Source organism: Perna viridis, chromosome 8, assembly GCF_037379345.1.
Source record: "Perna viridis isolate PV_CMFRI_1.1 ecotype Kerala chromosome 8, ASM3737934v1, whole genome shotgun sequence".
NCBI classification, from domain to species: Eukaryota; Metazoa; Mollusca; class Bivalvia; order Mytilida; family Mytilidae; genus Perna; species Perna viridis.
Genome location: NC_142452.1, coordinates 31528347 through 31600435, shown reverse-complemented (window position 1 = coordinate 31600435; position 72089 = coordinate 31528347). Strand labels below are relative to the sequence as shown.

Below are 72089 nucleotides of genomic sequence, written 5' to 3'. Positions count from 1 at the left end.
ACTAAATAAGGCTTTGATAAAGGACAAGTCTTAATTTTGACTCTAATCATTATTAACCAAATTATAAGGATTGCATTTAATGTCTGATCAGGTAATGGGAAATAACCAACTTTGGGGCAATTTACACATTATGAACCACAAAGTGTTTTTTGAACAAGTGTAAAATGTCCCAAAGTTGGTTATTTTGCATAACCTGGTCAATAATTAAAAACAATCCTTAAATAAACTTTTTGTCTTCTATTTAGGAGCTAGTTAAAAAATGCATGTGCCACTAATTACATTTCAAAAGCAGAGTTTAACAATATCTTTGGATCATTGTTAGGGGGTCACATGTCAACAAATAACATGTATCAAAACAAAAACCAAAAAAATGATCTATACAATTAAATCAACATGGCTTAAAAAAATGGCAACATCAAACAACTAATTAAAATCAGTTTGAGTGCATGAATGCATGCCTGGCCATTTTTATTCATTTTCTTCTTGACCCAATGAATAAACCTTAGAATCATGATCTCAGGCAGATTTAATTCAATGACCCAAAACATGAAGGATGTGAATACGAACTATTGGACTGATTTTCATTTAAATTCAAGTAAATATGATTCATAAAATCACTTAATACATACTATTTTCACAATGATTGCCACTAAAATTTGCAGCACAGACACAATTAGCTGCTAGCTCATTTAAGCATGTCCCTGGATAACATCTGGTACTGTCATTCCTCCAAGAACATGCCTCTGAAAAGGTCAATTTATGAGGTCAAATGGGGGAAAAACACTAGCAGATATCTGCATGTAAATTTGAATGGAATAAAAATAAATACAAATAGAAGCATGAAGTTGCCGGCATTGTCATGCTAGGCATTCCACCACTCAAACAAGGAGTTGATAATTCAGACATCTCCCAGTCAATTCATTGGGAACTGAGGTTTTGGTGATGAAAATTCTCTCTTTATATCATTACATAATAGTGAAAAACGACTAAGCAAAGGCTGATATCAAACTGCATCCAAACTTCCTGAAAACATATCCCCCTTTTATATTATGCTACACACCAAATTTACAAGGGAGCCAAGATAACTGCAACCAAATTTCAAAAGACAGACTGAATCAAAGAAAGACAACCTGATTCAAATATACCATCCACTTGCTGAGTGGGGGTATAAATATACTCATACTGAGCATCATGTGCTGAGCATATACAACATGTAGTACCTCTGTCAATTAAGGTCGAATATTTAGATCAACAGGAAAGTTGATCTAATGATTACAGATATATTACTGAACATTACAAATTTGAATTTATAGCATATTGCATTATCTTCATTCATGTTCCTCACACTTTTTGTTTAGTCTTCAGTAATTTTTTTTTTCAAGAGAGAGCAAAGCATCTTTAAAATTTGTTGAGCATGTACTGGATTGGGATAAAACTAGAGTTGAAAATAGAAAAAAATTAGAGGGTCACTTTAAACAAATTTACTTCAGTGCTTTGAGTTTCAGGACATTAATCAATTTTTGCTTCTGTTTTTTGACTGACATTTCTAATGTATTACAGTGAAACTGGTCTAAACTAATCACTGACTAATCTGAAAACCTGTGTAAGAAAAAAAAAACACTTGTAAAATCCTCAAGTCTATTTCATTTTACTTGAATTTCAAACCCTGGCTAACTGAATACCTGTCTATAATGAAATAATTTAAATATCCATAAGGAGTTCAGTTAAGGCAGGTTTCTCTGTTCTATTCCATTATAAGTTAGATACAATTTTGTGGCAGTTTCTTTCAAAATTTTTTATCATTTGTGAAAAATAGTGAAAATAAATTTGTCACTAATAAGTTTGATTATAGTTGTCTCATCAAACACTATTTTGTATTTCAAACGAACTTTTTGCAATAGACTTTGAAGAAGCAGTCTTTATAAAAATCAGACAGGTCAGGCAGGTACCAAGGAGGATTGGCATACCAAGCGTACGCCTCCCCCCAATCGGTAAAAACAAATTTTCTCATCACAAGTATGACCCCATAATATTTTTTGCCTTGCTTTGCATGGCATTTAATTCAAATAACGCTCCCCCACCCTTAACTCGAATCCTGGATCTGCCCCTGGAGGTGATTGTCAAAAATCCATCAAATTCAGTTAAACATGTTAAAGATTACATAACCAGTCTTACTTTTTATATTTAGGGGTTGCGTTTTGAGATAAAATTCATATAGTTTGTACATGAGGATGGTACTTAACAGGAGTTATCGTTAAAGTTAAAGTGTAGTTTTCTCAAAAGTACAGATCGAAATACAGAAAACACTATAGTAACATTAAAATATAGCATATGTAGACCAAAATAGCATTATCTGATCAATGGGTTTTTCTACACCACGATTCACATTATCATAGGTAATGTCTGAATTTTATGTAGACTTATACATGTACTTAAAAATTAAGTTTTTAAGGACAACAAGCATTCTGAGAGTATTGCATAGCAAAACATAGTCCCCTACCAACATAAGAATTTGTTGATGAGAACTGAATACAACATCAGAAATAATTTATTAAAAATTCTATCTAAAGAATATTTGTGAAAATATTTTCAGGCACCCGTATGTAAGGAAAACTTAAAAATGTTAAAAACTCAGAAGTCAGTTATAATGAAGTTGCTGTATATCAAAGCTCTAGAGAACATAATTCCCTACCCTAAATTGTCACACCACATTATGAATTTTACAGAGCTCTTCAATCCAAAGAAAAAGATCATTTTCATTTTCTCTATCGAAGTTACTCGAAATACAAATGTAGACCTGAGAGTAAGTGGTGTTACCCCTATTTTCTAAGGATAGACATGTCTGCCATGTTTTATAACTGATCAAAATCCCAATGTGATGTTTGTGCATGATATTCTATGGAACATTCATGCCAATTTGCATTGAAACTGGTCAAATAGTTTCAGAAAAGATGTTTGAAGTAAAGTTTAAGCGATGAGAAAGACAACAAAATTGAAATTTTTATCTGTAACTTGTGGTGGTTACGTTATGTATATCATATCAAATGTATATCTCCAAACGTAAAGGAAAAAAAGGTTGAGGTATTGCACAAATTTTCTAAGGGCCATAACTCAGTAAAAACTATTCAATCTTGATCTGTAATTTTTCATTGTTAAGCACTGTACCAAAATCAAACGTATATCTGCAAGCATGACGAAAAATGTGCAGAAAATTTAGTTATTTCATGAAATTTCTAAAGTCCAAGGGCCATAACAAAAATCAACAGATTGGAATTGATATGTAACTTTTCATGATTAAGCAATGTACCAATATCTCATGCATGATGAACAAAAAGTACAGAAAACTTATTTGCCTGATTGACAGACAGATGGACAGAATGCAAACCTAGACCCCCCTCAACAAAAGTCACCAGTAGCAGACTAAAAATAACATTGTTTCCAGGGCTGCCAACTCTACTTGGAAATAAGTTGAATTGTATCTAAATAATGTACTTACAACATGCTGGCCTTAATTCTGGCTGAAGTTGGAAAAGCTATATGAACTGCTTTCAGAGGAAATTTGCATGTGACTCTAATTTTGGCTATATATTCACAAGATTCAGGGAATCACATAATAAAAACTTGCCAAATAGAAGGCTAGATATTTCACAGTTTCATGTATCTCAAATATATCCTACGTGTATACGTATCTATAAAAAAATAAAGATTGCAAACATTAAATACCTCTACTCATGGAGCAAATAACAAAATGTTGCAATCACAAAAAAAATACCTGCTATACAGGTAATACTTGTACATTTTCATAAAATTATTAACAACTTACTTTGACATTTTGTACTATCTAAATGCCTTGTATAAGCTTTAAAATATTTATGGTAGGATATCTCTCCTTCACAATACATACAGATCTGGTCAGTACTGGTGGTACATCGTCTGTGGTAGCAATGATCAATTCTTGAACATACTAAAATTATGTAAATTCAGTAAAATATTTATATACAAATTTGTAAACAATACACCTACAAAATAAAAAGAAAACTGTCAACAGGAAGTTGTTGAGGGACAACGATAGTCATGTGAATTTTAGGTGTAAATAAAGATCAGCAGCACCAAGTACAGCATGAAACTACAACATAATATTCTAATTGAAGATTTAGGCAGGATCTTTGATGATGACTGTAACAAAAAAAATCCAAATCAGACCAAAACTAATCTTAAAATTGTTAAGAGCCTGAATTGCTTGCCTGGAGTATTTGAACCCATGTGGTTCCTTTACTTGAGTCATTTATGCCACCTATCAAGTGTGTGGAAGAAAATTCTCCAAAAACTACAATGTACATACAATGTATCTCATATCCCATATATTAGCAACAATGTGTTAAAAAAAAACAATGATAAGTTACACTCAAGTAAGCAAATAAATGAAAGTTAATAGACTGACAACAACTGAGCAACAAGTACATGTATATACCATAATACAATTGTATGAATACATTTGTATATGATACAGTCAATCATTCAGTCAGCAGGCTGATTTCATTTGTCCAAAATATTTAGTTAAATGTAGCTTATAGGAAAAGTAATATCTATCTCAATAAAAGAAAATGAATATATTAAAATGCTTGCTTAAATTGTGTGCATGCAAGTTACATAAACACTTATAATTTTAAATACCATTAGTAAATGACGGCGACCAGGTTCACTTCTCCCTAACTAGAGTACAATGTATCTCTGAAAGAGAAGTCACTTCTCCCTGTTTTTCTGAAGTACATTTGTAGCTTGAGCCCTGAATGTATCATACAGTTATTTATTCATCATTAAATAATTACCTTTCCTGTTCAACGTGTCATAGTTTTGCTTCCCTCTTTCGTCTACCCCGGACTTGACTTTTCTTGAGCATTTCGATGGGTGTTTCTAGAAAAGCTGAGGATGCTTACCCTACCGGCGCACCTGGTCCATGCTCCCAATTTTTAGTGGAGTCCGAGATCAGCCAATTAAATTTCATCTTTAATGATTTTGAAAGCATTATTTAAAGGGAAAACACCTAGATTTCCAATGGGTCATCTGAACCAAAAGTACAATGGGGTGTTGTTTGATTCTAAGTATATGAGTGACTGGATGGAAAAATTGGTTAGTCTTATTCAAATTAGATTGGTTCCACATTATTTTACTTACTTCTACAATATGGTCCATCTGAGTAGAACCCATCATTACAATTAGAGCAAGTATCTGGGGAAGAACAGGATCCTCCACTGCTCCTGGAAATTCCCTTCCCGTGAATATTTTGGAAATCATTGGAGTAATATAGATTACATGCACCACTTAAATTTGTTTTACCATCACACATTGCTGAAAAAATAATTGAGAAAAGCCCATGGATAGTAAACAATTGAAAGATAAAATGGAAAAAAAAATAAATCAAAAGGAATAACTTCAAATCACATGGAATGTTTTACTGTGAAAGTACTTTAATTTGTGGATACCAATTTTCAAAGATCTCAAGTTCATGGACTCTTGAGTTTGCATTTTTAAGGTTTTCGGTTCACACATCTATGGAAATCTTGTTGGGAACCAAGCTTAGGGGTTTGGCCTACCCACGAAAATTGGTACTTAACAATCAATAGTACATTTTTTGTACTTTCACAGCATAGTTGGCACTATTGATATTTCTGTACGGACTGTATTCATGTCAAAAACACCTAAGGCACTGACTGCTAACCTACATATCTTGTGTACAAGTTGTAATTTTATACATACACTGTATGTGAAAAACTACTGTCTGACCCTTGTTCTATTTATAGTAACGACAGCCATGTTTTTCAACGGATCAAAAATCAAAAATTAGGATACCCAAAAGAACATTAAATACCAAGTTTTGTTTCAATTGATCGAGTAGTGTCAGAGGAAAAGATTTTTGAAAGAAATAATATTAAAAGTAGCAAAAAGTCCTTGAAAAAGGGCAATAATTCCAACATGGCTTAACAAATTAAAACCAATATTAGACCACTGACAGATCTTATCATGCTGAACAGTTTTACCCGAGTCAGAATTTAGCTTCATATAACAGTTTTGGAGATATATATGTACAAGTGAAAAACTACTGTCTGACCTCTATGTTCTATTTTAAGTAACGGTGGCCATGTTTTTTGACAGATCAAAAATCCCCACAAAGTTCTATGCAGGATACCCCAAGAAACATTAAATACCAACTTTGGAGTTTGGTTTCAATTGGTCAAGTAGATTCAAATGAAAAGTTTTGTGTATATTTTAATTGCTAATGACGACAACGGACGCCAAGTGATGGCAATAATTCACATACACTGTTAGCTGTGAAACGTAGCTCTAACTATTTTTTTTTTTTTTTTTTCAAAAAAAAGATAAAGAGCTACGATTTCGCAGCTAATACACTGAGTCACTGCATAAGAAAACCATAGACTGCAGTCTGCACTCCTCCCCTTTGGCCAATAAGGTCACCCTACTATTCTTCAAATCCTGTAACCGCCAGTTAACAGCTTGAGTGTGGTACAGAATGAAGTGTCAAAACGAATTCATTTTGTTATAACCAATAATAATAATTTTAGCTATAAGGTTACAGACCACCAATTCAACCAATCAGCATTTGGAACGTACGCAAAAATAGTCCTACGCAGAAATTACCCCTGTTCCTCATAGTGCTGTGAAAAAAGTTCTCATCTTATTTAAAAAATTTAAACAGTTTCTGAAAGGAAAAACATTTCTGTACATTTTATAGGTGCATTTTGTTTCTTGTGATGTGAAGCCTAATCTCCATAATGATTTTTAAATATACCCCTATCTTGTGAAAACACTTGGATTTCCCATGCTATTTTTAGGTTACAGACCACCAATTCAACCAATCAGCATTTGGAACGTACGCAAAAATAGTCCTACGCAGAAATTACCCCTGTTCCTCATAGTGCTGTGAAAAAAGTTCTCATCTTATTTAAAAAATTTAAACAGTTTCTGAAAGGAAAAACATTTCTGTACATTTTATAGGTGATTTTGCTTCTTGTGATGTGAAGCCTAATCTCCATAATGATTTTTAAATATACCCCTATCTTGTGAAAACACTGGGATTTCCCATGCTATTTATAGACCCTTCACTTCCGGTGACCAGTACTGCACTGCAAGTCTGCTAACCCCACATGCCATTCTGAGGATTGTGAGCTGACATATGTAGAATCATGCTGATATATAGTCCTCTGCAGGTTAAAGTTAAGGTAAAGTCCAGAGAAGCCATTGAATATTGTGAAATTAGCATAGAAGCCTATGGAAAGTGGAATTAGTGGTTTTCAGCCTTAAGTTGAAGCCATGGCAAAATGAAAAGTTTCTTGAAATAGCTTTAAACTACTTGAAGATCTTGTTAACTTTGCCATGAGAGGAATACACTACAAAAATCCTTCAAAATATGCATTTTTTTAAGTTATAGGTCCAAATTATGGAAAATTGGTCTTTTTGGCTGATTTTTATGTCCTATCTTGTAAAAAGTGTAGAAAATTTAGTAAAAATATCACATATTAAACTTTGAGGGCTATATTTACCTAAATATGGTGGTAATAAGCACTTGAAATCAAGTTTTGTGTAGATTTGAGCAAAAATTAGGTTAGAAATGAGGAAAAACTCACTTTCATTACTGCGGTTAAGGCCATATCAGCATTCCCCTATGGCAACATGGAAAATCCATTATTGAGTACTTTTTTTGCTTTAGGTGCCCTTTACTGGTCATGTTTTAATGTGAAAACACTGTATTTACAAATTTAAAGCCAAATATATCACCTTTTGTGAAAATTTAAAGATTTAGGATTTTTGACATGTGATCAAGAAAAAGGGGAAGGCATGTCAGAAATAAATTTTTAAAAATAGACCAATTTCTCAGAAAATGATTACTTTTAAAACTATTTCTTCATTAATATTGTTAAAAAACAAGTTGTGATTGATATTTTTTATTTGAAAAGTCAGAAAGAGTTCTTTGCAAATATTTAATGCATTTAAGTATGGTAGAATATTGTCACTTTTTTGCTCGCACAACTTGGTTACCCTATATTTAAAAATCAAATATTTAAAAAAGTGCTTGTCACATTTCACTGAAACTTTGCAAATGCATTCAGTATGTGTGTAGGAAGATACCTGTATAGTTACTTATTTTTTCTAAGACAAAAAGTGACTCTTTAGGTTACAGACCACCAATTCAACCAATCAGCATTTGGAACGTACGCAAAAATAGTCCTACGCAGAAATTACCCCTGTTCCTCATAGTGCTGTGAAAAAAGTTCTCATCTTATTTAAAAAATTTAAACAGTTTCTGAAAGGAAAAACATTTCTGTACATTTTATAGGTGCATTTGGCTTCTTGTGATGTGAAGCCTAATCTCCATAATGATTTTTAAATATACCCCTATCTTGTGAAAACACTGGGATTTCCCATGCTATTTATAGACCCTTCACTTCCGGTGACCAGTACTGCACTGCAAGTCTGCTAACCCCACATGCCATTCTGAGGATTGTGAGCTGACATATGTAGAATCATGCTGATATATAGTCCTCTGCAGGTTAAAGTTAAGGTAAAGTCCAGAGAAGCCATTGAATATTGTGAAATTAGCATAGAAGCCTATGGGAAGTGGAATTAGTGGTTTTTAGCCTATAATTTAAACTAATAAGTATAAACATGTATACGGTGCGCCATGCTCAAAGCTTAGCACAAAAAAATTCAAACCATAAGAAATCCACCACCCTCTTGAATAACCTTGAAGATTCCTTAACCCCTACATTACAGTTCATTTCTTCAAGAGTTCCAACTTAATGCTTCTATCTACTTCTTGGACATGGCTGGATATCTGCTGTTCTATAACCTTCATTGGTCATGCGCAACTGTGTGGCCTTAATCGTTAATGACGTCATAGATGGATGATTGCTTTCAATTGGTCAAAATATTCCAAAGGAATCATTTGTAACTCGCGAAAGAATATTTTTAATAATATATATATTCAACTCGCTTTATTCAATTTCCACATATAACAAACTTGCCTTGACAATTTAATTTGTTATGCCGAAATTAACTTGATATGATATGTGATATCCAAGAGCTAGGGTATCACCTCCCCCTTTTTGGCCAATTGGATTTTGGTCATTTTAAGGGTGTACTTTAGACTTACGCACACAAGACCATGGACAACAAAACAGCCGTACTGTGTACTTCAAATTTCATGGAATTTGGACTTTACCAAAAAGTAAAATTGTACTTGGGACTTCACCCAAAACATGGGGTGTACTTTGGACTTGAAGCGGGAGTGGTGATACTCCCATTCAACTCTCACTCATTATGAACATAGACTCTTGGGGTCGGAACTTTTTTTTTATTTTGTAAAAAGAACAAAAATGCAAAATCATGTGTCACTGTTATTACAGCAAAGTACCTATGCCCCAAATACATGTACATGTACCTGTTGTTGTGAAGCTATACTTAGCTATATTATGTACAAGTATTACCAAGTTCACAGCCAATTGACATCCATGTTTCTTTAGTCCAACCTGTTTTACAACTTAATGAATATTCTTCTACGGTTCTGAAAATAAATCAGGTTTATTGCTTTTAGATATATGATTATAGAAACATTCATCAGACTACTAAGTCACTTGTAATAGGACTATTGTATCATTGCAACTACAAAGAATTGTCGATATGTATAATTCATTCTGTATCAGCAAAAATATAGAATAGCGTCAGCAGTGGAATAATTCAAATATGTCAAATTCCCAAAACATGGCCTGAACGTGAAAACAGGAAATGGAGACAATACACATACACAATAGAGCGAACCAAATAAAATATATAACTTATAAAAACTGAAGATAGAAAGAAAATGACATGACACAAAAAACTCAAGTTCTAACAGTATAAACCACCTACCCCCCCCCCCCCCAAAAAAAAAAAAAAAATAATAATAATAATAATAATAATAATAATAATAAAAATAAAAAAAAACTGGAGTGACAATAGAGTTAGCATTTCCTGCTCCGTACTAAATGCATCACAACATAATTAGCTTGAGAATGAACTAAAATCAGACAGTGACACCAATGAAAAGCAAAAATGTGGCACATGAAATAACCATACATGTAACATCAGTTACATCAGATAACATAAATCTGGTACCAAGTAGAGTGTTTACCATTTTCCCCAACAATAATTTAAATGGGACAGTTTTTTGACAGCGCTGCTCAAGGCAACTTATCGCACCGATTTTGGCATAGGGCCCAAAAACATACAAGACCTTCAACAAGAAATAAAACAACGCTCACAATAATTGCCAATGTGGCTATATCTTATAGTGCTATGACAAAAAAAAATGTGTCTTGTTTCCAGATTGCAACCAGAACTGCATGGAGCATTGGCTTTTTTTCCATTCTTACGAAAATAGTACTCTACACTCATTTTCAAACATTACATGATATAAAATAAAACTGTAATCATAAATTAGCATTTCCGATATAATTCAGAACTGTTTTTTTTTTTTCATTCCTGTTAACTGTTGAAGCTGTTCATGTAGGTGATTTTCTCCACTGAGACATTCTCGTGCGGAAGATTTTTACGTATTACTAAAAGGTAATTTTGTTTGGTGTAAAAAAAAAAAATGATTATTTCGTATTTCTCACATAAGTTTAGTAATTTCACTAAAATTCTACCACAAATCTTTCGTTTTGATGTGGGAGATTCTAAACTTTTCCATGATTTTGAGGGAGTCTTTAATTTCCCTAGGGTGGGAGGGTTAACAAGTATGGATATAATCTGTAGATCAACAATTTACCAGGCAGGTACCCAACTCAACTATAGATCGTACATGAAATTAACGCTTTGCAAGAGTTATTGTTCTTTATTTGGTTGATTTTAGTGGGAAGTTAAAGTGTAGTTTTCTCAAAAGTACAGACCCGAGTACAGAAAGGACTATATTATCATAAAAATATAGACGTTACGCACGATATTGACGCTCATTCGGTAACATCAGAATTCCACGTTTTTTCGACACTTTTCGTTTCTTGATTGCTTGTTTATTTATTGAAACACGTGTACAGTAAAGCAAAATACACAATATTTTTTTTATTGGTAGCAATTAAAATATCTTGAAGATTTCTTTAAAAAATCGAAAAGATTATTTAATTTGATTATCAGTATTACCGGTAAATTAAATTTGCAAATGCGTGGAATGCAACCGCCACATATATGCACAATCTGTCTGTCTAGATAGAGAACATGACAACTTTCTCCAGCGATAAGGTAAAATGTGCATTTTGATATACATGTATGATTTCATGTTACGTGTACCAATAGCAGAATTTGGACCTTTCACAACTTAGTATTTCGATTGAAAAAGTTTTCTATCCATCAGAAAATCGGGCATCAACATCCATTAGATAGCCGCTCATTTATTATTTTTGTTTTTTGTCATTTGCTTATTTGCGTTTTCCAAAATAAATAAAATGTTTATGACTCCCTTTTCTGCATTCGTTTTATCTATTAGCATCTGCTTTTTTATACATTTTTAAAGTTCAGTCAATACTATTTTGCGTTTCAGTCATTCTACTCCGATCGAATTCCTATAAACTATAAGAATTAATACTTTTTTTTTGTTTTGTTTTGTTTTGTTTTGTTTTTTTGTTTTTTGTTTTTTTGTTTTTTTTTTTTGGGGGGAGTGTTTATTCTTCCGTTTTGTTAATGACACAAAATACAGATACTCTTAGTCTTTTTATAGCCCTTTCGATTTTTTTTTTATGTCTCTTTCAGTTGCATATGGTCTATACTTGTAATTGCAGAGACGAATATAAGTGTCTAGTTCTTGTAATCTAAAGCGGAAATTATTTCCGTTTCATTTTCTCATTTCCCGATCGACGAAATACGTTTCAAACGTACAGAAGGTGCAAGTTCCACAAATCGCTAGACATTTGTTTTGTTCGAAATTTATCCGTTTTGAACGGTTTAAACCAGAAAAAATGAAATATGTGTATTCCTAAGTGTATGTACATATACAAAGTATTATCATTTCATAGAAGAAATTGCCAATTGATTGTAGAGTTGCGTTGGAGCATGACATTTTCTTAACGAACCCGGAAAATATTGACATCTGACATTTTGTTAGACATTTTCAAAAAGACGTAACTTTTTTATTTGAACTGAAAATTTTATAAAATGTTGATGTAGAATTGCTAATAGTATGTACATTTTTAGAATATATCAATCGGAAGAGAATATTGTGTAAATAAGTTCTTACATTAATAACAGAATTTGATTACTGAACACTTTTAGAAATTTACCAAGACTTTCATTTTTGCATAGAATATTTTTTTGCCTAAAATTAACGCAATTTCGATAATTTTTCAAAAGGAACATATATTATTCTTCCATGCAAAAGTTGGCGAATTTCGTACCCTCTGCAATAGTGCAATTCACTATTTTAGCTTTTTTGAACCTACACTGTGTTACACCTGACATACGGAATTTGAGTTTTTACGGGTTTTTGAAAGAGTAATCAAGGGAACCAAGGTTATAGCGGTAATCAAAAGAATGCAATCCAGGGACAAAGACCAGACATGGAAAACAGAGACACACAACAAAGAATACAAAGCAACTAAAATCATACTTACAAAGCAACAAAAGTAAATGAGCAACTCGGACTCCACTAAAAACTGGGAGCATGGACCAGGTGCACCGGTAGAGTAAGCGTCCTCTGCTTTTCTAGAAACACCCGCAGAGTTGCTCATAAAAAGTCAAGTCAGGGGTAGACAAACGAGGAAAAGAAAACTATGAGCCGTAGAATAAATCAGTTTTCATGGTGCAGATGGATACACCATAACGATCCACGAGTTCATGATGACGACCATAAAACTTCTGTAGTGATGACTTCAATTTTGTAGCAAAATAACCCTGTTCCAGAAGCCTTTTTGTTAGAGTTCTAGCGCGATACAAAAAGTCTGTGTAATTTTGGCAAGCTCTGACATAACGTATGAGTTGTGATATGAACACTCCATACGCAGGTGCTGAAGGGATGTTGCCACAGATGAAAGGAAAGTTGACAGTTCTGAATTAAAAGTCATCACGTGTGTCGTAAAGTTTGGTCAATAGTTTTCTTTACCATCGATTTCTAAGTGTAGATCAAGATTTGAGGCAGACTTTACAGTGTCTTTAGTATCCTTTATCTCTAGTTCTTTGGGGTAGATGCGATGTTTCAAATCCCCGAAATTAGAATTGTTTAAAGATAATATGTCATCTATATAGCGGAAACTGAGATTAAAGGATCTAGCCAAACGATATTGTTTCTTTCTGATCAAATCAGCTATAAAGTCAGCTTCATAAGAGTGAAGGAATAGGTCAGCAAGAAAAGGAGCACAATTTGTTCACATTGGCATGCCGACCGTATGTTGAAAAACACGTCCACCCCACTGGACAAATATGTTGTCGATTAAAAATTTCAGTATTTTGTAAACATCTTTCTCTGTATATTTGGAAGATGATTTGGAATTATTTCTTACAAAGTATGAAGAATCTCTACCAAGAAATATATAACTAGGTGTACCATCTTTTTTGGAAAAACAACGATGTATAATGTTTTTAAGTCGGGATTTGAACTGAGTATGGGGAATAGAAGTATACAGTGTTGAAAAATCATAAGTTTTAATGCTATTATATTCAGACAATAGTCTTGAACTGATTGTCTCCAAAAGATCTTTCGAATTTTTCAGGATCCACATTGAATTGATACCACTACAGGAGTAACAAGTGTTGTGGTACGACTGCAGACCCTCTTTGGCAGTAGTGAGTATAAAAGTTAAAAGTTTTGAAAGAGATTTGGTGGTACATTTTGCAGATCCAGCTATGAAACGCTGTTTGTATGGATACTTGTGGAGTTTAGGAATCCAGTACATAGACGGTAAATCACAATCATCGTCCTTGACAGACAGACCAAAAGAGGATAGCACAGATTTGTGGCTTTCCACAATCTCTTCTTTGGAGATTGTGGTAGCAGTATAGGTCTTATCACAACTATTATTTTCTACGTCTATCTCTGATAATAAACATTTGATGTAAAACGTTTTCCAGACAAAAACAATGTTGTTTTGGGCTCTGTCTGCTATTACGACAACATACTTGTCATGCATAGTAGACAATGTTTTTGCTACATCGGGGTCTTTGAAAACTGATGTAGCTTTGGCACTCATTGACCTACTTAAAACTTTCATTCGTTTCAAAATTAAAGATCTCACGGCCTTTAACCACTCTGAAAGAGAATCAATGTCTTCTTGTTCTCGTTTTATCCATTTTCATGCATAGTCCTCGACGGCATCCATAAGAACTTTAAAGTTATAATTCCAATTTACGGAGCGTGGTTCATGGTACTTGGGACCTTTAGAAAGGATATTACGCAGAAATTCGTTTTCGATTATGGTTAAATCTCCCGTAACGACGTGACCAGAAGGACCATATTTGAATGGAGAGTTTTTGCAAGAACAGTCAAGTGGTTTAGCCTTGAAATCCTCAATCTCGAGGTTCTGCAATAGCCTTTTATAAATGAAAGTTTTGGATGCAATGGGTGAAGAGTTTGAAAAGTTCAATGGATAATAAAGATATTAGAAGTTCCATTTGTGACAAATATTCAGAACTTATTACTTGTCCTGATTCCAACAGTATACAGCTTTCACGTAATCACAGTTTTGATTGTTTACAATAGTCATTTGTAGTTTACATAGGTGTGTTGTTTTTCCAATACAGCCGCAGTAGCGTGCGCAACGTCATAGCATACATGTATGTAGACAAAAAAAAAGCATCGTCCCATCCAGCGGTTTTTCTACACCATGATTCATTTAACCCTGGGCAGTGTCCGAATTTTATATTGACTAGTAATTAACTATTAAGTGTGTTAAATAGAAAATGCTTAGTTTTGCTTCTTGATACATTTTGCAAAAGTTAATTCCCATAACGCAAATATATTGCTAAACATCTTTCAAAGCCAAAAAGAAGTCTCTCAGAACTTTATTTGAGAGCAATGATATATATATATATATATATATATATATATATATATATATATATATATATATATGCTGAATAATTGCCTGAAACATATTTATTGATTTTGAAAAAGATAAAAGGACTTATATATGGATTATATTTTGTGTATTGTTCAGAAATAGTAGGATCGAGTTCTTGGGTAAGATATTTTGATCCTAATCGGCTTCGAAGGATCAAAAACCCAAAAAGGGTATGTAGGTAGGAAAATATTTTTTCAAGAACATTTTGCATTGAGTTAATGGAAGAACAATTACATGTAAAACTTTAACAGAAAAATGGCCATAACATGTTTAGGGTAGTTAGGGTTGCACATTAAACAGACATTATGTTTTTTTGTCTTACCTATATCTTGTACAGCGGCCCCAGCTCCAGAAATTGCAATTCACAGAATAGTTTTCTTCCACATACCAAATGTCTTTATGTACATTCGCACTGCAATTGAAAAAGGAATGAGTTGCATCTACATTAAGCAAAGCATAACAAAGAAAAAATGTTTCAAAGTTTCTTCAATTAGAACATTGAACTGCTCATAAAATGATTCAAGGAGGTTAGAAAGAGGACTTTCACATACATGTTAACTTCCGAAAAGTCTAAAGCGGAATATCTCCTTCTCAAAATGTTTTTCAAGGCATGATATTTGGTGAGTTTTTTTTCCAACAGATTGTTCTGACAAAAATTGAAGTAATGAATTGTTGTGATTTCGAGCTGAACATTCAAATAAGATGGGAGAAATTTCCCCGAATGCAACTAAACCTCCCGTTTAGACACAATGGTATTAATAAGCAACTGAATAACTGCCATAAGAGGGAGATATAACATCTATGACATTTTATTTTTACGCTCGCATAAATATTGCATCAAATTCAGTTGAGTGGTTTTGTAAGATTTACGCTAACAGGATTCTAACATACATTTTTGTGTATAACCCTTAAGTTGAGTTACTTCCCCGGGGGGGATATTAATATATGTGTATATTAATGTAAATAATATAGGTTTTGTAACATTATTTTTGTTATATATATGTACATTGTAATTTATACTCATTGAAATATTGAGATTTCCTTTTAAAGCATTTATGCAGTGTTTGTCTTGTGAATGCTGAGCGTTTTGCGTGCATGCATTTACAGATTATTTTTGTGTTTGTTTAAACCGCAATAGAAGCATTCTATATGTACTATAGCACAGGTACTTGGGGTCGGGATTTTTTTCTTGTTTGTATAAAAAGAAAAACAATTTCGAAATCATTTGTTACAACAGTAAGTATAAGTGCAATATTTGCTGTTATAACACATGATTTCGTAATTATTTTCTTTTTATACCAAAAAAAAAAATCCCCACCCTAAGTACTAAGCATCAGGTATCTTGCAGTGCAAATTTATTTAGATGTATATGTATATTTAACTTATGGCCGGGCATGTAATGGATATTGACAAAAACGACTTTGTTGTACAACAAATTAAATAAAACAGCCTGACAAAACAATAAACATTACCGTCTGAGAAAGACAATGAAGGACTAAGGAAGAGATTTACATTTTTCATCTTAGAACAAAGAATAAGTAATTATAATGTCAGAAAAAATGGTGGTTTTCCTCATACATTTGTATGATATACTGACATAGTTCTATCTACGAGGGTCAATAAACAAACCAGGGTTTTATCAAATTATTTATAAAATAAAAGGGATGGGGTTTCTGATGCAGGAGGCAGGTTAATGATGGTGTCTTTAGACTATTGGGGAGGGTTGTAGATTTAAAAAAAATCCAGATTTAATGCAAAAAAAAACTCCCCATTTAAAGAGACGTATAAACTGAACGACTTTAATTCCTAGGATCCGCCTCTGACTTGAATTGCATGATTTTGAATAAGGCGACAAAAAGCAGCTTCCTTGTGACTGCATGATTTTCATGTCGATCTACTTTAAAATCCTAGGTGTATAAACTTATTTTCGCTTTCAATTCTTTACACAATCGGAGTACGTTGAACAACTACACTATAGATCCTTTCTTAAAAACGCTTTCAATTAACCCTTGTTGTATCATCGTCCAAATAAAATTTAATATATTCTCTATTCGTACTACTGCATCCATACTTTGAACTATAGTTTAGTGTATTAATTATGTACATACATTAATCATTTGAAATAAAACAGAACTTACCCCCATTCTACCAATCCATTACACAAATGTATAAATCCAAATAAAATTCCAAAGAAGTGCAATAATTTCCCCATCTTGTCATCCAAAAGTAACGGATTTTTGTCTAGAATAAAACGAGAGAGGTACTGGTATCAAAGAGTGAAAATTCTGCAAATCAATAGTTGTTTCCAATATGTATCAAAATGAAATGAGATAGGCACTTAAATGAGTGAAAATTCTGTAAATCACTAATCGATTCCAATATGTTCATTGTGCTCAATTAAACACCTTTCAGTTCAAAGAGTTTCTTGTTCAAAAATAAGATTTGCATGTAAATGTTTTAACTACACCTTTAATTAATCAGTAAGCAAATAACGATACGCAATGAGCCGAAATTGTCAGCTCCACAAAGTCCTTTTATAATACCGTATTTCATGATAAGAACTGAAAGATAACAAAACAGAATTATTCTTATTTGTTTTCGGCACGAGGTTTTCTAAACTCCACCTGAACTGGCATGAAACTAATGGTACATAGCAATCTCAAGTTAGTCTGTACGACGTGTCAACACACAGAAAATTAGTCGTGTTTCTTAGTTATCTTTCAAATATGTTTTCACCAGTTCCTACTCAGGTTCACGGTATTTCTCATCTCTAAAAAAACATATTGAATTCTACACCAGGTACTATATTGGCTATGGGGTACGATCGCCCATTTAAAATACAATAATATTGTTTTTGCATTTCATAACAATTTAAAGAAACAGTAAGACCGCTCCATTAATTTCCTTTTGTTTATGTAAATTTAGTGGCATGTTCCTAGTTTGCCTATGCTGTGAATTACAGGTTAAAAGTTAGAAAAAGTATTTAGGCGAAATGAGAATTTTATGCGTTTCTATTGTAAAAACAAAACCCGCAAACTAATGAGATGTTGTTATAACATTAAAGGCAGCACAATGGGCCAACCAATTGTTTTATACCTTTTAAACCACACATCTAAAATATTTGAATGCATTCCTTATTTTTCTTTTATGTTGATAAAATTCATTGGCATGATTAACAAAATTCTAATGAAATATATATGTTATGAAAAAAAAACCCTTTTTTTCTCATCTTAGTACGCATTAAAATCAGGGACTAAAAAGGACTCCAAAGAGCCTGAATCGCCCACCTTGTTCAATGTTTACTATTTCAAGGACAATAACTATAACAAGGAGTTGTCCGACAATTTTGACTAAAAACAAGACTTAGGTAGAACTTATCAGAATAATCATTTTATCAATTGAAAGTTTCTTTCTATCTATTATAATTTTCAAGATATTGGTTGAAAGCTGCTAAATAATAAATAATAATAAATAAATTTTCACCTTTCAAGGGCAATAATTTAACAAGGAGTTTTAGCGTAGCGAATCAATTGTGAAATACATAAACGACATATGTAGGAGATGAAGGTATATTACTGCTCAGGTAAGAAAAAAATATAATTTTAAAACTAAAGTCGCCTCTTTTATCATAAATCTTCGTACTGAGATGACAATTTTGTCTAATTCGAGACGTAGCTGTAAAAAAGATACGTAACTTTCTCCTTTACATCGAGCTCTGGTGGATACATTGAAGTTAAATATTTACCAAAAGAAAGGTTGTTAATGAACGATTATAATTACATCATAAATAAATTAAAGTTGTGTATGAAATTAAAGGATTTATGATCTTTTTTATTTAGATTCTTTACGAAATACCGAAGAAATTCAGATTCGTGCGAATACCAAAAAAAAAAATTAAAACAAAACAGCCAGGAGTGCCAATTGAAATGCCAACTTGTAGTCCCCCCGAATGTAACAAATAAGTTATCAATAAGGAAATCAAACATGATACAAACCTGCTCGTCTGTAACTTAAATCAACATTTTTTGAATCAGCAAAAGTTTTACGAATAAACCATTTAAAACGAGATTTCAATTTATCATGGGGCCACGTAGTGTAAAGTGTTCCGAAATCAAAAGTTTGAAGAGAATTAATTAACTTATTTCCGACAAACTGCGGGAGTTAGTTTTCAAGTACATTCTTGTCAATCTTGTAAAAAACGTAACCTTGTAAACTTTTAAGTTTACTTACTGCACCTGTGGTCATGTCTATCTTTTTTTGCTATTTTGTCTAAAATATAGTCTATAACGAAATGAAATAATATTTTCTATGGCATTGATGTACCTATTACGTATTGTTGTATGGCTCAAATACTGAACGAAATGTGGAAATTATTTTCTTAGAGTTCAGAAGTTCAAATTATTATTAAAAGTAAAATGTTTATTAATGCCTGCCTTTCAGGTACTGCATCTCTTCATCAACTTTGTAATCAAATTATTCTATTCGTGTTTGTTTTTCTTTGATCGTATCAGATCATTTATACAGTTAAACTTGTCTAAATCGAACCATTTTTGGACTGTACAATTTAATCGGTTTAAACAGGTGTTTGACAAATACACTTTTAAAAAACGCTTCGAATTTATCTATTTTACACAATTTAGGTATCAAAATGATATCAGTGCAACTGTCATTGAAAGAAAGTAACCGTCAAACTCGGCGATAAACTAAATTACATGATTTTACAAAAACAGGAAAAATTATTGGAAATTCGAAAACTAAATTTGATGACTTAATTTTGACTTAAAGAGTGCCCAATATGCATTTGAAGTTCCTGACATACCGTTTTGATGTAAAAAAAAATTTTAAAAAAATGAGACAAAATTCGCTTTGTTCACAGATATTTGCTTTCCACGAATGAGAAATTCCGTGCAGGTCCGGGTGTTAAAAGAATAGGCCTGCAGCAGCGCTAAGCTTGTCGTAAAAGGCGACTAAATAGTGCTCAGAACCCTAGCCGGGGGCTAGGGCGCTCTGCCCACAGAGCAACTGGGATGTGTGCCCCAGGTGGTGGAATGGGGTACCCCTGGCGTGTTGCATGCTGGGGTTGTCAGGCTATAATACAGAAAACCTGACCGCAAACCATAGTGGTGCATCGTGTTGGGAAAGATGCCACGTTCCTCTCACGTTAAAGAAAACCTACTGTGGTATTCTCCCGGAGTAGGAACCATAGGGCTCCGCTACAGGAGGCTAAATTGCCCGACCCTACCCACCTCTCCCTATTTCCAGTGGCAATCTAAATTTGTCGACCCCATTGCCCTTGTGTCCCATCCTTTTTTCATTTTATCACCATTTCATGTTCATTTTATCATCAATTTCATGTTTATCGTCTGAATATAGCTGAAATATTGCTGCGCGGACGTTAAACCCCAACAAACAAACAAACGAATGAGAAAACTGTAAACTCTGTAGACTAGCAACCTGCTTAAAGGTTGATCATTTTAGCACCGAATGTTCACTGTGAATCTGGCCTTGAAACTCCAAAACATACGTCAGGGGTTAAACACGATAAATATCAGTATTCATGTTGAAAAAATCAAAAAGTTTGGTGGTAATTCTGACCATTAGTGCATGTGAAACATTTAAACAAATGCCATAAAGAAAAAAATCAAAACATAAAAACATGGTTTAAAATTGCTTTCAATAGGATTGTTGTAACGATTATTACATGGAGTATTGTTTACACTTTGTACTGATTACCTTCAAGAATGCTCAATAGCTTAGATTAGATCATGTCGTTGTGTTCTATGTTATTTATTGTTTCATATTTAAATACAGTAAGTTAAAACATGTGACTTAGTCCTAACTTTTAGACATTGCACTTACTGTTGCACTAAGTACCAGTATTTAAAAGTTTTAATGTAACTACGGAGGCCATTGAAAAAAAACTGTTTCCGACATTTTTGAGTTCAAAATCAATTTTCTAGACTGATGCCGAAACAATGCAACATTTTATACAATAGCACTACGAATCAATTTGTCGCCACAACTGAATTGATTTCAAGCATTTGTGTATTTTTGTTTGCCCTTTTTATACCTCGTTCAGGCAAAAATCCATTTTTTTATTTTTTTAAAAATTTTTCTGACATGCAACTTTTTACTTACTTCCTACAAAATGATGTAAATTAACATAAATATATAAAGATATCACTAGGCAAGCCAGATGAATCTGGTTTACAATGGTACCAGGGAAGTTGTATCTTCTTATAGTTATATGTTCATCTACTCCTTCGAAAAAAAAATCTCTGAAATTGACATTATTCGATGTCAAAGCCCCTAAATTGACTGTCCATTTAGAAGCCAGGTAGTTCCTTAGACATGGATGACCACGGAAATTTTTATTCCAGTGTAATGTTTACATCATTTATTTGTTTGTATATCCAATAGTACAAAGAAGTTTTAAATTGACAATGGATGGCTCAGTGATTTTACAGTTCCCGAAGAAAGCAACCAAATCTTGTACAAAAATAAAGAGTTATCTCCCCTTTCCAAAGAATTCCAATTCTTTATGTGTATTTTTGTTCTCTGTAACCGTTGCTGTTAATAAAAAAAAACATTTAACTCTGAGAAAGGATGCATCAGCGATATGAAATAGATAAAAAATATTTTGAAAACAAAAATTGGCTGTGCCACCCACTGCCTGGTTTTTGCGTTGACGCCCACTTAATGCTTCAGTAAACTAGAGGCTCTATATATTAAGTCTAAAGAGCTTGAATATTTCTCTTGGTGCGATATACAACATTCCATTTTTGTAAAAGCGACAATGATTTTCTTGTATAAATACATGTTGTATTTCTAACGCTCATACCAAGGAAGAAGTTATATCAATTTTCATTAAATGTTGTCAAGTGGTTTCTGAGGAGAAAAAAGAAGGGCAATAACTCCAAAAAAGCAGATTTGACACAGATAGACCTCATCAAGCTGGACAATTCATCAGAATTTAACTAAACCAAATACGTAGTGTTGGTGATGTACATACGAAAACATTCTGTTTGACCCTATGTTCTATTTTCGGTAACGTAAATAACCTGTAGAGGAATGTATTAAAATTTCAAGCCGCTGTGACGCCAAAAATTCCAGCTTTCAAAATATAAAGTAAAAAATAAAGTCCTCGGTAAACAGGAAGTTGTTGCCGATTTCTCCGAAAATAAATCCTACCATATGACACTTAAGTACAAATATAATGTTGGGGAAACATGGTATTAAAAAACCACCATTTGGATAGTGTAATTTGACTATTTGTACCATCAGAACTAAGAAAAACAGACAAGATTTTCTATATCATGCTGGACCATTGAGTTAAAATTTCATTGAAATGCATTAATTAAAAATGAACATTTCAAGGGCAAATTACTCTGTCAAAAAACTCATTTTTCTGACATTCTATTGAATTTTTTTTAGCAAAGCCAGTAATGCAGAGATTAAAAAGTATTACATCTGCGGTGGAGTTAAACTAATTTAATAAGGCCTGAACCATTCTTCTTAACTTAAGGTCAAAAAAGGAAAAACAAAACACAAACACGCCGTAAAATGCATTGGATAAAACATCCAATTGTCTATATTGAGTACAGCATAAAATGTATCGACAGATGAGATATCCGCTTAAAGAACGTTCGCAGTTACTGAAAGCTAGCTCAGAACGTTTCAAAGAATGACAATACCATCAAAACCGCTAACACATCAGATATAATCGGTCATTACTTTTAAGTGGGCTGGATTTTGAGTGCCAACGTCGTGTACTAAAAATGCACAATTCGATGTAGTGTAATTCTTTAATTGTTCAGTTTTACGTAGAGATGCAAATAAGAGTCGATTATCTCTATTTGTGAAAACAAGTTTAAAAGAAAAGACAGTAATTTGAAAATCGTTTCCTTTTCAAATAAATTTATTAAGGGCAGCCGGTAAACCCAACAAACAGTTTAAAAGAATATGCTCTATAGACTATATTTTCTTAAAGAAAAGTAATTGAGTACCTGCAAATGCTATTATATTTTTCGCATCAAAGTTTTGTAAGGATGAAAGAAATAAATGTTTTCAGAAGTTTTTGATACTTACACTCCTGTGCAAAAGATTTTCTGTAAGGAACTTATTGCGTACATATGACGTTGTCTCTTGAATATCCCTCACTTACTCTTTAGACAAGCAAGAAGACATAAATCAGTACTGTAGCAAATTTGAATTTATTACACCTATGCATTACAAAATGCGATTTGTTTTCTTGTGGGGTATAGTAAACGAAAATAAAACATCTGACGCGCTGAATGACAGTTTTGATAGCTTTATCAAGGATGTCTTTCTTTTAGTTGCCTTACTTTTTTGTACTAGAATACAAACATTTGATTTTTCTTCCTAGTACAACACACTGCCAGATGTCTGTTCTTATGATCTTTTCAATTAATCTTTTAATACAAAGCAGGGAACTGAAAGATAAGCTTATCTTATTTCATGTAGAAAACAAGCTTATTAAATTCCATTCTCGTTATACAGATGATGTATCATCTCAAAATAATCCTAGTTTTAAAGGATTACTTGCATCTATTCTACCAAAATGACCGTGAAATTATCCAAGCTGATACACACTTGTCTGCCTCAAACCTAGATCTTTATTTGGACATACATTGTAGTAATACAGGACGTTTTAAACTGAAGCTTTACATAACACCTGATGATTTTGACTTCCCATCAATAAACCTCCCCATACTTAGTGGCAAAATCCAGCCTACGTGTATACATTTCACAATCGATTTGTTACTGTCGAACCCGTGATCGATCTGTATACGGACTTTGTGTATAGAGCAGGGCTATTCTAAAAAAATATAAATCAGTGGTATATTCAGCCTTTGTTAATATTTTCACTACTATAGTGTTACTGTCGGCATCACAATTTGATTGACTTATATGAAACAATATATCTTCAAATATATTTACCGGAGTAACAGCTTACCGAACTTGATACTTTCTAGCAGCAATGATGTAGCCCCTGTAACATAAATGTATCGGAGCAAGTCGAGGAGCTAGATCATATGATTAAATGCGGTTCTCATTTGCAATCATAAATCACACTACCATCATGTGGGGGCGTTAAAATTATACAGAGATACATTTTATTACCTTTGAAATCTTTAAGGATTTTTTTTCATGCCATTTTCAAGATGAAAAACCAACATCATACAAACCTAAAATTTAAACAAAAAAAAAATGGTCTTATGAAACAAACAATGAATGAAAATATGGAGAGAGAAAAAAAAATCCGCAAATCAATGTTTTATCTAATAGAACCCAATACCGGCTCAAATCAAGTACATGCGACATGAAAATATATGTTGAAAACACGAAATTGGTTTACCCGATACAGCCCCATATTAAATGAATAAGTAGAATGCGTCTGTAATAGGTGATGAAATAGTCGACTATAAAAATCTAATTATAATAAAAATATAATAAAAATGGAAGACAATATACCATTCAAAAGCTCTAAACGTTCCGAATGTAAACATCAATTGTACGTGTAAACCTTACAATAGTCAGTATAACTGTTCGACGTTAGATGGGATAAAATAAAAGCATTAATTAAACTGAAAACAAAAATATGAAAAAAATAATCAAACAAAAATATAATTGATACAATACAATGACATTTATTTCCCAGTGGTAAACATTGCGCAACATGTTATAATCTCCTTACAACTGTAATGCATTCATAAATTACAATAAAACGGTTAAACATCAATACACGGGCTATTGAAATCACCAGTAAAATGGGAAGTTTCAAACATCTGTCGAATCCGTGAAACATCTAATCAAATGAATTATTCAATCCATTAAATACAAAGAAAATTAAAACACAAGCAAATACTTAGATTACACAAAAAAATTAAGGCACACAAATTAAAACAGATCAAAACAATGATAAAACAATACATATGAAAGTCGTTTTCTCCCTCCTATTCTGTAAGCCCGCCCCTCCCACTTTCCTACACAAAAAAGTCTCCATATGCATGTCCCCTTTATTGGTCATGGATCCCCCATCTAAATTAACTTCCGGTCCACGACCACCGGACGTGACATTATGCGCATGTACATTTGGTTAATCCCCATAAAATCACCTGAAAAATGATAGGCTTAGAACTTATACTATACTATTGATTTAAGTAACAAGGACAGGGATTTGTTTGCTTTCCTAGGGTCCGTAACGATAAAAATTATAATATTCCCTTAAGGTACCCTCAAAACTCAATATTCGAAATAGTCTTCTAACGATAAGTGTCATGCCAACAGATATTTAATTAGTCCAGGTCTTTCCTTCAATAATACAGTAACGTCAAATGTTAATGGATACACTTTTTCTATGAAATGTGTCAACAGTTGGCAGACTAACCATTTGATCTACTTACTAACACGTAGCAAACCGGAATGTGGCATTTAGCATGTCGGTCAAACAGGTCAATACTTATAGAAACACATAAATATCTGTATCGTAACGTTTCAATGAATTAAAAAAAAATAAAAGTTTTTTCAGCATTTTGAGAAGCCCCATTATTACGCTAAATATTTAACCGTTCATTTAACAGTCAAACCTAACTCCACCATTCTTGTAAATTTGTTAAAATGGAATGGATATGGAAGTTACATACGGTTTACCCAGTCAATTTAACATTGGGAATTGGAAACATGACAAAAACCGATTCATTCAACATTTTCGATATAGGGTCAAAACTAATGCACAACTACAGGTCTCGCGGATAACAATTAACGGAAACATCGACATAAACATATTTCAGCTTCAAACCTGATTACAATTTCTAAATCAATGACCGTCATCTCTCAACAAAAGTATGTTCAATACCATCTACTAGACTACACACTTTTTAACAGTCCAAAATATGAAACTGTTTTAGTTAATTGCATATTGTTATTCCAAATTTTTCCCGAAAACTGATTGTCCAGAAAATCACCAAAAATCATTTTCATAAACTTGAGTATATTGATAAAAGTTTTATCAAAATTGCTGGTAGTTTGAGTGATCATACAGTGAAGGAAATTATCCCTAATTATTTTGATTATACATGTACTGAACTTCATTCTATTTGCTATTTTTACAATAATCCAATCCGTAAATAAGTTTTAATCATAGTGAGTTATGCAAAGATATGGACATTAAGGAAATACACTAACATCCTGAAATTACTGTAACACAAGTTTTATATATAGTCTCAGTTTCCATGTTCTTGGAGGCAATCCGAATGCCGTAAACGACCGATAAATGAACACATCTCCTGTAGGAGGACCTAAATGTCGTTCTTCGGTCACTATCAATTTTAACTGAATGTCGTTACATCATTCACGACCCACTCCATTTGTATTATGATTGATTGATTGTTGGGGTTTAAGGGGTTTAACGTTTAATATTTCAGCTATATTCAGACAATAAACATGAAATGGATGATTAAATGAAAATGAAATGATGATGAAACGAAAAAGGGATGGGACACAAGGGCAATGGGGTCGACAAATTTTGATTGCCACTGGAAATAGGGAGAGGTGGATAGGGTCGGGCAATTTTGCCTCCTATGGCGAAGCCCTATGGTTCTTACTCCGGGAGACTACCACAGTAGGGTTCTTTAAAGTGCTATGAACGTGGCATCTTTCCCAACACGGTGCACCATTATGGTTTGCAGTCAGATTTTCCGTATTATAGCCCAACAACCCCAGCATGTAACACGCCAGGGGTACCCCATTTCACCACCTAGGGCACACAACCAAGTTGCTCTGTGGGCAGACCGCCCTAGCCCCCGGCTACGTTTCTGAGCACTATTTAGTCGCCTTTTACGAGAAAATTAGCGCTACTGCAGGCCTATTCTTTGAACACCCGTACCTGCACAGGGTCCATTCGTATTGTGTAAAATGGCTAAAGCATGTAAAAGTAAACAAGAAAGCTTTAGATTAGTACTTCAAAACAGATATAAAAAAAATGGCATCCAAATAAAACATTTCGAAGGAAACAGAAGCCGTATTTATTAATAAAACACATATTGAATACATTTTGCAAGGAATGTTTTTATTTCTGCACATGTAGTTGCAAACATTTAGAGTCTCCTTCAGTTTCGAGGAGATTACAGGATTCTAAACACGAGTTAGTTAAATTTTAGATTTTAAACCGTGAGCTTTAGCGAGTTGGAGTCTTCACGCAACATTTTACCTTCCCGGCCCTTGGCGGGAAATTACAAATATATAATTACTCGCGCAAGCGGTGTGAATAAAGCCTATGAATGGGAGAAAATATTGTTGCCATTTGACGTAAGTGTTATATTGAAATTCTACAAAATAAAATGACGAATTCATCTACATTCAAAGATGATAAATTTTCAGAAAATGAAACTGTGTGAATAGCTACCTCTTTTAAAGTTAAGCTTAGTAACACGAATGTTCCTACTTTTACTTTAAGTAATTGCATAACAACCAGACTTTTATTTTACTTACTAGTGTGCCCAATACCACAAACAACCAATATTAAATTGTTGTAACGTTTTTCGAGTGATATAAACATGCTTGAAGTGCTTGATAAATTACATGCCCATGTGGGATCTTTCGAATTTGTCCAAGGTTTGTTTTGATTTGTCTACCCTAATTTATACACTTCCACATAATATCATAACACAAAAGTTGGAATATCATATCTAATTGTCTCTGATAAATTGGGATGTGAATACATGTGTTCAAATCATTTTAGATCATTTGTTAGTGACAAAACACATAAAACATTTTTTTTTAATAAGACTGCTTTACATACGCTTACGTCAATCAAATACCTGTTATACAACATTTTCGTCCTCTATAGCGATACTGTTAATCGTCATTTCCTAGGTGCATTATCAGAGCACCTTTCATTGTGGACACCTTTCTGTATTGTTACGAATCGCAGTTTATGGCAAGAATGAATAAAGACCCTAACAATATTTGTTTGATAAACGTTTATGACACCTTCCAAAATTTGGATGTTTTTTTGTCTCTTATCAGCGACGACTCCAATGCATTTACTAAAATATACATCCTGCAGAACGTTTTGTATAAAGCAAAGATTTGTAATTAAGTATGTCAGTTTTTTTAGTCTTAGTATTAATTTCATTGATGGCAAACTTTATACCAACATTTACGATTTTTTATTCCCTTTTGTTGATTATCCGTTTTAAGATGGTGATACCCCCTTGTCAATAATGTGGTGTTTACATAACGCAATAGGTTTGATTTGCTCGTATTTGTAATAGTGTTTTTGTTTGTTTGTTGTGGTTTAACGTCCGAGCAGCAATATTTCAGCTATATTCAGACGATGAACATGAAACTGATGATAAAATGAACATGACATGATGATGAAATGAAAAAGGGATGGGACATAAGGACAATGGGGTCGACAAATTTTGATTGCCACTGGAAATAGGGAGAGGTGGGTAGGGTCGGGCAATTTGGCCTCCTATTAAGGTTTCTGTTTTGAACGACAGAAATATTTTTATAACACATACATTACTACATCAATGGTGTCGGTATTATAGGCTCGTGTAAAACATCTTCACATTATAATTCAACGATCTCATTCTCAAATAGAGGTGTACTTGTAAAATCTAACACGTGCAGATATCCACCACCCTATATTTCATGGTAATATTCTACACAAAGTACGGTAAGTTTAATACTCCCCCAATAAGTAAACATGACCGTTCGGAAAAGAATTAGTTATGATATTGTTTTCAAATCATTAAAATAGCATATAGAAGAAATTGTATTGATATTACTTACGCTGAGAGCAACTTTTTGAAGGTTTTAACTGGTCTCAAACTGGTATGTCAGTTAACTGGTAGTAGTCCCTAGTTTGCACATTTGTGTAATGTATATTCAGTTTCTTAATTTCCATTATAACATGGAACTCAGACCTTGTTGAACTGATTTTAGGTTTGTTAAATCGTGTAATATTCAATATTCTTTCAACAGTTTTACAAGAGGTACTGTTGTGATCACACTAAAGTACTTTTACCCCAACGTATTTTTGTGCCTGTCCAAAGTCAGGAATGTCTGGCCTCTCTATGTATTATTTTGTTTTCACAGTCAGTTTACCTTGATGTAACCTGCCTTGAGAAATGATGCTTCCTCGTCAGTAGTTGAAGACCCATGGGTGGCCATAAGCTGACGTTGTTTCTTCTTGGTTGTTGTCTATTTGATATTCACAATATCCATTTTTGTTTAATTAGTGTAGTCAACACCATTAACCATAACTAATCATTTTTATGCAAAGTTTTGAGATAAACAATATCGAACTGAAAGATATATCTATGTTTAGTATTAAATTATTGAAGTACTGGAACAATACATTAATATACTACAATAATGTTTTATAAAAAAAATGCTTTTATTAGGATGTACAACATACACAATAACAAATGATAATATTGTAACACACACAATAAATACAATTTTTTTTGTTTTGTTCCTTGTATGCATTTTCGTTTAAATGAATCTTGATAGAATATGTTGATTAACCTCTAAATGTTGTTTCCGTCTTATTTTATCAAATCAACTTTACTGACTATTCATATAAAATAAGTTTAGCCTGAAAATCACAAATCCTCTTGGATACATTTATTACCATTTATATTATAAATACAAAACTCAGATAAGAATTTCAATTCATTATTTGATGGTTCATGTTTCAACAATAACAGTCGATTATTGCGCGTCCTCTCTCTAGATCACTAAAACTACTCATTGGTTGTTGTATCCTTACTTCCACTTGCAGACTACTAACTTCGCTCCTACTTGAACGACTGCTTAAATCATCATTTAAGCTTGATGGAATTGTGCGGGAGACAGTTTTATTCAAAATGTGCACATCTTTTGCTTGTTCTAAAATTAAAGTAACGGCATGACTTTAAACAGTGATATATATATTTACTGAAATACTATAAGCACTGTATTAAGTATCTTCAGGCTAGTATAGGTAAATTTATTGTGAACTATTTGTTTTTATTTTCAATGTATGCAGTATAGAAATAGCCCTATTGAGAAGAACGTGAAATGGATAATTGGCTTAATGTTTTTATCAATTATCTAAATATGGTTAATATGGTGTAGGCATGTACATTGCATATATAATATAGCACCGAAAGATTCAACATTGTTTAATCTTCATTTTAACTTGCAGAATATGTTTTAAGTCCGGTATTATTACAGTTCTCCGCGGATGGCGGGATTGTTATACACATAACCTGTGACAGGTTTTTTTTCAGAAAATATGATTGTCTTCCCCATATTTGAAAAGCTATACTTCGATTTTAAAAATACAGTCAGGACTATATTGTTTCAAAAGCGGGCGAGGTTTTTCGAACCGCAAGTGGTACAGCAAAAATCAGCAGGTTCTCACTTGTATTCTACGGAAACAACCGGTACGTACTGATCAAGGCTGTCTATGCAGTGTAATGTAGTAGTCCGTAGAAAAACAAGCTTACAGCAAATAAGAACGCGTAAGTGCATTTGTTACTGCATATAACGTTTTCCGAATTCTTCTATGAATACTTCATGAAGCATGAAAAAATTGAATGAACGCATTAAAATAATTGTATGTTTTCGATCATAGAAATTATTTCGTATCTATTTATGTAAATTAATACCGATGAGTGTTAATTTCAGATTTGTTTTGCTGCGGAACTTTTATTTTAAGGCTATTTCTTGTTAGGGTGATAGCTATCATTGGGGATCATCTAAGGGATGCGATCTTCACGTACAGACACATTGCTGTTGAACTCATTTCTTGATCGCTGTAAACTGGTTGCTATTAACCCGAAAGATATGGAAATATTCTACATGTACATGTAACAACACTTATTTAAACGAGTTAAATCAACACAATGAATGTATGTACCATTAAAATGTACTTACGTCATTATTTAGGAATTCATTAATGTTTTGGTTATTATTATTTTATCATTATTTATTTAATGTGCAGTGATATATTACCAAAGCCCTCTTTCTTTTTCTATTCGAAATTTATTGTCTTTACATTTAAAAGGTTCGAAAGTATTACTGACATTGTTTATTTCCAATAGAGTTAAAAATGCACAGAAAGCTTGAATTGTAACAAATCAATTCAGTCTCTTAGTATATGTTCATTTTGTCGATTTAGTTAATAAGTTAATATGCTTTTAACAGAAAAAAACATTGGAATTCGTTGTGTGGTTTGCAAACGATACACAGTTTTGGTTTTTTAACATTTTCATTTATACATATATTTTTAGGTTAAAGGACAGATACATGTATAAAAACCGATTTTATAGAATTTTAGTAATACATTTCTTTTCTTATTTAGAATTATACTGTGCTTAAGGTTACTGCAGTAACTTAATTGATCTTTGCAAATTCCTCAAAAAAATATAATTGGTCTAAGAAAATGTCAATAAACATAATAAAAGGATACTTACACTTTTTCTCGTTTTAGAGAAAGTGAATGAGTAGAGTGTGGTCAGTTTAAGTAGGAAAACCCCTTAACTAAACAACATTGTTTTTCCTGAGACAACTTCATAGATCTCTGAATGTCTTGTACATCGTTTGACATAATGTCAATTTTGATAATGCACCGATCAACGATACCACTTTGTCATAGTAAATCAGTCACAAGAATAAAATTGTCACAAGGTATAGGTACATGTAATAACAATACTTACGATGCACGAGAATGGTACGCGATTCATGATGATTCACTGACGGTAGAAGACAGAAAGGGGCGTTTTCAATTTCTATATTCCGGTGTATTTCATCCAATTAAAATTGATAAGCTGTTTTCTGACTCAAATATTAATAAACTTAAAGAAAAACCTTTTCTAGCACATTTATTTCTCGTCTTTATATACTAGGCGATAGATACCAAAAAACACAAAACACAGACAAATATTCCACCAAATGTTGTTGATACTGAACGAATAATAAAACATAAATTACTTAGGTTTCTTTACAGACATTGTTTTACAAAGTATGAAATAATGAAATAATAATCTAGAGCAATAAATATTTGGTATTCTAATATGTGCTTAATCAGTGCAGTTTTTCGTTGAATATTTTCCAAACTTTTATCACAAAATAATATATTGAGTTATTTAGTCTAAACATTGATAGAAATTAAATATTACGAATACATCATGATATTGATTCGATGGTGTGTAATGGCATTTAGAGAACGTTGCTTTCCCTAAAACAACAGGACTCTTTAAAATATGGTTAAGATGACATTATAAAATTCATGATATAATAATGAATTATAAAAGAAGACGCACTGCAAAATCAAAAAAAGAACCAAAAAAAAAAAAAAAAGGAAAATTAAGAATATTCTGTTTGAAATTCCACGTACAATAGCCATTAGACAAACGATATATTTAGAATGATTTGTTCCTTTGTAACGTTTAAGTATTAACAAATACTTCTTCCTCTCAAAAAAAAAAAATTCTTCAGAATTTTTTGATTTTACAGGGTGGTCAGTTTTGTTCTGTCGTAATTTAATTATTAATGTGAATTGCATGATTTTTTTTTTCTACATTATTTTACATTCAAAAGCAAACCTCTTAATGTTTCAATAAAACAAATTACACAAGCTATCATGAACTATAAGTATTGTTGATAATATTATAGGAATATGTATATTGACATTTTATTGACCATGGAAAGTGTTAACAGTGTAACGGTTAAAAGGGTTGCAAGGTTTCTATTGATTTTTAACAACAATGTGGTTTGTTCAAATTTCACCCCAGTCCAAAAATAGACATAGTGGCTAAGTGGTAAGGGAAAGAGGGGTGGGCTTTCAAAATTTTCACGACGACGTATCTATCCATTTTAGGTATTGGAACAAAGGTAACCTAGACATATATCCGGAGTTATTATTGTTTGCACTAAGCCACTCGTATGATACTAATATAATTTGTATCATTTTGAGAACGTTTTTGTGTGTTTGTTTTCAAATTTGTAGTAAAATACCATTACCAAAAGTACTCGTCAAACTATAGGTGGATCTACCAAAAAGTCATTGGAGAGAAAACCCTAAATAAAAATATAAAGCTGGAACACCAAAAGATAAGTAGCTGACGAATACGCCCCTGAAAAGTACACACAAAACTAGAACAATAATTGATTTGATCTAGAAGTCAAAGCTACAGAAAAAAATCCTTTCGACATATGTTAAGCGACATAGCTTAACATACATTTGTATAATAATTATGACAACGGAAACTTCTTTGAGTGGTTCAAAAATGGGAAAGACTTGCATTTGCCTTACTATTCTTCTCTCTGAGACTGCAAACTGTGTAAACGTGAAATTGAATATATTTCAATAAGATATTGTAGCGAGCGGAAATAGAACAATTTTTTAGCGTATAAGGCTTATTTTGTTATAACCCTGATCCAAAAGCCTGAAAACGGTAGCGTCTTGAGATTGATTGATTGATTGTTATTTTTGATGCCGTTTCGGCGACCAGGGCCATATCACGGCAAAAAAAAAATCAATGAAATGAACATATTAAATGATTGTTTGATTGATTGCTGTTTAATGCCGTTTCGGCGACCAGGGCCATATCACGGCAAAAACATTTAATGTAATGCAAATATTAAAATCAAGATCGAAGTCTCTTCATAAAATCATGAAATTAAAACAAAATGCTATTTTCGTATAAAAAGGTACGTAAAAGGTAAATCTAAGACATCAAATACACATAGAAACATTACTTCGATAAAATATTTAAAATATTAAAAAATCAAGGAAGGTATCAAATTTAGATTTTATTAATTAAACCGATGTCAAGTAAGAAATCGATTTTTTATGATGAAATGGTTTTGAACAAATCAAGCATATTGTCGCAGTCAAAAAAAATTTGCCTGTTGTTTGCAAAATCCACACAATGTAGAAGAACATATTTGATAGAGAAAGGGCAATCACATGTGATACACTCAGGTCGAGGATCACCAACAAGCAAATGGCCATGTGTAGATCTAGAATGTCCATTGCAGAATCTAGTCAAGACAACTTGCTCTTTGCGGTTGCCCGATCCGGATTGATGAACGCCTAGATCAGGTTTTATGGAATGGACTTTGTTGTGTTCAAGACCGTCCCATTGGTCCTTCCACATCTTTAAAATATATTTCCTTATTAAAGGTTTAAAATCGGTGTGTGGCAAACTAACGTCCTTTATTACTTAATTCAATGCCTTCTTAGCAACCCTGTCTACAACTGAATTCCCCTGAATACCAGCACGACTGGGTACCCAGAGAAAAACAATCATTTTATCAAGTTCCCAAAGTCCATGAATAAAATATAAAATTTGTAACATCAGAGTGTTTTTCAGTTTGTGACTCTTAATTGCCAAACGACAGCTTCGGGAGTCAGCACAAATAATAAACTGTGAAAGATTGATTGATTGATTGATTATTGCTTTTTAATGCCGTTTCGGCGAACAGGGCCATATCATGGTAAGAACATTCAATGAAATGAAAATATTAAACGCAAATCAGTCTCTTCATAAAATAATGAAATTAAAACAAAAAAGCTATATACATATAAAAAATACAGTTTTCCTCTACACTGGCCCTTTCCGTGCCCAAACTTCTGACATTTAAAACACCGAAGTGGGTTAGGAATGTACAGACTGGCAGGTGTCCTCTATGGACCAATGTAGACATGATATGGCACTTTAGTGGAACTAAATGTTAGCACAATTGTTCTCATTGGTGTGGTCGCATCTTCATGTCGAGAAGTAAATCTTTTCACTGTCTTAACGGCTTGTGTGCAGATGAAACCACATCAAGTCTCCAATCTCTGTCAATTTTAACAGATTTGCTGATTGTCTAGGTCTGAGGCATTCAATTAAAAATCCTGATCTTATTTTCTTTGTATCTTTGGCTTCGCCAGCTATACTCTTGGTATTAAAAATGGAGAAAGGTCATTAACATTTTTTCTTTGTCTTTTGCAGAAAATACAATAAATCTTGGCCAGTTATTATCACTTTCTTCGGAAGAATTGTTGACTTCACTTTTTCGTTTTTTTGAATAAGAAACATTGGACTCTCCGTTAATTTTTGTCGCCATGCTAAGTTTTATAAGTTTCATCATCTCTGTTCCCCACCCGCCACCGAGTGCCAACACGGGCGACGCTAGAATTCTACGGATTTCCAGAAGATAGCATCAGGGATTCCAGAGACGACATACAGAGCGTATCTATCAATGGCGCATAGACCGCGTACTACTCGATTGACCCATGATCCACCGCCTTCTTCATTTGCCATTTGTCAGCTTTTGAAAATCTTAGAAACATTGGATTGAACAAAATGCCATCAGTAAAGCAGGTGGACAAATGAAAGGCATGGTGTGACCAGCCGATTTATTGAACGGGGTCCATTCGACTTCACGTTTAGATGACCTAAGGGCCGAGTGGCATATACAGCCGTATCCTCGAACATCCAGCCATTGATGACACGGGGGTTACGTCTCGACTGGAGTCTAGATACGACTTTCATCCATTAGGACCTCCTCGCGCATCAATAACTCACGGGTTGCAACTCACGGCAAACAAGTAGGTGAACTCACTTTTTATTTTAAACACCGTGCCCACGGTCGATGTTCGGATCGCTTAAGTCTGGCATCTAAACTTTGACCTGTCCAGCATGGGTAACCCTACCAGGAGAAAGAACTCCAGCTGGCATAGCTCTTAGGATTACTGAGGCACGCAAGTCCCCCCTACCATGAGAAGGATAGCAATACACACGGGGACGGGGGGGGGGCGTCTTGAGAAGTCAGAATAGTCGATTCTAACTCTGACATTACTTAACAAGTTGGCATTTATTACAGAGTATATACAAAAGAGAGCTTCTCTTTTAGTATTTAAGTATAAAGTTTTTAGTATTTGTCAAAATGAGAAACAATAAAAAAACATGTATGTCAAAAACCCACAGATCTGCCTATCATTTCACCCACTAATGCTTTTGTTAATTTAAAAGAGTAATCAAGTGAACCAAGGTTCTAGCGTAATCAAAATAATGTAATCCAGGGACAAAGACCAGACATGGAAAAACAGACAATTCAATCGTTTTGAACATGTCTTAACGTAAGATATTCTTATTCAATATGGAACATACATGTTGCTTACATTAATCTCTTTCTACAAGAAGTATATTAAGTTGTTATTTATTATCGTAAGAATCCGCTTAAAGTAGCAAAATTTTGAGAAATAACATTATCAATTGCAACTATTAAACTATTGTTTGTCGTGAAAAGCTGAAAAAAAAACAAATTGCTGATCCACTTAATGGCACCTTTGTAAATTAGTGTTCATTGACCCCTGACAGGGAAGGAACAAGAGTCTTTCGAAGAGACTAAATCGAAAACCTGGACGACCAGGCCCTACACGGTTAGTAAGTAAATGCATCGTTCTTTCTTGTCATATTTGCCAAAATATTGCTGAAAAAAACATATATTAATGAATACTGTAAGTTCATAGAGTATATAAGGCACCGTACAATGGTGGAAATGCCTTCAAAGTCTTTTTAGAACACCTGGAAAATAATGGACAGGAATCTCCATATTCCCTGTTATTCCAACGCGTCTGATAGCAGGAAAGCGGAAGCAATGTGAAATTGGTTACTTATTTGACATTCATTTGGTATCCATTTGATATTCAATTAACATTTATTTGACTTTCGATTGACATTGATTTCAAGACCCGTGCAGGTCCAGGTGTCAAAAGAATAGGCCTGCAGCAGCGCTAAGCTTGTCGTAAAAGGCGACTAAAACCCTAGTCGGGGGCTAGGGCGCTCTGCCCACAGAATAACTGGGTTGTGTGCCACAGGTGGCGAAATGGGGTACCCCTGGCGTGTTACATGCTGGGGTTGTCAGGCTATGATACGGAAAACCTGACCGCAAACCATAGTGATGCACCGTGTTGGGAAAGATGCCACGTTCCTCGTACGTTAAAGAACCCTACTGTGGTATTCTCCTGGAGTAGGAACCATGCGGCTCCGCCACAGGAGGCTAAATTTCCCGACCCTACCCACCTCTCCCTATTTCCAGTGGCAATCAAAATTTCTCGACCCTATTATCCTTGTGTCCCATCCCATTTTTCATTTCATCATTTTATGTTCATTTTATCATCCACGTCTTGTTCATCGTCTGAATATAGCTGAAATATTGCTGCTCGGACGTTAAACCCCAACAATCAATCATTTTATCAACGTTCATTTTCGATATAAAAAGTCATTTCATAGTTAAAGAACTTGGCGGTCGGGATTGTTTTGTTTCGGATATTTGTGTAAATTAATTTTTATAGTTAAAATAATCCTATTTCTTACGCTTACTCATTCAGTTTGAGAGAGATCTTCAAATAGTTACTTTAGTCTTGATGTGTTCATATTTGACCTTGTAGAAGGAATTTATAGCATAAGGAAAGTTCATACACGGATGTACAGTTGCATGTAGATAATCGACTCTTCGGCAAAGTACATAACCCCCGTGAACCCCATCCCCACCCATTTATCCATCGAAGTATGATTTTAAGGTACTCTCATACCTCCCTTTTACGAATATTTTTGTCGCCAAAAAATGAACTGAAGTTTTTTTTATATACGAAAATCTCCATTCTACAAATGGACATAAAATGTCATATGTATAAATAATCGTGTAGCCCAATATCTCAGCTTTACAATGGTAACAAGATAATTGTGGTAACACCTACGGTTTCGGGGTAAAATCGAAACAAAATGAACTCCTGCCCGGCCGAAAAATCGCTTAAATTGACATGTTTTTCATTGTCAAACACTTAGAGTATGCATGCTTCAGTAAAAAAATGGCTTATTTGATATTTACATTTTAGTATTATCACAATTTATACTTCTGGGGTTCTTTTGATGAATTTTGGCGATTTTCGTAGCCAGAATTTATCAAAAATGTTAAAAAAATGGAATTTATTACTCAACAAAAACGTCTCAAATTTGGTACATTTGTTATTCGATAGATAATTTAATTTTATACATAAATACTTCACCAAAAACTAATTTGCAAGAACGAATTTTCAGAAAATGTTTAAAATATTACCCCTACCTCTAGAAAAATGGTATCAATGTCAAACAGAATTAACAGCATACTGACACTGTAAAACTCATATTTTACGCATTCATAATTAAGATAATAATGTGCCTAACATATCTGATCAAGTCAGACGCTTAATTTTTACTTTTTTTACTATAAAATCGTGAAATTGGAATTTTCATAATTTCTTTATCACACTCATTTCCTTTTGTTTAAAATACCATAGTTTAAACAAGCTTTTGTGAGATATGGCACATTAATATGATGTCTTAGCTTCAATATGAGCCCAAGAAATAAATATTTGAATTTTTCTTAGTAAAGTTAGGTGAAAAATTGCCACCCCAACCCATGAAAAAAAATACCTCAAAATGAATCCAATTGTTATTATATATATATATATATATATATATATATATATATATATATATATATATATATATTCCCTACTTGCGGAGCTCGGGATGCAGCCATATTTTATCCTGTTTTTGCAGAGTTACCTCCCGTAAGAGCAGATATAATTTCGAAGTCTCTCTAACCAATGTCCGGATTCGGGTGCAGATAAGGGAGGTAACTCAAATGAAAATGGAATCCCCAGTAGACAAACACAACGGTGTTTCTAAAATTTACAGGATGTTTCATTCTGTTGGTAGGTTACATCAGGATGATTTTTATTTGTATCCAGAGTAAAGAAAATTTACGGCAGGGTCAGTAGAACGACTCTTTTGACTTTCGAGATTTATCGTCGATATCGGATGAAAAACTTTATGTGTTCCGAATAGACACCTCCTCCAAAGGGGGATAAATGCTGACAAGATGTTTGTCCGCAGGTCGGGAATAAACGGTGTACAACAGACATGCCGGGAACTATTGTTTTAAATATCGATGTATCCACTATATCTTCTCATTTCAGGCGCTTTTTTTTTCAGTTCCATTATGCCATTAATCAGTTTTTCATAAAAACTGGAATTTTTGGATTGATTGATAGTTGTTGTTTAATGCCATTTCGGCGACCAGGGCCATATCACGGCACAAAAAAAAATTTAATGTTATGAAAATATTAAAATCAAGATCAAAGTCTCTTCATAAAATCATGAAATTAAAACAAAATGTTATTTCCATATCAAAAGGTTTAATATCGGTGTAAAGCAAACTAACGTCCTTTATTTTTTCATTTCATGCCTTCTTAGCAACCCTGTCTACAACTGAATTCCCCTAAATACCAGCATGACTGGGTACCCAGAGAAAAACAATCTCTTTATGAAGTTCCAAAGTCCATGAATAAAATATAAAATTTGTAACATCAGAGTGTTTTTCAGTTTGTGACTTTAAATTGCCAAAAAACAGCTCCAGGAGTCAGCAGAAATAATAAACTGTGAAAGATTGATTGATTGATTGATAATTACTTTTTAATGCCGTTTCGGCGAACAGGGCCATATCATGGTAAGAACATTCAATGAAATGAAAATATTAAACCCAAATCAGTCTCTTTATAAAATAATGAAATTAAAACAAAAAATCTATATACATATAAAAAGGTACGTAAAAGGTAAATCTAAGACAAAAAATACACATAGAAACATCACTTCGATAAAACATTTACAATGTTGAAGAATCAAGGAAGTTATCAAATTTAGATTTTATTCAATAAACCGATGTCCCGTAAGAAATCGATAATCTTTTTGTGAGAAAATGGTCTTGAACAAATCAAACATATTGTCGCAGTCAAAATAATCTTGCCAGGTATTGGCAAAATTCACACTATGTAGAAGAAAATGTTTGATAGAGCAAGGAAAATCAGATGGGATACACTCATGTCGACGATCACCAACAAGCAAATCGTCATGTGTATATCTGGAATGTCCAATGCGACATCTAGTCATGACCACTTACTCTTTGCGATTGCCCGATCCAGATTGATAAACGCCTAGATCGGTTATGATATGGAGTTTGTTGTGTCATATCGGTCCAGTCCTTTTTTTTTAAATTTATGTCCTTATTAAAGTTTTAAAATCTGTGTGTGGCAAACTAACGTCCTTTATTATTTCATGTAACGCCTTAGCAACCCTGTCTACAACTGAATTTCCCTGAATACCAACATGACAGGGTTCCCACAGAAAGGCAATCTCTTTATGAAGTTCCCAAAGTCGATGAATAAAATATAAAATTTGTAAGACAGGAGTGTTTTTCAGTTTGTGACTCTAAATTGCCAAAAGACAGCTCAAAGAATCAGAACAAATAATAAACTGTAAAAGACTGATTGATTACTAATTCTAACGTTTCGGCGAACAGGGCCATATCACGGTAAGAACACCTCAATTGCATGAAGATGTGTCGGGGTTTTTCGAAACTTTTCGTCATAATGTTTTCTGGAATAGGAAGCAGAGCAGTTCTGTGATTTTTTCCACTAGTGTTGCAGTCTACATGTACATGTTCATTTGTTAATGCCATGAATGCATAGAAACATTCAAAATTAGTAAAGCACCAATATTTCGCATACAGTTACATATGTAATGGGGATATTTTACAGGTTTCGTGGAAAGTTTCACACGAAAACAAGTATATGTATAGATGCCAGTTTAACGGATATAATTCCTTAAAACACGTCTGGCCACATGAAAATTCGTATTCGCAACTCGACGGGTGTTTCTAGAAAAGCAGATGAGCTAACCCTACCGGTGCACCTGGTCCATGCTCCCAGGTTTTAGTCGAGTCCGAGTTGCTTATTTACTTTTGTTACTTTGTATGTATGATTTTAGTTACTTTATGTTCTTTGTTGTGTATGTCTGTTTTCCATGTCTGGTCTTTGTCCCTGGATTACATTCTTTTGATTACCGCTATAACCTTGGTTCCCTTGATTACTCTTTAGTATTTAACATACGATCCGTGGGAGGGTATAACTGCCTGTATATTAGCGTACGGGAATGTTCACAAATTATAGGTATGGTTTTTCGATTTGGATGTATAAATTTGGTAGTATAAATTACATGCATGATCAACTGGAATGGATGCCTTACATGGCTTTTCATAAGTATATGCTCATATTTGTTTTTTCTTAGTGTATAAGATCGTCGTTAGACCTTTGTTAATAGTATAATGTAAACTAGTAATTAGACCACTGAACTGATAGACACGAGATTCGTTTCATGAGTTCAAATTTTTTACTGGTATCCTTATTCATATTTTCAAGTCTGAAGTATAAAGTCGAGTTTTCTTTTACTTTATTATATGCCATGTTCTATTGAAGGATATCAATAAGTTATAAAGCAGTGTACCATAAAAAGCATTGAGAATACGCACCAAGTGTCGTCTTCAACAATGGAACTGAATTGAGTGCTTATCGACCTAAGCATTTTAAAACATGTTACATATAGTAATTATGGACATAAGAAATGTAGGATAAACGTATGATTAAAACAACGTATAAGAAAACGGAACTTACCCTGTATTTCATGGTACTAAAAACAATGAATAGTTTCGAAGCAATTCTCCATTTGTTTTCAAGTTATCATCGGGAAACATGCATCGGTAAAAAAAAATGGGGGATGGTAAAAAATGGAAAAAAAAATTTTGCATTTCACGAAAAATACGAGGAACACGAAATCAGGGTATCACATAATTCCTCGCCACGACGTGTGGCGGGATAGACAAAATTAAAGTTAAGAAAAAAGAACAAAATTTAACAGAAAAAGTAATAAAACACTAGATATATGAACAAACAAAAGTCGGGAATTGTCCTTGTTATGGTTTTGTTGTTGATGTAGACAGCGCACAATCCGATTACATCTATATGACTGTATATACAAGTATACAAACATTTTCGTTCGGTATTCATGCAGTACATTCGAATTTGAAATATTGTATAGTGTTCAACTCTCAATATCAAATATGCGCGGTCTAGTATATAATGATATGGGGTGGTTGCATTTATTTGTTTGACTAATTTAAGATAAATTTTCAAACGTGACAAGCTGCTACTACATGTTTTTTATGGACTTGTATACATTTTTTGGGTCTGTAATGAACACCCATTACAAGGATATCAGTTAGTAACCTTCGTGAAGCCTGACCAAAGAATTGTCCATATGTCAAAAATGACTTGTATTACTACATGTAGCAGCTACACGTAAGTTGGTAGTTTGGTTGTTCGTACTCAGCCTCATACAAATGTATTTCATGTGAGTCTGTGAACATTTCCAAATGCTTTGGTAAGTCAACAGAAGAGTGATACAAATCTAGATTGGACTCTTTAATGTTATATGGCCATCCCCATGATTTTGAAATGCTTTAAATAAATAAGGTCATTTACATATGACAGGTTCATTACATATACATTTACAACACTTAGAGAAAGGTCGATCAATGTTTAACACAAAATATTCTTTATAGTAATGATGACATAATTTTATTCTTTTAGTGGTTTACATGCACCGTGGTATTTTGTGGTACGTCTAAATACTACTAAGGAGTCCTTAGTGCACTAAGGACGTATACTATGCCACTAAGGACTAGAAAGGGTGCTGTAACATGAATTATTTTTACATATTAAGTTAGAGATTGATACTTAATGCATAAATTAAAAACAACATACAAAAATAATCACAAATAAACAAGTAATTAAGCATTGTTTAGGTAAGTGCCGGTTTTCCTTTGATATGCCGAAAATCAGTGAACCGATTGACATGTGCCATACATAACATAACAACTGATTAAACAATCATAACCTTTCTATTTTAAGGTATTAACAATTGTATCTAGAAAACTTCTAGAGGAGAATATTATGGGTTACTCGAATTTTAAATGTGGCAGGAAAGTTTTATTTTTTTGATAATTTTGCACAAAAGTGGGATAAAAACGGTAAAGAATGTATGGAAAACCCATACTAATTCTTTTGAGTCATCTCTAGTTGTTTTCAATTAATCAAACAATAAGAGAAAATGGATAGCTCAATACGGCAAAATAAAGGCAGCCTTTAAAGCTGAGCATATAAATATTCTAAAATTTAGCATTATGGCTAAAAACCACTAATTCCACTTTCCATAGGCTTCTATGCTAATTTCACAATATTCAATGGCTTCTCTGGACTTTACCTTAACTTTAACCTGCAGAGGACTATATATCAGCATGATTCTACATATGTCAGCTCACAATCCTCAGAATGGCATGTGGGGTTAGCAGACTTGCAGTGGTCACCGGAAGTGAAGTGTCTATAAATAGCATGGGAAATCCCAGTGTTTTCACAAGATAGGGGTATATTTAGAAATCATTATGGAGATTAGGCTTCACATCACAAGAAGCAAAATGCACCTATAAAATGTACAGAAATGTTTTTCATTTCAGAAACTGTTTAAATTTTTCAAATGAGATGAGAACTTTTTTCACAGCACTATGAGGAACAGGGGTAATTTCAGCGTAGGACTATTTTTGGGTACGTTCCAAATGCTCATTGGTTGAATTGGTGGTCTGTAACCCTATTAACTTATTCCAGAAGAAAGTGCCATTCGAGTTTAATAACACTCATTTTGTACGAGAGAGCAAGATTATGGCGACAAAGGATATAAAAATGAAACAAATCAGAGTTTCTATGAATTCCCACTGATTCCAAATTGTGAGCGAAATTGGGAACATTTCTTCATTCACAAAAATATTCAATAGGATAACATATGAGTTTCATTAGAAGCCAATTTTGTGAATAGAAAAACTCATCAACTGCAGTGGAAACTGCTCCATAATACTATTTATACCGAGGAAGTGTTAAATTGTTTTTTTGAAAAGATTAATGCTTAATATTTTATAATATAATGTGTTGTTTCTATTTACAAATCTTAAAAGGACAAATGATTTTGCTATTGTTTTATTTCATCCCGACAAATTATTTGCCATAGGTGCACAACTTTTGATGTGCGCCTTTTAATAACTTAGACTGTGGTCAGCTTGTTAAATGTTTATGTAAGAGATACCAAGACAAAAGAAATAGATTTATTTATGATTTTTTTTAATTTTTTATTTTAATTCCGACAAATTTAAGATGCGTGTAAACACAATCGTTCTCGCATATTTACAAAGAGGGCAAGCTAATACATAATGGGACACATGTTTCTCATCCTAAATCTGATCATTACCTATAATACATACACGTTTATTGCCATCTTTACTTTCATAACGACCTGTTTCAATACGCTTGGGGGGAGGGGGCTACACCACACCTAAATTTTGCAAATGCGCTTCGATATCTCTGAGTAATAGTTTTACTTAAAAATATAATTCTGTTTCAGCAGCAATTTAAAACCCAACTCTCCATATTTCCAGTGAAAATCAAAATTTGTCGACCCCATTATCCTTGTGTCCCATCCCATTTTTCATTTCATGTTCATTTTATCATCAATTTCATATTCATCGCCTGAATATAGCTGAAATACTGCTGCTCGGGCGTTCAACCCCAACATAATAGGGATAATAAGGTCGACTAAAAGGCGACTAAATAGTGCTCAGAAACCCAACCGGGGCTAGGCACCCTGCCCACAGAGCAACTTGGATGTGTGCCCCAGGTGGTGGAATGGGGTACCCCTGGCGTGTTACATGCTGGGGTTGTCAGGCTACAATACGGAAAACCTGACCGCAAACCATAGTGGTGCACCGTGTTGGGAAACATGTCACGTTCCTCGCACGTTAAAGAACCCTGTTGTGGTATTCGATAGGAGTAGGAATCTTTATGGTCCGCCACAGGAGGCTTAATTGCCCGCCCCTACCCATCTCTCCCTATTTTCAGTGGCAATCAAAATTTGTCGAACTCATTATCCTTTTTTGTCATTTCATCATAATTTCATGTTCATTTTATCATCCCTTTCATGTTCATCGGCTTAAATATTGCTGCTCGGACGTTAAATCCCAACAATCAAACAGGTACCCCATTCCACCACCTGGGGTACAAAGCCCAGTTGCTTTGTGGGCAGAGCACCCTAGCCCCCGGCTAGGGTTCTGAGCACTATTAAGTCGCAATTTACGACAAGCTTAATACTGCTCCAGGCGTATTCTTTTGACAGCCGGACCTGAACTGGGTAGTTTACTTACATACTAAGGCCTAATTTTAAACATCTGTCTGCAAGAGATGGTTCATTTGCCTCGGCATAAAGGCTCTCAATAGGAGAAGTTCTGAAGGCACCTAGGCAAAGTTGCAAACCCTGGTGATGAACAGCGTCTAAAATTTTAAGGCAAGATTTTTTGGCGGAACCAAAAACAATAGATCCAGTCAAGTTTAGACCTAACTAATTTGTTTTTGTTTGTTGGTTTGTTGGGGTTTAACGTCCGAGCAGCAATATTTCAGCTATATTCAGACGATGAACATGAAATGGATGATAACATGACCATGAAAGGATAATGAAATGAAAAAAAAGGATGGGACACAAAGCCAAGAGGGTCGACAAACTTTGATTGCCACTAGAAAAAGGGAGGGATGGGTAAGGTCTCTGTTTCTGGAAATTATCTGTTACTAAAAATAGAACAGTGGTCATTGTTTTAGCTATTTATAAAATGTTCTTAATCCAGAAACCGTACATTCCAATGTGGTGTTGAAGTAGCTGTTTGTAAATATATTGTATATAAGAGCAAAACGTTGTATACATAAATATATAATAATATCCAACAATTATTTTTGAATCATAACAATGTGTCAATGGCTACCCGTAGTTCAACAGTTCATTCGATTGAAAAAAAAAAAGGATGGACCACAAGGATAATAGGGTCAACAAATTTGATAGCCACTAGAAAAAGAGAGAGATGGGTAAGGTCGGGCAATGTAGCCTCCTGTGGCGGAGCGCAAAGGTTCCTACTCCTATCGAATACTACAGCAGGGTTCTTAAAAGTGCGAGGAACGTGACATGTTTCCTAACACGGTGCACCACTATGGTTTGCAGTCAGGTTTTCCGTATTATAGTCCGACAACCCCAGCATGTAACACGCCAGGGGTACCCATTCTACCAACTGGGGCACACATCCCAGTTGCTCTGTGGGCAGAGCGCCTAGCCCCCGTTTAGGTTCCTGAGCACAGGTTTTAAGGGGAATGTTCCATTGATATTTCGACGTGCTTATTATATCTAGGTAGCTCAGATTTATATTGCCTGAGGTATAAAGATTAGAGACAATTTGTTTATACTAGTTCGTTCGCAAGCCCTTTTTGCTTATCAACTCATAATCTTGGAAACACATTGGTTCGTTTCAATTTGATTCAAGATTTGTATATGTAATAAACATCTGAAGTTTACCTGTTTCAAATTGTGTTGCTTGTGAGGGAGTAGACCAAGATATGGTTGAATAACTATTATTACTATTTCTCAAAATTTCTGTTTTCGTCCCTGTCTGTATAAAGCCTGGAAAGTATTATGATAGCCGTTATAATGGGAATTAGACATATATTACTTTCTTTCAATGTTAACACCAAAAGTAAGTACCGTACATTTTGACAATGTGAGCAATTAACACATAATTAATTATTAAACTGTATTCCACGTCCCTTCAAGATCATTTTTGTCTTTTTTTTCTTCACCCATATTATTGAGCCATTCTTTTATATCGAAACAGAGTTATCTTTCTTTTTATTTTTTATGCGTTTCTCGGTTTATAAAAAAAATAAACATTAGTACTTACAATTGATATGCACAATAAAAAAATATAATTCCTTACGTGAAATGCAAGTTATTCCGCCATTTCTGTTGCTAAGTGCTAATACTGACACCGAATTTGAAAGCAAGCCACCACTCGCATCTGTATGCACAATGGATGGGAGGTTATAATCAGCATATGCTAATATGGGAGGACTGGTCAATTTTTCTACAATAATTTTCTTAGCGTTTTCCTCCAGGTCACCCCATTGCCAAAGCTTAGGTTTAGTCTTAGACTTCTTCCGACCATTAGCATTGGTACAATGACCCACAAGAAGATCGTTAAGAGGTTTCACTATTTTTTCCATAATCTTTTACAAAATTTCTATAATACGAGGTGAATCCCAAACATTTCCTCAAATCCTTTACATTCTGAATATCTGGCCAATTTTTGACTACCCCAATCTTCTCGTCATCCGGTTTAATACCTTCTTCTGAAACCACAAAACCTAGATATTTGACCTCTGTTTTGAAACATTCGCACTTAGAACCCTTCACCTTCAAACAATTTTCCTTCAAACGACGATATACAGAATCTAACCTTTCCAAATGTTCCTCAGCAGTCTTTGAAACCAAAGGACAATCTATTGCATTCATAAAAACCAAGAGGACTAAGTGAAAATGCGGTCTTATACTTATCAGATTCCTTTATGCCACATTGCCAGTAGGCGCCCGTAAAGCTATTTTTGAATAATACTTCGAGCCTGAAAGACAGTCTATCGTCTTGTCCACCTTAGGCAAAGGATGAGCGTCTTTTATGGTTCGTCGATTAATTCTTCTTAAATCTAAACAGAGCCTTAAACTGTTATATTTCTTACGGACTAAAACTACATTACTTGAAAAAGGACTGCTCGATTCCCTAAAGCATGTCCATGAGATGTTCACGTACTTCGTTGAACATAGAAGGGGGTATCCATCTATAAGGTTCTTTAAACGGGGTATCATCAGTCAGCTTAATTTCAATCTCGACAAATGATGTATACCCATGATCTGTAGGACCTATTGAAAACACGGACTTCCATTTGCCTAACAAGCTGAACAGTCTTCGTCTAACCTCACCAGATAAATTGTCATCGACGATACAACCAAGCTTCTTTATATCCTCCTCTAAAACATCAATCTTGGTTTAAGAACTATCTATAGATAGACACTGTCATCGAAAGGATCGATACGGCGTATAACCTTGACATCACATAAGATAGATTTTGGCCTAATTTCAACAATTTTTGCCGTCATATTAAATATCCGAACAGGAATTCTACAGTTACCAGATTTCTTCAATTCTAAAATCCTAGGGCATACTGATACCCTATCTGACAATTCACAATCTAAATTTTCAGTAACTACGGTAGAACCTGTGTCACCTTGAGCACTAACCACTCCAGACACTGTTTTAATAGACATAGGCATCAACTTTACAACTCTCTTATTTGTGGAATGAACCAAACTTGTATTTTCAATCGTGAAAGAGGACATAGCTACATGTCAAGCTTTCGGAATTTTTCCGCTCCGTGCAGGTCCGAGTGTCAAAAGAATAGGCCTGCAGCAGCGCTAAGCTTATCGTACAAGGCGACTAAATAGTGCTCAGAACCCTAGCCAGATGGCCAGGATGTGTGCCCCAGGTGGTGGAATGGGGTACCCCTGGCGTGTTACATGCTGGGGTTGTCAGGCTATAATACGAAAACCTGACCGCAAACCATAGTGGTGCACCGTGTTGGGAAAGATGCCACGTTCCTCGCACCTTAAAGAACCCTACTGTGGTATTCTCCCGGAGTAGAAACCATAGGGTTCCGCCACAGGAGGCTAAATTGTCCGCCCCTACCCACCTCTCCCTATATCAAGTGGCAATCAAAATTTGTCGACCCCATTGTCCTTGTGTCTCATCCCTTTTTTCATTTCATCATCATTTCATGTTCATATTATCATCAATTTCATGTTCATCGTCTGAATATAGCTGAAATATTGCTGCTCGGACGTTAAACCCTAACAAACAACAAAAAACGGAATTTTTCCAGATGTATGGTCTCTCATATCATATTTGAATAAATTCAAAACATCGAACCTTACTATTATAATCTGTAACGGGAACTACAAGCATAGGCACTTGAAAACTTTTCCCTTTTACAAAAGGAACCTTCAACTCAACCTCAACGTAACCTAAATACAGAAGTATTTCACCGCTTGCCACATTGACTGACAAACTCAAAATCTCAGATACTGGGTTAAGATTTTTCAAAACTGACTAAAAAATAGTAGATATCATTTACCCACTGTCCAAAAGAGCCTTACATTTACGACCATGTATTTCAACTTTCGCCTCGTTTGACGAACCAACCACTCTTTTGTACAAATGTTCAGTTTTATCAGGGCATTTTTTTTCATCAAATGAAATAGCAAAGTCCTTAATTTGCCCCTCATTAGAGACTACTCCCCTTTTTAATTATCACCCTTAACTTCACTGGTATTGTTACCTCTAAACTGACCTCGTCCTCTATTGTGACCTCTGTCAAAACTACCTCTGCCTTTCTGGTAACGTGAGCTATTAAAATAACCTCTTTGACCTTGACCTCTGTTCGGAGAGGTAAATTTTTGGTGGTCAGTTTGTTTACTTTTAAGTTCTTTTAACTCCGTTTCCATCGAATTCATTCACCTATTCAAGCAGTCAAGCTTTTTCAATACTTCCGTAAGCTTCTGAGATTCGACAGCAATAGAATTTTGTTGAACTGGCGACGAAACGTTCGACTTCGACGAGTTCGCTAAATCCAACTCAATTGCTCGTATTTCTCTCCTTAACATGTCAAAATTCTTAATCGCGTCATACTTATGTCTACATGCATTTCTCAACAAAGGATCACTAAGACCCGACCAAAATTTAGACCTCAACATTTCATCTTTGGATTCCGAACTAATATGACCATTTTCAATATTCGACTGCAAAATTGACTCTAATTTCATACCATAGTCAGCAACTGTTTGATTCCGTTCCTGTTTTTCCATGTAAAATGTCTGCAATACAGCCCTCCAATTGTTCTATTATTTGATTAGGGATGGTGGTTTCAGGTAAAGTCAACAATAGACTTCTAGCTTGTACCTTCAGTGAGCTTCTGATTGATTGCAGTATTACAGTATGAGAATAAATTTCCTCTCTTACAATGCACTTAACTTCAAATTTCCATACATCAAAAGCTGTTTCCCCTTTTTGATCACCTGAAAACGTAAGAAGTCTGGGTCTCTGCCAGTTTGACAAATTATTTTTAATAGCAGACGATGTCAAATTTCTAACTGGCGTAGCGGGTGGTATTTTTGAAAGTTAAAAGTTACAACTAGGAGGAGGGGGTTTAGGAGGAGTATTTTCCTCATTTTCATGTCCCGGTACCTGTTTTGGGGTACTGTGTCTACGAAACATCGAATTAAATTCATCCTCAGTTACCACTTTACACTTTGTATGTTCAGTTAGATACTATATCATTTTTTGAACATCTTTTTCGTCCCATGCTTTCTCACCCTTAACCTCTAATCTAGACTTATTATCTGCCATAATTTTGAAAACTAGTCAAAACGTATTTTCAAACAAACAAACTCTACAAAGACAATACACTAAATAATTGATGAATTAATGATTGATGATACAGGTCATGATCAACTCACCTTAATTTCAGTCATGAGTCAAAAGTGCAAAAAGGTAAAGTCAAGAACTCCTGCTTCAATCATGCCTTACACCTACAATGTACACCTAATCTGAAAAATACAGGTAATATGTTATAAACATATACAGGTAATCATAATCAAAAGAAAATCAATCAACTATGAATAACAATAAATTACTAATGTAAATGTCTATAATATATAAAATATTGTCAACAATTCTTTACTATTCAATGATTAAATTTTATTGTACATTATTTTTCCAGGGCGTTGTAAATTGTTCTACGCATTATTATTCTTTACATTTTTCAAAAATACTACGATGAGTAGACACTAATTTTAAAGTTGACACATGATGCGCATCCTACAAGGCGGTGATTCCTCGTATACTGTCGGGTGAAGACTTTTACCCAAAAAAACATATTTACACACTGTTTACAGCGCTGAGTACTCAAATTTCATATATAATATATTAAATTAGCAAGCCTCCGTAAGTATAATCACTCGCTATCGAACACACCATTTATGTTACGAAATTCGTGTGATAAATACATGTACGTGACAATTTTTTCACCATTTCATGACGAAGATTTCAATTTCATTGTCGCTGAAATAATATCACAGTAATTCGCATTACCATCTATTGAAATTAATTTGTCGTTGACTACAAACTGTCGCTGAATGTATTCAAGTTGTTGTGCCAAACTACGACGAAAATTATAAATATATTCAGTCGTTGGGCCAAACTCAATACATGTCATTGTTAGTCGATGGGCCAAACTACGATGAAAATTAAACATTCAGTCGCTGGGCCAAATTAAGTTGAACGACGAAATAAACCAAGGAAATGATGAAATGAACCAGTAGATCAAGCAGAATGTATAGCTGGCATCTCATTGGAGCCTCCAAATTTGTCGCCGGGTGTTTTTGTCATTACCTTGTGGTTAAATAATATTTCGAATTCAGGATGCCATATTTTATTCTGCAAAAATACGCCTTAAAAATAATGGAATCAATTTGAGGACAGGTTTAGTTAGGGTTGGACCAAGTTAGTTCATGCAAGGTGTGCTCGATACGTCATCAGTCATTCGTCGATGCATATGCAAATGATGTGATGAATGAATGAACGATAAAAATGAATGAAAAATACAAATAATAAATACGATAAACGTATAAAAACACAAAAAGACATTTATTTTATATTTTCCGTGACACTGGGATTACATGTGGCTGGTTTGTTTACTTCATATTTGATCTTAAAAATAAATACAAATGCAAAGTACAATTATTGTTTCCGTAATCTTTTATTTACAAACACAATTCAGAAATACATCATGTAATAAGGCTTTATATGCATTTTGATTGTGTGGATTAAGTATATGCACAACGTGTATCGATGCTGTTGTAGAATAGAATGAATAGCATTCAACTTATCAATTTACCTGTACAACAAATGATAAAACCACTGAAAGAGTAATCAAGGGAACAAAGGTTATAGCGGTAATCAAAAGAATGTAATCCAGGGACGAAGACCAGACACACACAACAAAGAACACAAAGCAACCAAAACCACACATACAAAGTAACAAAAGTAAATGAGCAACTCAGGACTCCACTGAAAACTGGGAGGTTAGACCAGGTGCACCGGTAGGGTGAGCGTCCTGTGCTTTTCTAGAAACACCCGCCGAGTTGCTCATAAAAAGTCAAGTCCGGTGTAGACAAACAAGGAAAAGAAAACTATGACCCGTTGAATAAATCAGTTTTCATGGTGCCGATGGATACATCATAACGATCCTCGAGTTCATGATGACGACCATAAAACTTCTGTAGTGATGACTTCAATCTTGTAGCAACATAACCCTGTTCCAGAAGCCTATTTGTTAGACTTCTAGCGCGATACAAAAAGTCTGCGTAGGTTCGGCAAGCTCTGGCATAACGTATGAGTTGTGATATGAACACTCCATACGCAGGAGCCGAAGGGATGTTGCCAAAAATAAAAGGAAATTTGACAATTCTGAATGAAAAGTCATCACGTTTGTCGTAACGTTTGGTCAATAGTTTTCCTTTACCATCGATTTCTAAGTGTAGGTCAAGGTATGAGGCTGACTTCACAGTGTCTGAAGTATCCTTTATCTCAAGTTCTTTGGGGTAGATGCGATGTATCATATCCCCGAAATTAGGATTGTTTTAAGATAATACGTCATCTATATAGCGGAAACTGAGATTGAAGGATCTAGTCAAACGATATTCTTTCTTTCTGATCAAATCAGCTATAAAGTCAGCCTCATAAGAGTGAAGAAATAGGTCAGCAAGTAAAGGAGCACAATTTGTTCCCATTGGAATGCCGACCGTTTGTTGAAAAACACGTCCACCACACTGGACAAATATGTTGTCGATTAAAATTTCCAGCATTTTGTAAACATCTTCCTTTGTATATTTGGATATGACCATTTTCAATGTCCGACTGCAAAATTGACTCTAATTTCATACCATAGTCAGCAACTGTTTGATTCCGTTCCTGTTTTTCCATGTAAAATGTCTGCAATACAGCCCTCCAATTGTTCTATTATTTGATTAGGGATGGTGGTTTCAGGTACAGTCAACAATAGACTTCTAGCTAGTACCTTCAGTGAGCTTCTGATTGATTACAGTATTACAGTATGAGAATAATTTTCCTCTCTTACAATGCACCTCTCTTACAATGCACTTAACTTCAAATTTCCATACATCAAAAGCTGTTTCCCCTTTTTGATCACCTGAAAACGTAAGGAGTTTGGGTCTCTGCCAGTTTGACAAATTATTTTTAATAGCAGACGATGTCAAATTTCTAACTGGCGTAGCGGGTGGTATTTTTGAAAGTTCAAAGTTACAACTAGGAGGAGGGGGTTTAAGAGGAGTATTTTCCTCATTTTCATGTCCCGGTACCTGTTTTGGGGTACTGTGTCTACGAAACAGCGAATTAAATTCATCCTCAGTTACCACTTTACACTTTGTATGTTCAGTTAGATACTATATCATTTTCTGAACATCTTTTTCGTCCCATGCTTTCTCACCCTTAACCTCTAATCTAGACTTATTATCTGCCATAATTTTGAAAACTAGTCAAAACGTATTTTCAAACAAACAAACTCTACAAAGACAATAACTAAATAATTGATGAATTAATGATTGATGATACAGGTCATGATCAACTCACCTTAATTTCAGTCATGAGTCAAAAGTGCAAAAAGGTAAAGTCAAGAACTCCTGCTTCAATCATGCATTACACCTACAATGTACACCTAATCTGAAAAATACAGGTAATATGTTATAAACATATACAGGTAATCATAATCAAAAGAAAATCAATCAACTATGAATAACAATAAATTACTAATGTAAATGTCTATAATATATAAAATATTGTCAACAATTCTTTACTATTCAATGATTAAATTTTATTGTACATTATTTTTCCAGGGCGTTGTAAATTGTTCTACGCATTATTATTCTTTACATTTTTCAAAAATACTACGATGAGTAGACACTAATTTTAAAGTTGACACATGATGCGCATCCTACAAGGCGGTGATTCCTCGTATATTGTCGGGTGAAGACTTTTACCCAAAAAAACATATTTACACACTGTTTACAGCGCTGAGTACTCAAATTTCATATATAATATATTAAATTAGCAAGCCTCCGTAAGTATAATCACTCGCTATCGAACACACCATTTATGTTACGAAATTCGTGTGATAAATACATGTACGTGACAATTTTTTCACCATTTCATGACGAAGATTTCAATTTCATTGTCGCTGAAATAATATCACAGTAATTCGCATTACCATCTATTGAAATTAATTTGTCGTTGACTACAAACTGTCGCTGAATGTATTCAAGTTGTTGTGCCAAACTACGACGAAAATTATAAATATATTCAGTCGTTGGGCCAAACTCAATACATGTCATTGTTAGTCGATGGGCCAAACTACGATGAAAATTAAACATTCAGTCGCTGGGCCAAATTAAGTTGAACGACGAAATAAACCAAGGAAATGATGAAATGAACCAGTAGATCAAGCAGAATGTATAGCTGGCATCTCACTGGAGCCTCCAAATTTGTCGCCGGGTGTTTTTGTCATTACCTTGTGGTTAAATAATATTTCGAATTCAGGATGCCATATTTTATTCTGCAAAAATACGCCTTAAAAATAATGGAATCAATTTGAGGACAGGTTTAGTTAGGGTTGGACCAAGTTAGTTCATGCAAGGTGTGCTCGATACGTCATCAGTCATTCGTCGATGCATATGCAAATGATGTGATGAATGAATGAACGATAAAAATGAATGAAAAATACAAATAATAAATACGATAAACGTATAAAAACACAAAAAGACATTTATTTTATATTTTCCGTGACACTGGGATTACATGTGGCTGGTTTGTTTACTTCATATTTGATCTTAAAAATAAATACAAATGCAAAGTACAATTATTGTTTCCGTAATCTTTTATTTACAAACACAATTCAGAAATACATCATGTAATAAGGCTTTATATGCATTTTGATTGTGTGGATTAAGTATATGCACAACGTGTATCGATGCTGTTGTAGAATAGAATGAATAGCATTCAACTTATCAATTTACCTGTACAACAAATGATAAAACCACTGAAAGAGTAATCAAGGGAACAAAGGTTATAGCGGTAATCAAAAGAATGTAATCCAGGGACGAAGACCAGACACACACAACAAAGAACACAAAGCAACCAAAACCACACATACAAAGTAACAAAAGTAAATGAGCAACTCAGGACTCCACTAAAAACTGGGAGGTTAGACCAGGTGCACCGGTAGGGTGAGCGTCCTGTGCTTTTCTAGAAACACCCGCCGAGTTGCTCATAAAAAGTCAAGTCCGGTGTAGACAAACAAGGAAAAGAAAACTATGACCCGTTGAATATATCAGTTTTCATGGTGCCGATGGATACATCATAACGATCCTCGAGTTTATGATGACGACCATAAAACTTCTGTAGTGATGACTTCAATCTTGTAGCAACATAACCCTGTTCCAGAAGCCTATTTGTTAGACTTCTAGCGCGATACAAAAAGTCTGCGTAGGTTCGGCAAGCTCTGGCATAACGTATGAGTTGTGATATGAACACTCCGTACGCAGGAGCCGAAGGGATGTTGCCAAAAATAAAAGGAAATTTGACAATTCTGAATGAAAAGTCATCACGTTTGTCGTAAAGTTTGGTCAATAGTTTTCCTTTACCATCGATTTCTAAGTGTAGGTCAAGGTATGAGGCTGACTTCACAGTGTCTGAAGTATCCTTTATCTCAAGTTCTTTGGGGTAGATGCGATGTATCATATCCCCGAAATTAGGATTGTTTTAAGATAATACGTCATCTATATAGCGGAAACTGAGATTGAAGGATCTAGTCAAACGATATTCTTTCTTTCTGATCAAATCAGCTATAAAGTCAGCCTCATAAGAGTGAAGAAATAGGTCAGCAAGTAAAGGAGCACAATTTGTTCCCATTGGAATGCCGACCGTTTGTTGAAAAACACGTCCACCACACTGAACAAATATGTTGTCGATTAAAATTTCCAGCATTTTGTAAACATCTTCCTTTGTATATTTGGAAGACGATTTGGAATTATTTCTTACAAAGTATGAGGAATATCTACCAAAAACTATATATTTGTATCTAGGTGTACCATCTTTTTTGGAAAAACAACGATGTATAAGGTTTTTAAGTCGGGATTTGAACTGAGCATGGGAAATAGAAGTATACAGTGTTGAAAAATCATAGGTTTTAATCCTATTATATTCAGATAATAGTCTTGAACTAAATGTCTCCAAAAAAATCTTTCGAATTTTTCAGGATCCACATTGAATTAATACCACTACGGAAGTAACAAGTGTTGTGGTAGGACTGCAGACCCTCTTTGACAGTCGTGAGTATGGAAGTTAAAAGTTTTGAAAGAGGTTTGGTGGTACATTTTGCAGATCCAGCTATGAAACGTTGTTTGTATGGATCCTTGTGAAGTTTAGGAATCCAGTACATAGACGGTAAATCACAATCATCGTCCTTGGTAGAGAGACCAAAAGAGGATAACACAGACTTATGGTTTTCCACAATTTCTTCTTTGGAGAGAGTGGTAGCAGTATAGGTCTTATCACTGCTATTATTTTCTACGTCTACCTCTGATAATAAACATTGGATATAAAACGTTTTGCAGACAGAAACAATGTTGTTTTGGGCTTTGTCTGCTGGTACGACAACATATTTGTCATGTATAGTAGACAATGTTTTAGCTACATCGGGGTCTTTGAAAACTGATGTAGCCCTGGCACTCTTCGACCTACTTGAAACTTTCATTCGTTTCAAAATTAAATACCTCACGGCCTTTAACCACCCTGATAGAGAATCAATGTCTTCTTGTTCTCGTTTCATCCATTTTCTTGCATAGTCCTCGACGGCATCCATAAGATCTTTAAAGTTATAATTCCAATTTATGGAGCGAGGTTCACGATACTTGGGAGCTTTAGAAAGGATATTACGTAGTGATTCGTTTTCGATAATGGTTAAATTTCCCGTAACGACGTGACCAGAAGGACCATATTTGAATGGAGAGCTTTTGCTAGAACAGTCAGGTGGTTTAGCCTTGAAGTCCTCAATCTGGAGGTTCTGCAATAGCCTTTTATAATTGAAAACTTTGGATGCAGTGGGTGAAGTATAGGAATATGAAATAATTGGTATGGATTTGTCTTTGAAATATGGGGGAATTTTGTTGGTAACGTTTTTGTGATGGAGGATGTTAGCCAAATTAATTGCATCTATACCTTTGTTGACAGACCGTAGTGGAAGAAATGATCGTTTTTCTTCATCTTGACTTTTTTAAAGAGTCTGTGGAAACCAATATCCAAAATGATGGCAACAAGTCTATAATGATGAGGTGGGGTCAGAAACAGGAGTGTCAAGACTTGTTTTGTAAAGGGAGTGTAGTAGAGTGAGAGGTAAAGAATAAAGTTTGGTTCTAATGTGATGAAGTCCAAGAGGTTTTTGTATGAAAGGAAGGAGGCCATCTATAGAGACATCATGTAACTTAGGTGACGTATAGTGGCGATGGCCATGACTCCTTTCCCGTCTTGGATTTTTGTCAAATAAATTCATCACATTCATGCTATTGTTATATTGGCTTGAAAGGTTTCCTATACTTTTGATGTTGTCATTGCATCCGTAAGGTATTGCAGTACCTAGTCTGCGTATCCAGTATAGGAAAACAGCAAAGAGGGTAAGCACGTTCATATTTCAAAGCAATCGATGCATTCCCTGTAATAGACTGAAATATTTCAGCGCATTTTCAATTCAAGGAAACAAATCATAATTATTGCCATATATAGATAAAAATATATACATGTATCCAAGCGGAAGCACACATGTAACTATGATTGTTGTTACAACAACCGTTTACATAAAAAAAAAATATAATTAGTACCGATAGAAATTAGTATGCTTATTTCTTGCTATATGCAACTGATCTATCTGTTTGAAAGTACAGATAGAGTACGTGCGTTTTGTCGTATTCCAATGTTTTATTGATCAGAAGGGATCATTAAAGGCCGTGTCTATTTAATTCCTGACATTCCTGAAACTAGGAATAAAATAAAACGCCTTTTAGCTCATTATCTCCCCCTTAATCAAACGCAAGTAACATTTTCGAAATTATACCCAATTCATATTACACTCATATATTGTTTAAATGATATATACTGGAATAGACAGTAAAAACGAACTGGGTCTTTAGATAATTAACAAGACAATTCCAATCCAATAATAAAATCATAAAAATCGGAATTTTTAATTATCTGTATATAAGGAATGTTAGAACCTCAAACTTCTAAATTAATCATGTTAGAGACTGAAACAAGATAAATAAAAACACGAATTAAACTAATGAACAATTATTTCATACTGTGTAGGTAAACATTTGATATGTGTGTAGAGCCGTGAATCACATTTTGCATGATTCTGATCTGGAGTGTTACCTTAAACATGTTAAAAGGATTATATCTTATTGCTGTTATGAACCGAAAGACATTCTTTATTACTAAGCCTTTTGCCTTTTTATATGAATGCATTCATTATTTTATAAAATATAATTGTTGTGTCATTTAAAACCTTCTAGTTTAACAACATGTTGATTTTGACAACAGTGGTTATCTCAGCACTCAGATATATGATAAAAGAGTCGACAATAATACTAATATTTAACATTAACATTACGTATGCAGCACTATATGTTCATCTCCTGCATATGGTGTTTATATTATTTCACAATTGATTCACTACGCTAGAGCAAATTCTCAGTACCCTGATTTCCTTGAAACCCACAAATGTCTGCTTAGCTGACTCCTGATTCAGGGGTATAAGGAAATGCGTCTCAAAAAGACACTTACCAAATAATTTCTAGATATCAGGCCCTGGTTGAAAATACTAAGTTTCTTCTTAAATAATGAACAATGATTGTTTGTTTTGTATATAGTTATTTGTCTTGATGTTACCAATAATTCACCAATTATGTCGAAAAGCATGCGAATGCTTTTAAATCACCACCGCTATGCTCAAACCGCAATAGTCATGATAGTAGAGGGAGATTAAAAACCTACCATTTAGTTTGAAAGGCATGTACCAAGTCAGGATAATTGGGTACCAGTTGCTCCGGTGGTGTAACATTTGTTTTGGTCTTGGTTGGATTTAGGATCGGATTAACGTTTTGAAATTGTGTTGTTATTTTAATTTACATTAATACTTTGGCTGACCAATTTGTCTACTTTTGTATAAATACAGTTTTTATGTTTGCCTTTCTTTAGTTACGCAACATACACGTGTGCTGGATATGCCGATAAAACATTTATTACACTTATCATTTGTTTTCCTGAAAAAATGATTTCTTCACATTATGTAAATGTAAATTAAAGTGAATGTGATGATTTAATTTTTAAGAAATGCGATTTAAAGTGAATTTTAATAATACAAAGTAAATGCATTGATGACACATTTCCATGCAATTTTGTGTACTATAGCACTTTTTAACATGTATTCACGTATCACTTAAATAACACATCGGTTTCTCTGAGTGGTGTTAAAAGAACAATAACTCTAAAACAACAGGAAAATGTTATCAATACGAGTATCGTTTCACATGTACATAAAGTCGCTCTGCAAACATTTCCAAGACACGGGATTTTTACAACGTATTTTCTTTATCATTCTTTAAATAATCATTCGTGCAGCGGCATTAACTTTAATATTTGAATTAAACAAATGATCTCCACTGTTATAAATGCAGGAATGTTCAGACAACATATTTTGCCTTTGTAGATACAGTTTTCCTAAAATATACATAGCATTAGCTTTAGATATGTCACTGTAAACCTTTATGAAAGTTTTTCCTTTTGTGCAAATGTAATTGTAGTTGAATGCTGTCTAAGGAGGTAGATCTAAGGTAAGGGACACAAATCTTCAAAATCATTGGAACGTTTGTATTCAGGATCTTTATATCAATCTCATATAAGCATCAAAGTAACTTGGATTGATTTCATTCTGTTTCTAATGAAAGCTTGACAGGCTTAAGTAAAATTGAATATGATACAAACATATCACTTATTTCAAGAGTATTGCCCCTTACCCCAGATCTACCTTCTTAAGTAAAGTAAATACCTTTATATCCATTTTCATGCAGTTGTTTGTGCATCTATTGAAATTAAAAGCATCAACTTCACTTAATAGTAATAAAAGAACTGCGTCTATAAACCCAAAATGATAGCGAAACATAAATCTATACACATAAATAAGGGCAGTTTATTTTTCACAAAAATAAGACTGCTCTGTAAAATCATGCAAAATCTTTTGTTTTTACAAAATGCGTTTTTATGTATGCATGCATTTATCTCATTATTTGAATGATAGTTTAAATATCAAGTGAAGTGCGGTACTTGTATTGGATGAACTTCACGTCTATTGATCAAGAATAATTGGGATGGGGGATTGGGTTTGTTGGGAATAAATGGGAGTATAATATGGAGGAGTGGATATGAGGGACTTCGGATGTAAATACAAATGGGAAATCTGGACGGAATGAAATATTTCCGTAAATGCAGACGGAGACGATGAAGAATAACTCAGCATACATCTCGACGGATGCCTCTAGAAAAAGTAAAGGACGCATACTACGTCCATGCTCCAGGAGCCGGGATTCCTCATTCTCGTCTGTTTCTTTGTACGTGGTATTTTGGTTATTTCATGTTATTTGTTGAATGTATGCCTGTCTGGACTTAATCCTTGATAGATTTTCTTTTGATATTTGGTCGAGTTTTGGTTCAATCAAAAGCTGCCGGTGTTCAAAAACATAAACCAATAAAATGCTTTATTCCGAGCCAGAGTCCCCATTCTTGTTTCACCGACCCTCAGTTTATGTTGAAGTACTAATGTTATATTTTTATTTTTAATAATTTTATGCTAAACATGTACGATAATTTTTTAAGGCCTAACTCAGATCCTTAGATCTTGCAATTTGATCGATGAGAAGGTGTATTAACATTTGTGTTGATCGGTGTAATGCCGATATTTATTTATTTTTTTATTTTTGTACAGTCTTTGTTTAAAAAATGCATGCTTAATGCGCGGTAAAACCAAGTGGAAATGCATGCATATGTGACCCAATATTCGAAATGAACTTTAAACTGAGTCCAAAAAAATGGAGTACTAGACAGCCACTAAATTCAAACCGAAACTTGAACGTCGTGCAAGAATGTCAGTTACCTCAGTTACTCAAAGGGCAGTGAATAAGAGCCTTGGAAATGATTAAATATATACACTCGATAGAATTAATAAGAAGCAAATTGAGTGTCAGTTATCGTAGGGACAATTAGGCATTATTTCTGGGTTTCGACATAAACGGACGTCGTACTTTGATATTTCAATTTGAAGGTCGTTAGTATATGCCGATCCATTCGAGTGGTCTCTCATATCCACTTGAGTATTATGTTCCAAGCATCATGTTTTTGTCACGTGCTTCAAAAAAATTCTTGTTCTTTCTCTTCCAAATTATGTAATTTTCAAGATATAGATTTCACATTCAAATTTAAAACCCTTTACATGCATATACATGTAACGTTATTTAATTGATTTTTAAGACACGGTAGATAAGTGTAATTGTATTAAAAAGAAACAAAATATAAATGTAAGGTAATAATATTCTCGCCTCGCCAAGAGGGACAAATCTAAAGTGTCCGTATACAATATTACCTGCAACCAATGAAATATTCAACGCTCAACTTGACGGACACGCTGACTACTGAAATAAAGTTATGATGCACATATTTTACATGCCAAAGCTTCTATATTAGTCACTATGGTGTGACTAAGCAACACGAGACCTTTTGGAAAATGAACACCAAAATCTAATTCCCTTTTCTCGGACTTAACTTTAACGACCAATACTACTGTTACATTGCAACAAAAAACGTGAACTATCCACCTTTCTATCAAGGTTTGCCTCTGTACCTGTGTTTATAGTTTAGGGGTGTATATTAATAGTATTTGCAAGTCAAAGTTTGTAGTGTCCTTTTTCAGATATGTTAAGATGTATGAAAAACAAAAATCCCTCTACGACTTTTGAATTAGTAGTATATGAGAAAACAGGTCCGCTTGAATATAAAACAAAACTGTAGCTTATTTAACTTTAGCAATGGCATATTTCAACCATTCATCCTACAGGAAAATAATATCTTACAAAAGCTGCATATTCTTTGCTGTGGTATACATCATCGTAGTTAAATGACGAAGGCTTGATCTTAAAACAACACTTTATTTAACACGTACAGTAAAAAAGACTTTCTTTATAACCGAACAAATGAGTGTAATGAATATATATACATATACATTGTGTAAACACGACAAATTTAAATTACTTATGCTATCACTGAGAATGTTTAAAAAGGAATATTTAAAATATCAACGTCAAAATCATTGTGTAAATTAGGTTTTAAATGGAAGATGGAAGAAAAAGGAGATGTGTGACAAGAAGTATTAATACGTTTGATTTAAACGCACAATATAAAAATTGATTGAGAAGTGGTTCACAAATTTGAAACTGGTATTTAATATATTAATACACATGACTGTAAAACTTTCATTTCATTAGGACAACACATTCTCGCTCTTGTCATTTATGAATAAAAAAGCTGAAGCATACAAGCTGATACAAGTTTTAAGGTGCATTTTAAATAACATCAAAGTATCATACATAGTCATGAATCTGGACAACCCCAATAATTATCATTTTGTAGGTTCAAAATGTGTACTTTTTTTATTTGTTGAAAATAAAAACATTGAAATGATACATGTAAATGATCATGATAAAAAGTGCATGTATCAGAAGTGATAAAAGTTTGACAAGTACAGTTTTTAAATTAAAAAAAAATACTTAACATTGAAATAAATCATCCTGACAGGTCCAAAATTAAATTTCATTTGAATTTAAAAACAAAAATGTTGACATTTCCTTTAAACAGTGAGCAATGAAATTATTTTAAAAAGTAATATCAAAGTTCACAGTCTTCATTCATGTACAAGTGTATAACATATGTACAATACTTTTTTCTCCAAAGAATTAAAACATTATTAAATTTTGTATTCAGTTTTGAAAAGTCATATATATATTTGAATGAAATTTTACAGGCATATTGATCTTGATGGGCATCTATCAAGTGCCATAGTACAACTATATGGTATAGTAACAAATACTTGGCAAATGCAGGCATAAAAGATGTAATGCCAGTAAAAAGATATGAGAAAATCAAGCAATATCTACATACAAATTTTACGGAGGAAAATGTAGACAAATTGCACAAAATTAAACCCCTTATAAATGAAGTTTAAAAAACATGTATGAATGTGGTAAAACCTAAAACGAACCAAAGTATAGACGAGGGAATGATTGCATTCAAGCGGCGATTCAGCGCAAAACAATACTTGCCTTCCAAACCCATAAAGAGGGGTATTAAAGTGTTCATGAGGTGTGACAGCACATCTGGTAAGCCCTCATGAAATTATGATTATTTCACTGCATTTTGATATTTTTTATAATACATTTACACCTATACATTTGATACATAAAAATATGTACTAGTAAGATTTTTTTCATATTAACAAGTCAGATATATTTTTAAAGCATAATTTATTTAATACAGATTGATAAATCAATCATGAATATTCTTTACTAACAAAAAATATCTGCTCATTTTAATAAATAACATAAAATGGATTTATTTGTGATCAGATGTTACCACACACATATTTACTCCATGTCAATGTTTCTATAAATATCATTTTCTAGGTTTTTGTCACCAGTTCGACTTTTTGGGGTATCATGCCGTAACCAATCTTACCCAAGAGCTGAAGGGAAAGTACCATCACATATATATGGACAGTTTCTTTACCTCTATCCCATTAGCAAAAGATCTCCTAAGGTCAGGCATTTACACGAGTGGAACGATAAAAAAACAACAGTCCCCAGGTGAGTTAAAAAACATCCCTACGAAATTAAGACCATGGTCAGTTTGTAGATAAATAATCCGGGAATCTTGTCGCTATCGCCTGGATGGATAGTAGGATTGTCAACGTTTTGTCTACCAATGAATCTGTAAATCAGGTATTTTTTTACTTGAAATGTGTAATATGAACTGCAGTTAAATGTTATAAAGTATACATGTTGAAGAAAAACTTTTTTAATAAAAGCAAAGTACGTCATGTATGTAATTTGTACACTTTGTGTTTGTGGTATTTCGCCCAATCCCTTCGTACATGTACTTCAATAATTGAAAAGAATATTGAAATCTAATTTAGGTCTGCCATATTTTATTCTTTTATTTGTTCAATGAAATATTATTTTGAATAGCATATATATTACAGTTCTTTTTTACTTTATAGTGTTTACTTGCGTATATCTTAATTTGTAGATAGATGTCACTGACCGACGTCAGAAAATTGGCACGGTGTACCAAATTACTCGGCCAAATGTATTGACGACTTTCCAAAATAATTTCCGTGGGGTTGATTTATGTGACCAGCTTAGAGCGAAATATCCTGTTGGTAGATCGGTTAAAAAAGTGGTGGAAGTACATTATGAACTTTCTTTTGAACATTTGTATGATAAACGGCTTCATTCTATGCACCTCATATGACAATTAGCCAGGTCCACCAGCTCAAAGAAAGAAGAGGTGCACACAATTAGACTATAGGGTTAATTTAGCCATGCAGTTGATAAACGGATTTTCCTTTTCAAAAAGAGAAACATCTTCGCTTACTGTTTTCCCGCAATAACAGTAATAATTCTAACTTGCATCTCTACACCAAACTTTCTAGGAAGTGCGCAAATTGTAAATACTCCCCAAAACATGGAGAAAAACAGAGGAAAGATACTTTTTTTGGATGTAACTTGTGTAACAAACATTTTTGCAGTTTTAATTGTCACGGACAGTACCATGGACTTGTGGGAATCAATGTAACAGGAGAGTAATTATGTGTGTAATGAATAAAGTGTGTCCAAGTTGTATGTGAATATATTCAGGTGATTAAAAATCAAAATAAACAAATGTGAGTGATTGGTAATTTTTGAAAATATTATAGTTGAATATCCTGGAAAAGATTACAAAAACACGAATCAATAATTTACAATAATCTCCATTGGGTGATTATTTACACGTATTGGTATTCAATGAACTGTATAACTAAACACCCATTTCAATTGATTTTTTTCTCTTACAAAAAGATCCAAAAAGTCAACAAAATTTATTGTACATAGTCTTATGATGTGTTAAGAGTATGATAAAGATGTTAAAAAAAAAACTTCAGCGATGGATTCCTATTTTTCAGAAGAAATCAGTGGTGCTCCGCCGATAGGAGGAAAATACGACTCGGGGAAAAGGTAAAATAGTAAACGCGATTGTCCCCCTTTACAATTCTTGTACATCTAACACGCGGGCTTTGTTGTCCAAGTGTATTGAGAAAGTGAACACGAAAAAGAAACCAGGAAGTTTTTTTCCCCGCTATATTAAGCATTTTGAAATTCATTAAATGGATAATTAAAAAAACTATTTGGATTTGCAAAACAAAGAGCATTGAAATAGTAAGTGAGTTTAAATTTGGTTGAAATACATTTTAAATCGACGTCCAAGGGGATGGAACATGCGTAATTGAAAACGGGCACTTGTTACGTTCTGACGCTTGTGCTTCCTAATTGCACGTCGCAGAAATGCGGGTTTACGACGTAATAGTTGGCGAGAGGAAAACAAAATTCCTTTAATGATTCTGAAAGAGGGAAAGTGTTAAATTTCTAAACGAGCATTTCAGTCATACAATACAAACAAACTGCATTCATTTTTTAAATGATTAATTGTACGTCGTTAACATTTTGACGACATTTAATTTGCATATTAAAGAGTCAGTTTCTAAATTGACACCTTCATACAAATTAAATAAAAGTACAATTTTGAATCACATATGATAGAAAAAAAATATGTTGGGTCAGTTAAAGAATGAGAGATATTACAATTCCAAACTATTTTTTCCCTTTTATTTATACTTTCGTTTATATTTTTTATCATTTTTTTTACTTCTTTGCTGATGTAATATATATATTATCTTGAAAACACATCTACTCTACACTAAAAATACATCTATTTAAAATATTTTTTCTAAGCATGGCAATCAAGACATGAAGCACTAAAAGTACACTTAAACTTCCTAAGAATCATTCAATTAGTTATACAATATTATAATAAAACAACCTCAAAATCTCCCAAATGTTCACAAGTTCTGGTTTAACCTGTGTCACTTCACAACTGGAAGCCAAACATTTATCTATATTTGTCACTAATATCTTATGATATTGAACTGAAAAAAAAACATATAACAATCAACACTATGATTAAACTGTCCTTTTTAAAGCTGTTGTTCGAATGATATTTCCATCAATTGTTTAGTTCTGTAAAAAAATGGTGGCGGAAGTTATTTTTTTACATTAGAACGTTTTGAAAATGATGCTTCATATATCAACCAAATATAATGCACTTTAGTTAATTTTTGAAGACGCTATCCTATTTTAATCGTCCCTATTTTAGTTGGCCTCCTTATATGTAATTAGTAATATGGCAAAGTGCACGACAGTGCAATCATCAACATATCAAGTGAGAGATTGTCTGAAAGAGAAATCAAGTGAACAAATATTCTGGCGGAAATCAAAAGAATGCAATCCAGACGCACTCAACAAGAGAATAAACCAACCAAAACAATACATACACAGTAACATAAGTAAATGAGCAACTCGTACTCCACTAAAACTGGGAGGATGGACCAGATGCACCGGTAGGGTAAGTGTCGTCTGCTTTTCTAGAAACACCCGCCACGTTCCTCTTAAAAAGTCAATTGCAGTGTTGACGAAAGAGAAAAGGAAAGGAAAACTATGACACGTTGAACAAATCAGTTTTCATAATGCAGATGGTTACACCATAACAATCCAAGTAACAAGTGTATTGGTAGGACTGCAGACCCTCTTTGACAGCTCTGAGTATACAAGTCAAAAGTTTTGAAAGATGTTTAAAGGTACATATCCAGTATGAAATGTTGTTTGATTGGATTTTGCGGAGTTTAGAAATCAAGACTCTTTGGAAGAGAGACCAAAAGAGGACAGCACAGATTTATGGTTTTAGACTCTTCTTTGGAGATTGTTGTAGCAGTATAGGACTTATTACTCTTATAATTTTCTAAGTCTATCTCTGATAATAAACATTTGATGTAAGAGTATTGCAGACAAAGACAAACATGTTTTGGACTTTGTCTGCTGTTACGACAATATACTTGTCATGTATACTAGACATTGTTTTTGCTATAAATGCCAATACCGACAAAACACCGAGGTGTCATAGAGACATCAAAATCAAAATTGATTAATTAGAAACAGGGACAATTTGCGTACACAATGAAGCTATTAAAATTCAATAAAATCAAATATTGATATCTAAGGATGGACAAGTTTCATGCACGCACGTAAAAAATGCAGCACTTGCAATTTGAACTCCCACTAAAAACCATATGTGGCACCATGTGTCCCGAACTGGTTTGAACGTCGTTAAGCATAGTAATGGCTCTCGTCACAATGCAAATTTGTAAATTTTTAACTGATAATATCTTGTCTTGTAGGATAATTTACATTATACTTACCAGCGACTTTTTTCTTTAGAAATTTCCTGTCTAATCTCGTCTCGAACCTTGGTCAGTCGTTCTTCATATTCATTCCTCACCTTATTTATTTTGTCTGCTTGTTCCTTTTCCATTTCTTTTTGAAGTTTTAATTTCAGTTTCTTTTTGAAATCTTCTTGTTTTCTTTCATACATTTTAGCCATTTGATCCTTTATTTCTACTTCCCGTTGCTGTATGTGTCTTTCTGCTTCTTTGAAAACAGCATCGGAGTAGTATTTCATCTCATTTGCCTGCTTCAAAGATTCCACCATAGTAAGTAACAAAGTAATCTGTTCATTAGTATCATCACTGCTCAATTCGTTATTGAAAAGAACAATACGATTATCACATTGATCAAGGAACTTCCGAACAGACTTAGGGGCTTCTCTCAAAAAATCAGCAAGGCTTACACCCTCTTTTGCCAATTTGTCTCCGTGGGTGAAAACAATAATAACGAAACGCATCAAATCTTTATTAAAGAATTCTAAAAATTTCTTCATAGTTTTAATATCTTCATCTCTAAATCGATTGATATCCATAACGAACAAAATGGCATTCAAACCAGGTGCACCGAGATGGACACATCTTTTTATTTCTTTTTCGACAATTGCTGGTGTATCTTCAGTATCGAAGACACCAGGTGTATCAATTAACAAAACCGATTTTCCTTGAACTTCTACTTTTGCTTCTTGACAAATCTTCGTCATCGACGATGCTTTTATTCCAGATTTGAATAGTTTTTTTCCGCATATGGTATTAGCCGTTGAGCTTTTGCCAACTCCTGTTTTTCCCACAAATGCAATTCTTATCTCCTTCTCTTTTAAAAAAGATATAAACATTTGTGTATGAACTTAACAAATAAAAAAAGATAATTGCATGTAAACAGCATACATATTGCGCTCTTGTTCTGGTATGAAATTAGATAAATGAAATTATTTCGTCATATCTATGCGAGTAGTTTGCTATAAAATTTGAAACTGTATGTTTGTAGTTTTACATGTATACCAGAAAAATATTTATGCATGTTTTCTGCTCATCATATAGAACAATATTTTACAAGATAATTGTAATACATTTTAGTAATATTTTGAAGTATTTGAGGTTCTAAGCCCAGTATTTTAGAATTTCTTTTTGAACCTTTGAATTGATGATTTTCGAAAGGTGCCATGAATCAGTGTTCTGTAAATATTTACATGACTCTTAGAATGACTGGTTCGTAACCAGTAATACTAACCTAGCATTAATCTGCATCTTTTTAAAGCCGCTTCAGCTTCAAATGGAGATAAAACTACTTGGGCCATGTTCAGTAGTTAACAGTTGACTGAAATAAAAGCATAGAAAATTGATATAACACTATACATTATCAGATTCATTTTTATATCATGAATCTTAAGATCACTTTATACTTCAATGAAACTGCTCTAGATTGATATTTCAGCACAAAAGTGTCGTGAATTGCACCGAAAGAGTAGTGTCATTTCTAAACATAGAAAGTGTTATTTTTAACGCTTGATTGATCGATTAATAGCAGGCACCCCTTTTGCGGATATTGAATGCATTTTAGAACTATATCATGTCATAAAACCAACAAACACTGCTGAGTCGGAACTTTATTGTGCTAGTTAACAGATTGCAGCAGCCGAAACGCGCAATGTCATCCCATAAAATACATAATTTAGACTTCTAGCTTGCCATTCCATGTTTTATATGTACATGTACCACGTCCTTTATGTCTTTGCAGGGGTTCAAACACACGACCGCATTATAGATGATTAAGCTACTCTTAGACACCCGATGCTGTTTGTTGAACAGTTTGCAGAAGTAAAACAATTTGCACCCGACAGCAAGAAAAAAAACAACAACAAACAAAAAAAAACAAAAGAAACTTTAAAACGTTGAACAATATAGCGTCGTAATTGAGTTAAATTAAAATTTCTAAGTATTTTTTTTTTATTTTCATACATTGTAAAGAATATTACACTAAAAGTCCTAAAAAGTCATGTTTAATACATTTGTATTTACGAATGATGTATTTCTATAGACGACAACATTTGGTCAGGCTTTTGATTACCACCTACTTATGTATAATTGTTTGCTTTTCAACCACAATTTTCGAATATAATCATTTTCCTAACCATTCCGCAAACTTGATATCGATCGAATTTTAGTTTAAATTGTAGTCGTATTGAATAAAGTGTACACATCAATAGAAAGGTATTTAAACTTATCCTTTATATTGTAGAAACAGAGCATAATGTTACAAATTTGGAACTGATATGTGAGCCAGTTTATTTCTATAACTTCACAACGGAAAAATGTACATATATAACACCTCAGTTCTGTCAATGAACAATAAAATGAAATGCCTTAAAGAAACATTTTTTTTCATCACATACCGTCAAAATATATAAGAAAAATATCATAATTATTACGCTGTGTCTACTTATTCAAATAATAAACATATCAAGAAACTAATTCTTAATGATAAGATTTATTAATCAGAACGATTTGTTTTTAATTTGAGTTTTGCTGGATCGTTCCTTTACTCATGCTTTTACAGATTTAGTTTGTTGAAAACAGTAAATAAGGGAACCAATATCCCAGCGGAAGTCAAAATAATGTAATCTAGGGACAAAGACCAGGCATGGAAAACACACAAACACAACAAAGAACATAATACATCCAAAACCATTACATACAAAGTAAAAAAGGGTGAATGAGCAACTCGGATTCCCCTCAAAACTGGGAGCATGGACCAGGTGCACCGGTAAGGTAAGCTAAAAAAAAGTTTGGCAAATGTTGGAACAGTAAAATCATCTTGATTTATCCAAAAAAAACAAGTGCTTAAATCTTTCTGTAACAGTACAAACTGTCTGGTTCTTTATGGTATTTGTTTTTCACAATGAAAACAAATTGTTTATATCATTGAGGAAAAAACAAACAACATAAATAAACCAACGGTGAGAAACCAAAAGAATAACGAAAACATTTAATATCTTAACTGCACTATAATATAACGAACTACAGTTAGATGTTACTTGTATATACTTAGCTGATACGTCCTAATCAAAGAAGATACAAGGAAGCAATGGAAAAAGTAAGTCATCCAATATACGACGTCATTTGGGTGACCAAAAACGAAATTTAAATGCATAACAAAATTTACCACTTTTAAATTGTCCATATGGTTCTAATTCACTACACCTCCTTAAGTTTTTATTCTAACAATCATTAACACATGACTGGTCATAAGACTTTTAAACTTTTAGAAAAAATGTGCTTGTAAACCATGTTGAAATCAAACAAGGCCAAGAATATTAGTCAGAAAAGTATAATAAGACATGAATAAAATATCAGGATTTTAAAGAATACTTCAATTCGATTTTAGTGATAAATATATCTTAGAAATATCAACTTTTAGTCATCTATGTTTTAAAACTTGCAAGGTAAAAATAAATAATTTGTAGATGTGAGTGTTTACAAATACCGAAAGAGTAATCAAGGGAACCAAGGTTATAGCGGTAATCAAAAGAATGTAATCCAGGGACAAAGACCAGACATGGAAAACAGACATACCTAACAAAGAACATAAAGTAACTAAAATCATACATACAAAGTAACAAAAGTAAATGAGCACTCCAGTCGGACTCCACTAAAAACTGGGAGCATGGACCAGGTGCACCGGTAGGGTAAGCGTCCTCTGCTTTTCTAGAAACACCCGCCGAGTTGCTCATAAAAAGTCAAGTCCGGGGTAGATAAAAGAGGAAAGGAAAACTATGACCTGTTGAATAAATCAGTTTTCATGGTGCTGATGGATACACCATAACGATCCGCAAGTTCATGATGACGACCATAAAACTTTTGTAGTAATGACTCCAATCTTGTAGCAACATAACCCTGTTCCAGAAGCCTATTTGTTAGAGTTCTAGCGCGATACAAAAAGTCTGCGTAGTTTCGGAAAGCTCTGGCATAACGTAGGAGTTGTGATATGAACACTCCATACGCAGGAGCCGAAGGAATGTTGCCACAGATGAAAGGAAAGTTGACAATTCTGAATGAAAAGTCATCACGTTTGTCGTAAAGTTTGGTCAATAGTTTTCCTTTACCATCGAATTCTAAGTGTAGGTCAAGATATGAGGTTGACTTCCCAGTGTCTGTAGTATCTTTTATCTCAAGTTCTTTTGGGTAGATGCGATGTATTAAATTCCCGAAATTAGGATTGTTTTAAGATAATACGTCATCTATATAGCGGAAACTGAGATTGA

At 33.8% G+C, this 72089-nt stretch overlaps 1 protein-coding gene and 1 long non-coding RNA gene across 4 annotated transcripts; both read right to left on the bottom strand.

Annotated features, from left to right (window-relative positions):
* Positions 1-29823: 29823 nt before the first annotated feature.
* On the bottom strand, positions 29824-50635 carry LOC148610235 (uncharacterized). The gene is made up of 3 exons (XR_015924822.1): positions 50528-50635; positions 46484-46588; positions 29824-30020 (listed from the first exon to the last, which is right to left on the bottom strand). It is a non-coding gene; the product is annotated as an uncharacterized LOC148610235 (long non-coding RNA).
* A 15325-nt stretch (positions 50636-65960) lies between these two features.
* Positions 65961-71043, bottom strand: LOC148610234 (GTPase IMAP family member 7-like). 3 transcript variants are annotated; one of them, XM_088542480.1, is made up of 4 exons: positions 70991-71043; positions 69059-69145; positions 67807-68641; positions 65961-66480 (listed from the first exon to the last, which is right to left on the bottom strand). In XM_088542480.1, exons 2-4 carry the CDS (start codon positions 69123-69125, stop codon positions 66468-66470), a joined length of 915 nt encoding a protein of 304 aa, XP_088398606.1. In that variant the 5' UTR covers positions 69126-69145; positions 70991-71043; the 3' UTR covers positions 65961-66467. The 3 variants fall into 3 exon arrangements, with proteins under 3 accessions (XP_088398606.1, XP_088398604.1, XP_088398605.1); XM_088542478.1 differs by lacking the exon at positions 70991-71043 and adding an exon at positions 70863-70979; XM_088542479.1 differs by lacking the exon at positions 70991-71043 and adding an exon at positions 70873-70979.
* Positions 71044-72089: the final 1046 nt, after the last annotated feature.

Bases quoted from the DNA above. Each gene is read 5' to 3' on its own strand.
- LOC148610234 (XM_088542480.1), bottom strand. From the start codon at position 69,125: ATGGCCCAAGTAGTTTTATCTCCATTTGAAGCTGAAGCGGCTTTAAAA. The intron at 68,642-69,058 runs GTTAGTATTACT...CTTTTTTAAAAG, and splicing joins AAGATGCAGATTAATGCTAG to AGAAGGAGATAAGAATTGCA.